We start from the raw sequence: 70,645 nt of genomic DNA on the forward strand, positions 1-70,645 counted from the left end.
GTTTGCAGCCTTAATTAAGAAGGGCAGAGAACGTATCGTAGAGATAGCTGGAGAGGAACCAAAAAGCATTGCTATCCCGATAGTTAAGGACTACCTCAACTGGTGCCCCCAGAATAGCATTGAGCTGCAAGCAGCCCTTTCGGGCTTTGATGGTCAATTAGATATACACCTCCCTTCTCAAAAAATGTTCACCTTTTATAATAATGTGCAACTCGAGGTTAAACCCCTATATAGATGGCACCCTGTCCAAGGACAAACTCTATTCACTGATGGGTCGGGGCGAACAGGAAAAGCAGTAGTTACATGGGAACAAGGGGGCCAGTGGAATCACATAATGGAAAACATTCAAGGCTCCCCACAAATAGTAGAATTGCATGCAATAATATTGGCATTTAAACAATGGCATCAGGTCCCAGTGAATATTGTGTCAGATTCACAATATGCAGTGGGAGTGGTACAACGAATTGAACGATCTCAAATCAGGCACATTCAGAATGAAGCACTATTTGCAAAATTCAAGGAATTGCTATTCCTTGTTGAGCAACTTACCCATCCATACTGCATAATTCATATTAGGAGTCATACCACCTTACCAGGTTTCCTTACAGAGGGGAATGCCCGAGCCGACCACCTAGCTAACGTAACATTGCAAGTCCCGGTACCAAATACACTATCTCAGGCTTGTTTGTCACACCAATTCTTTCACCAGGCAGTGAAAGTATTGTCCAGACAATTTGCCATCCCTATAGTAGAGGCAAAACTCATAGTCCAAACCTGCCCAGATTGTCAACAGCAGACAGGCCCACTGACTACCGTCAATCCTAGGGGCCTGTCCTCCCTTCAGATTTGGCAAACCGACGTTACTCACATTCCCAAATTCGGAAGGTTAAAATATGTTCATGTATCCATAGACACCTTTTCACACGCAGTCTGGGCCACGGCGATGGCAGGCAAGACTAGCCGCCATGTCCAAGCACATTTTCGTGCAGCCTTTGCCACCCTTGGCATCCCAAAAGAAATAAAAACAGATAATGGCATTGCATATGTCAGCCACTCTACAACGGCATTTTTTCACACTTGGGGTATCACGCACAAGACAGGCATCCCACACTCACCCACAGGACAAGCCATAGTAGAACAAGTACACCGCACAATAAAGGACCTGCTAGCAAAACAAAAACAGGGGGAGACCCAAAAGACACCACAGAATAGGTTAGCTAAAGTAATCTATGTTATGAATCAGTTAACACTACCTTTTCAACACGAAGATGTACCACCCTTTATTAAGCATTTTAAAAGAATGGAATCAGGACTAACATCAGTTAAAACAGGGAAAGCGATGGTTATGATGCGAAACTTGGATACCGGGGGGTGGAAAGGACCATACCAGCTAATAACTTGGGGGCGAGGGTACGCTTTTGTCTCCACAGGACAAGGACCACGATGGCTGCCAGCCCGTGGCGTGCGGCCTTGGTTGGGACCACTGCCCTCCTCCACCTCTGCAGTTTCGGCGCAGCATGGGTCAAAATCCAGCCCAGATGATATTTCAACAGCTTAAAAAACTGAAAGAGTTGTCTGATAAGCTAACAACAAGCTCACTGGGATTGGAGCCTTGGCTAAAGGGATTAGGAATAACCGGGTGGCTAACGGAGTTGGTAAAAGATAATGATTATTTTGTTTATCGCGTTTGTTGCAATTATAATAGTTATACCAAGCCTGTTGCAATGCTTGCAAAAAATGAATAAATGTTCGTTGCACACGATTTGGCTTGTAGAAACAAAAAAAGGGGGAATTCTGGGTGACCCTTTCGGTGACAAACTGGAGCTGATTGATACAGCGGTGCACTAAGGCATAGAGTGGTAACCAGGCTAGAATAAGAGAAAGTGGGAACCAATAAGAAGGAGTTGTTAGGTTCAAACGGGCCTATAGAGTGCTACGCGTGATCAAAAGGAATGCACCAATCAGAAGTCTGTAACTACGTTTGGCAGCCATGTGCAGCACATGTAGGGGCTCAGAAAAGCTATATAAGATCTGGCACTGGGACAATAAAGGGTCTCCATTTCTCGACTATCTTGGAGTCCGTGTCGTCATTCCCTTCACTCCTTTCTACCCTTAATCAAAAGGGGAGTGATGTTTCCCTTTTCCCAGTCACCAGGGACTTAACCCAACTGCCAGGACTCTTCAAATAGGATGGAGAGAGGCTTGGCAACTACATCGGCCAGTTCCCTCAGCACCCTGAGATGCAAGTCATCAGGCCCCATAGACTTGTGCATGTTTAGTTTCATCAGGTGGTCTCGAACCAGCTCTTCACTTACAGCAGGTGGGACTTTGACCCCCCAGCCTCCATCTCTGGGTTCAGGGAAATGAGACTTGGGAAGCCTGACTGGCAGGGAAGACTGAGGAGAAGCCCTCAGCCTTCTCCATGGCTGTCATTATCAGTTCACCCTTCTCATCCATCAGAGGGGGAACACCTTCGCCTTTCTTTTCTGAGCCATGTATCTATAGAATCTCTTCCTTTTATTCTTTGCATCGCCTTCAAAGCTCAGTTCCATCTGTGCCATGGATTTCCTTATCCCATCCCTGCACATCCGAAACAAAAACATGCTGGAGGGCCTGGAAAAAGGAACCCTGGACCATAGAAGCCATTCTGGAAACAAAACTTGTAGGTAGGAAGCGCAGTTTTGCGGAGGTGCAGAGCTGATGGCCACATTGTGGATAATGTTACTAAAGACCTTTGTGTACTTTTCCCTCCTGACAACAACGCCACTTCCTCCTCAAGAATGGAGTAGCCAACAGAGGTGAGAGAGATACTCTGTGATCATGAATGTCATCAGAAAGCTGATCCCAATAAGATATGGGGAGGTCAGGATCAGCCTGGACAAGAGAGATGTGAGATTTTGGGGTGGGAAGAAGAGCTTGGCCAGCAGAAACCTAGGATTTCATAGAGGTAAGAGGGTTCATGCAATGTTGATGTAAGAGGGTTCATGTAATGTTCATGCTGCGGTAACACTGACTTAAAACAGTCATGTATGGCCCTTACCTTACTTGAACCAGGAATTTTAATCCCTAAACCTAAATGTTACTACAACACTCTAAAAGGAATCAATTTTCTCTCTTGCTAACCCTAATGTCTTCCCTTAACACTAACATTAAAATTTTCTAATTAATTAGAAAGATTAATTAGTTAGATTAATCTCTAACCCAGAACGTGAAAAACAGGTACCGAGGGGGCTAGAGAAAGTGGTGAGCTCTACCTCATGATCTCCTGCCCCAGCAGGAGGAATGGGACTGGGGCAGTGACTGGGAGGTCACTTCTGTCTCTGCAGCTGATAGGGCAGCAGCAGGAACGTGTCACGCAAAGGGACTGTGAGGTCCCTTGTGTCTGGAGGTGGCAGGTCAGCCTTGGCTTCTCCCTGGGATGTGCACTTTGGGGCTGACATCTGCCAGTGGCCCTGCTAGGCCAGCAGAAGGCCCCTGCTTGGCATGCTGCCTGTGGGATCCCCTCTGCCTCCATCCCCAGGAGGACCCAGACACAAAGAAGGCCCGCAGAGGGGTTCTCCTGTCCCTTCTGCTTGAGGCCAGGACTGGACAGCAGGAGGCACAAGGCTTGGCTGTGTCTAGCCAAGAAGCTGCAAGGCCAGCAGCAGGCCCAGGCCTTGGGAGATGCTGCTGAGGTGACTTCTGTGTGCTTGGCTGACAGGCCGCAAGGAGCCTGATGGGTTGGGATGCCTACTTCAGGAGTGGTTTCCACCCTGATGGACCTTTCTTTGGTAGTAGGAAAGAGCAGGAGAGCTCTTTCTCTGCCACAAAGTGCACGTTGGAAGGTTGGCACTCGCCACGAGGAGGAAGAATTGTCCGGGGAAACAACTGGTCTTCCTCCTAGAGCTTGAGGCAAAGAAGACATTAAGTGCCTAAGCCTTTACCTCATCTCTTGTCACTGGGTTTTCCCCACATCCAGTAAAGGATGATGATTCTCCTTAATCCTCCTTTATTAACATATTTATATAATTTTTTTTTTCTTTTTATATTTTGCCTTTTTGACAAAAATCTGTCCATCAGATAGCCTGCTGTGGAGAGGACAGAGGCGTCTGACAAGGCTGAGAGTCCCAGCAGGACCCAGGGCTTTGTGTCCATGGCTCTGGCTGTTGTCTCTGCCACTGAGGCCTAGGAGGAGACAGCTTATCGGTAAAGCACCAGGGCCTCATTGCCTCCTCGCCCCCACCCATGAACCAGGCAGGGCTCGTACCATTCTCCTGCACTTGGCCATGCACATCCCCATCTCCTCCTGCCCCACGAAGAGCCCTGAGCAGTGTGTGAAGGGAAAGGATCTCCCTTCCCAGGGGCTGGTGGTCAAGGCCTGGCCCTTGTACTTGCTGAACCACATCCAGTTTGGAAAAGTGACATCAGGGTCACCTTCACAGTGCCTTTGTCTCCTTGACCTCACTGCCTCCAATGCTCTGCTCTAACGAGCTCCAAGGGAGGCTGTGTCAGGGCTGGCCCTCAGGGGGACACTGCAGGAAATTTGCCTCTGACTTGGACTTGTTGAGAGATGTCTTCAATTGTCTCACAGTGCCTGAGGTTCGTGGGCTCCTCCCCAAAGCCCCCCGAGGGGGGATTCCAATGCCTTGGGCTGGGCGTCTGGTGCTGAGCTGGGCCGGGCTCGTGGGACAGAGAGAGCTCGTGGCAAGAGGACCCTGGTGCAGAGAGACAGCTGTGCCCAGGAGCAGCTCCTGTGCACAGCGCAGCAGGGCTGGGGGCTCTGACCGCAGCTGGCACGGGGAGAGGAGAGAAGGAGAGAGGGCTTGGAGGCAGTGAGGAGCGCAGCAACAGAGGGCAGCGTGTGGCAGGACAGATCTGCAGGCTCTTGGCACCGTGAGTCTCTGGCAGCAGTGCCATGCAGGTGGGGTTGCCAGAGGGGTCTTCTACAGCTAACACATCCGATGGCTGATAGCATCTGTTAGGATGGGTCTCACTGTTTCTCCAGTGAGGAGTAGAAGATGCTGTAGAGAATGTCATTTATGATTGCAATTTTCAAGAGAAAGACCAAGGCAGGGGCTACCAGAAAGGCAAGACTTTTTCTGCACTCGGTGCCTGAAGAATCCTGCAGTGGAGGGGAGGCAGGTTTCATGGTAATGGATTGTCAGGGTTGTACAGGAGACTGAGACTCCTAGAGCCTTGCAGTGAGGGACCAATATGCCATCAATGAACTTCATAAAGTCCCTTCCCACACCTCAGCCCACAGACTGCACCAACATCATCACTGTGGTCCTCTCAGGCTTTATCCTAGTTGATCTTTGGGAGCTGCAAACCCTCCGATGCCCAGTGCCCTGCCTTTGGGAGGTCTTTGCAGGCTTGAGGGGAGCACAGATCGTTTGCAGTGAGCAGGAGCTGCCTCCTCTGCAGGCAGAGCTGCAGCACAGGAGGGTGTGCTGAGTGTCCGTCTGTCCCTCCCTGGCCTTGCCTCCCCTGGCAGCAGCACGCTGCCATTCCTCCTGGCTTCTCCTCCTGGCCGTGCTGCTGCTGCTCTTGTTCCCAGGCTGCCTGGGGATGGGGGTTTCACCTGCCCATGGAGTGAGCCCTCGGGGTGCTTGGGGGAAGGGGAGTACGGGGACAGGGTGAGGGGTCTGGAGATGGGCACTTGGAGCCTGAATTCCTTTGCTCCCTGCAGTGTCCAGGTTTTTAGGCACAGGAACAAACACCGCAGGGAAGTGGTCACAGCACTGAGGCTATCACAATTTAAGAAATATTTGGACAACACCCTCAGGCATGTGGACCAATTTTTGGGTGCTTATATACAGATTCAGGGGTGGGGTTTGACAATCCTTGTGGAACCCTTCCAAGTCAGGATATTCTATGAGTCTATGACTCTATGAACCTCTGAGTGCAATTGTCCTGCATCTCAGGTGGATGCCAGTACAGGGCAGCTGTGACCAGCTGTAATGGGCAGACTGGCTGGCCTCTCTAAAGAACTCTCTGTATGAAAGAGACGGTCACTTTGCCTCTGATGATCCACAGGTTTTCTCTTGGATTGCAGCAGAAATGTCCAGGATTTCTGCCTTAGAAAAAGTCCTCAGGATTGGGGTGGGCAGCTAGACAAAAAAAAAAATAGAAAAATAAATCCCTGCAGCCATGCTCTGCAAATGGATGAATTGTGAGCAACAATATGGAAAAGCTCTTTATTAGCAAGTGACTTGAATGTGAAATGAGCCAATGTTCCTCTTAACCTCTTGTTGTTGGGCAGGACTGCCTCGTGTTGCTCACAGCAGAATCCCCTATTCAGTGGGATATCCTCAGGCAGTGTCAGTAAGACCTCCTGAAAGGCACCTGCCAACTGTAATCCTGAAAGAGGACAGTCATTACATTGGATTAATTGAGAAAGAGAAAAAGATTTTCTCATAAAAGTTTTTGGATTTATTAATGCTTTTTATCCCCCTGGGACAGAAACGCATGCCAAGAACCAGCAAATGCCCAACAGCAGCTCTGTGAGCGGGTTCCTCCTGCTGGCATTCACAGACACACGGGAGCTGCAGCTCCTGCACTTCGGGCTCTTCCTGGGCATCTACCTGGCTGCCCTCCTGGGCAACGGCCTCATCCTCACCGCCGTAGCCTGCGACCACCGCCTCCACACCCCCATGGACTTCTTCCTCCTCAACCTCGCCCTCCTCGACCTGGGCTGCATCTCCACCACTCTGCCCAAAGCCATGGCCAATGCCCTCTGGGACACCAGGGCCATCTCCTATCAAGGGTGTGCTGCACAGGTCTTTTTCTTTCTCTTCTTTATAGCAGCAGAATATTCTGTTCTTACTGTCATGTCCTATGACCGCTACGCTGCCATCTGCAAGCCCCTGCACTACGGGAGCCTCGTGGGCAGCAGAGCTTGTGCCCAGATGGCAGCAGCTGCCTGGGGCAGTGGCTTTCTCAATGCTGTCCTGCACACGGACACTACATTTTCCCTGCCTCTCTGCCAAGGCAATGCTGTGGACCAGTTCTTCTGTGAAATCCCCCAGATCCTCAAGCTCTCCTGCTCACATGCCTACCTTAGGGAAGTTGGGGCACTTGCCATTACTCTTTCTTTAGTATTTCTTTGTTTTATTTACATTGTGCTAGCCTACATGCAGATTTTCAGGGCGGTGCTGAGGATCCCCTCTGAGCAGGGCCAGCACAAAGCCTTTTCCACGTGCCTCCTCCACCTGGCCGTGGTCTCCCTGTTTGTCAGCACTGGCTTGTTTGCCTACCTGAAGCCCCCCACTATCTCCTCCCCATCCCTGGACCTGGTGTTTGCATTTTTGTACTCGGTCGTACCTCCAGCAGTGAACCCCCTCATCTACAGCATGAGGAACCAGGAACTGAGAAATGCACTAAGGAAATTACTTTCATAGATACTCCTGAAGCATCAATAATATCCTCACCATCCTAACAGTACTGAGAGAATTTCTCACAAAATGTTTTCTGAAACATTTCTGATGTTTCTGAACATTCTGAACATTCTGAACATTCTGAAACATTCTGTTTTTGTTTAGTCTTATTTTTTAAAATGTGTGATAATATTATTTTAATTTAAGGAAATTTCGTCTTATCCATCTACCTGTTAATTTTTATTATTACCCAGTTATCTACTGTACTTTAAGAACCAAACTGCCTGTGTAGATAAAGATAATAAAGAAGCCATGAGCTATTCACAGCTCTCAGAGCCCATCTCATTCTCTCTACGGAGAAGGGGCTAAGGGCCAAAAGCCCTGCTGTCACATTTAGGAACAGCCCTGGTGGCCCTTGGGGCTGCCCATCACTGCTCAGTGGGGCAATCTGGAGCTTCATGGACCGGAATCTGGATCTGCTCTGTGCCTGGGCCAGGCCTCTTGTGCTGGCCTGGGGAGCGGGGCTGGCCGTGCGGGGCACAGGCACTCTGTGCTGGGGATGTCCCAGGCAGGAGAGCAGGGCTCCTGCAGCTTCACGGCCCTCCATCTCCTGAGCCGTGGCTGGCCCCAGCGCGGAGGCTGCTGGGGAGGCCCAGAGCCGCCTTTGTGCCAGCAGCTGCGGTGCCTTGCGAGGGGCTGGGGCTGTGCTGGCCGTGCCCAGAGCCCTGCAGCAGGCTGCGGTGGGCACTGGCCTGGGGCCAGCCCAGCCTGGGCTGCTGGGCTGGGGAGAGGTCCGGGAGGTGGGGAGAGGTGGGCAGGGGCTGGGCTGGGCTGGGCAGTGCCCGGCAGAGGGCAGCAGCAGCGTCAGGGAGCGGTGGCTGCATGCAGGGGAGGGCTCCCAGCAGGGCTTGGTGCTGCAGAGCCAGGGCTGGGGAAGGGAGCCCAGAGCTGCAGGGGCAGGGGACAGGAGGCCGCTCGGGGCCCTTGCTGGCCTGGGCAGAGCAGGAAGGGGGCCCAGGGCATTCGTCCCCTCACCGCAGCCTGCCAGGATCTGCACGGTGCTCAATGAGCGTCCACGGCCAGGCTCTGCCCCGTGTCCACAAGCCCTGCATGCCCTCCTCCTGCCACGCCGCGTGCGGTGGCTGCAGCAGGGGGGACCCCCAGCCAGCCCCTGCATGGGGCTCTGCCACACGCCTCACCCCGGCCCTCTCCAGCGCCCTCCTCGCTGCTCTCTGATGCACGCCAGCACCTCCCCGTGCGTGCCGGCCAGCACGTCTGCTGAGGGCCAGTGCGGCTGCTGCAGGGGCAGGGAGCTCAGCATGGCCCTTGCAGCCCCCTGCCCTGGGCCTGCCCCTCCCCTTGCCCTCGGCCCCGGCCTTGTCTCTGCTGGCAGGAGCGCTCTTGGCATGCGCTTCCTGGCCTCCCCTCGCCTGCGCACAGCTGCTGCCCACTCAGGCTGCTGGCACAAACGTGTCCTCACAGGCAGCACCACCCCTTGGGCTGCTTCTCCTGGCCTCCCCCAGCTACTGCCTTAGCTCCTTGTCTCTGCTGGGCCCCACCTTCCACACCCAAATGTGTCCCTTGGCTGTCAGCTCCCTCTCCGGTGCACTGAGGGGTGACAGAGCCAGAGTGGGGTTTGTTACCTTTATTTTATATAGTTTTGTGTGTTTGCATTGGTGATGGCACAAAAAGACAGTTCCTTCACCAGTGATGTACATCCTTCTTCATGTTAGGACACAACCCAACGTCCTTCACTCTGCTTTATCTCACAGATGAACTGGATTAGGTCTCCCTGATTACTCTGAGGCACAGTGCAGTGCTTTTTGCCTTCTGACACTCCAGCACAATATGTGTGACTTTCCCTTACTCTGCGCATTGACCTGACGGGTCATTTCACATTTTTCACTTTCAAAACCTCAGTTGGACGGGGACTATTTCCAAAGTGGGGCAAGCTGATGGGTTCTGCCTCAGCCATTTGAAGCGTGCTATACTTGAGTTTTTCAGCCTGAGTTTGCTAAAGTTGACCCAGGAAGGTAAATGGATGTTCATGTGTCTCGTAGGAATAAGGAAAAGTATCATGGGTTTCCAAGGGCCATTTCAAATCTAGGTCAATCCCAGGAACCCACTGAACTAGGGTGTTGTCTTTGAAGGGGTTTCCTGTGCTGGGCTGGGCTGCAGTTACAGGGACAAAGACCACTGCTGGCAGTGGAGGTGCCCTGGGAATTCCACCTGGCTCCACCAGATTTTCCCAAAGGGCTCCGGTCTCCTGCAGGTCTTTTCTGACATCTGCTGGTCCAGGGAAGTGCCTCAAACACAAGGGGGCCACAGGAGGATTTCCCTGGTTATGCTTATGGTCAGACAGCAAAGCTCTGCCTCAATAACCCATAGTTTTTTTAGTACTTAACTAATAAAGCAACTACTCATCAGCTCAAATGATTCAATCCCTTCCATAAAAAGTTTCACGTGAAGTGTAATTTCTATCATGAAGAAATGAGAATTTCTATGTTCTATATTCATTGCAGGAGAAGAAATACTGGTGTTCACCTGTACTTACATTGTCATCGCTTTGTCTATCATGGTGTGCTCCCTCATCTTCCAGGCACAAAACCCATCTTGATTACACAGACCTTGCTGAATGTCCCCTTTCCAGCTGCCTGTCTGGACCTATGCACTTCCCATGGTTCTCCTGCTTTGCCCTCCCCTTACTCTTGGATCATTCAGACCGCTCTCACCAACCCAGTTGCTGCTTTGAGTTTCAGTGAGTTCCAGCTCGCCCATCTCTCAGCAGTCTGTCTGACGGTTTCCTTAGCAAGAAACTCATCATTTATCATTGAATTAGTATGATATGGATTAATATTAACAATTATTTTAAATTTCCTGTTAATCAGTGTAAAATAGATCATGTACAGTCATCCTTTTGGGAAGGTAAACATCACTGGAGGCAACAAAATGAGGAACTTGAACTTTGTTTGTTTTATTTTATTTTGAAAATAGCAGCATGATTTCATGTTGTTTTTACATAGGAAAAACCCTGCTCTTCCTACCTAAGCAGGGCTTAAAAAGAGTAACACTAGACCAATATCTATGGGAAAATGATGCTCCAAACTGAAATGCAACAAAATTCAGTCTTTAAAATGAGGAAAGATTTCTATTAGATGCTCTTTGAAATCTTCTTCCTTAACTACACCATGAAAGCTCTCCAATTAGCTCTACAAGTCTTGAAGATTTGAAGAAAATTATGGGAGAGATATGGCTGCTTAAGACATTCTGCATTTTAATGAGTTCCATGGTGTATTTTGGTGCTCAGTCTATGAAGATCAGGTACTGAGAGGAGAATGATGTAACCGCTTGAGAAGGTGAAGTCAGAAGAAAAAGTTGAAGTGACTTGGAGTATTAATGGGCCCCACTGAGGGCTGTCACTAACAAAGCCTCCCCAGGGACTTGTTAGGGCAGATCATTGGAGGCCTTGATTGCAGACAGGCAAAGCGCTGTGCTGAGAAAAGTCTTGGTTGGTTTTGGTGAAGCAGAAGGGCCAAGGCCTGACCCCAGCCCCTGGGAGGGGAGATCCTGCACCCCCACGTCTGGCTCAGGGCTCTTCTTGGGGTCTGTATGATGTGGTGGGCAGTGTGATGCCACGAGAAGAACTTCATTAGGACACCTCCCCACCCCTGCACAGGGTATCAAGGAAGCAGTGAGGCCCCATTGCAATGACTATATCTCGTCTCCTCTGAGGCTCTAGGCAAAGGGACAAAAAGGTCAGGGCTGTTGGGGCCTTGCCTTCTTGCCAGCACCCTCTGCCTTCTCCTCTGCAGGCTTTCCTATGCTGTCCCACGCTTTGCCCTATTTCCTTGAAGTCTGCAGACACCCATCTCTGTCCACCACCTTGCTCTCATCCAGGACTTTCCGTCATCTCAGCCATGTCTCGTCAACCCTCAGCTGTTCCTTGATGAACAAAAAGCCTGGGTCTGACCATAGACTCTCTTTCAGTGACCTTTGTCAGCACAGCACGACCCTTTGAGGGACATTTCTTCCTCCTTGTGGCCAGTGCCACCCTACCAAGGTACACTCTGTGGCACTTTTTTCTCTCCTGCTCTTTCCTACTACCAAAGAAAGCTCCATCAGGGTGGAAACCACTCCTGAAGCAGGCATCCCAACCCATCAGGCTCCTTGCGGCCTGTCAGCCAAGCACACAGAAGTCACCTCACCAGCATCTTCAAAGCCCTGGGCCTGCTGCTGGCCTTGCAGCTTCTTGGCTAGACACAGCCAAGCCTTGTGCCTCCTGCTGTCCAGTCCTGGCCTCAAGCAGAAGGGACAGGAGAACCCCTCTGCGGGCCTTCTTTGTGTCTGGGTCCTCCTGGGGATGGAGGCAGAGGGGATCCCACAGGCAGCATGCCAAGCAGGGGCCTTCTGCTGGCCTAGCAAGGCCACTGGCAGATGTCAGCCCCAAAGTGCACATCCCAGGGAGAAGCCAAGGGTGACCTGCCACCTCCAGACAGCAGGGACCTCACAGTCCCTTTGCGTGACACGTTCCTGCTGCTGCCCTATCAGCTGCAGAGACAGAAGTGACCTCCCAGTCACTGCCCCAGTCACATTCCTCTTGCTGGGGCAGGAGATCCTGAGGCACAGCTGACCACTTTCTCGTCCCCACGGGAATAGGGCTCACCTTTGTGGGTCAGAGAGTAAACAGGGCTTTGTGCCGGCCCTGCTCAGAGGGCATCCTCAGCACCGCCCTGAAGATCTGCACATAGGACAGCACAAGTTTTAGTGGGAGTGTTTGGTGTTCTGCTTGTGGTGTCAGGTCTCCGGTTAAGGTATGGAGAAGCTCTGTGGTTTAGGGTTTTTTAGGTCTCCCAAGAAGTCCAGGGTTAAATAGAGCATTTTAATGCTAGTGTAAAGGAAAGGGATGAAGAGCGAAAATGGATTCCTTTCAGAGTGTTATAGTAGCATTTAGGTTTAGGGATTAAAATTCCTGGTTCAAGTAAGGTAAGGGCCATACATGACTGTTTTAAGTCAGTGTTAAAGCAGCGTCTACATTACATGAACCCTCTTACCTCTATGAAATCATAAGTTTCTGCTGGCCAAGCTCTTCTTCCCACCCCAAAATCTCACATCTCTCTTGTCCAGGCTGCTCCTGACCTCCCCATATCTTATTGGGATCAGCTTTCTGATGACATTCTTGATCCCCGAGTATCTGTCTCACCTCTGTTGGCTACTCTCGTCTTGAGAAGGAAGTGGCATTGTTGTCAGGAGGGAAAGGGCACAAAGGTCTCTAGGAGCATCCTGCACAATGTGCCCATCAGCTCTGCACCTCCACAAAACTGCGTTTCCTACCTACAAGTTTTGTTTTCAGAATGGCTTCTCTGGTGCAGGGTTCCTTTTTCCATGTCCTCACACACGGTTTTATTTCGGATGTGCAGGGATGGGATAAGGAAAGCCAAGGCACGGATGGAACTGTGCTTCAGAGGGGATGAAAATAATAACCGAAGAGATTCTACAGATACATTGCTCAGAAAAGAAAGGCCAAGGAGAGTGTACCCCCTCTGGTGGATGAGAAGGGTGAACTGGTAATGACATACATGGAGAAGGCTGAGGGACTCAGCAACGTCTTCTCCTCAGTCTTCACCGCCAGTCAGGCTTCCCAAGTCTTTCATTTCCCTGAACCCAGAGATGGAGGCTGGGGGGCAAAGTCCCACCTGCTGTAAATGAAGAGCAGGTTCGAAACCACCTGATGAAACTTAACGAGTACAAGTCTATGGGGCATGATAACTTGCACCCCAGGTCCTGAAGGAACTGGCCGATATAGTTGCCAAGCCTCTCTCCATCCTATTTGAAGAGTCCTGGCAGTCGGGTGAAGTCCCTGGTGACTGGGAAAAGGGAAACATCATTCCCCTTTTGATTAAGGGTAGAAAGGAGGACCCAAGGAACTCCAGAACGGTGAACCTCACCTCTGTGCCTGGCAAGACCATGGAAAAGATCCTCCTGGAATCAATGTCAAGGCACATGCAAGAGAAAGATGTGATCCGAGACAGCCAGCATGGCTTCACCAAAGGGTAGGTTGTGCCGGACAAATCTGGTGGCTTTCTACAATGGAGTGACCACATCAGACGACAAGGGAAGACCGACCAATGTCATCTACTTCGACTTCAGATGATCAAGATGATCTTTAAGGTCCCTTCCAGCATGGGCCATTCTGTGATTCGATGGTCTCACAAACTATATCTCAAGCATGACTCCCATCCCATCAGCCTTCCTGTGGTCTCTCACCTGACCAGAACAGAAGGTGCCTCGCCATCATCTTCAGTGCCATGTGCATGCCTCTGCCCTTTACGGTCCCTGTCTGGGCCACATTCCTGCTGCTGGTCCGTCAGCTCCAGAGACAGAAGTGACCTCCCAGCCTCCTTCCCAGCCACGTGCCTCCTGCAGGCCTTGCAGATCCTGAGGCACACCTGATCCCATCACAGCATTCCCAGCCAGCTCCTCCTTGTGGCCTCTGCTCTGATCACATACCTGTCACCTCACATGCCTCTTCCAATGCCATGTGACTGCTGCAGGACCTCACAGCCCCTGCCCTGCCCCAAGGGGACAAAGAGCTGAAGTTAGAGGTAGGAGTGGGGTTGAATCTGAGATGTGCTGTGTGCATGGTGGAGGGCTTTGGGGGTTAGGTGTTCAGGACAAAGATTAGGGATTAAAGGCCACCCTCCGGGGTTAAGGGAATGGCAAGGGCTTTAAGGGAGGGATTGGTGTTCTGCTCAAGGATCCTGCTCAAGGTTTAGGATAAGGGCAAGCTTTGAGTCTTATAGTTTAGTTCTGGGTTGAGGGCTAGGGTTAAGTCTGGGATTAAGCTGGTTAGACTTAATCATCCTTCTGCTTGCTCTTCTAGTAGAAAATGGGTTTAATATCTGCCTTTTCCAAGTCCCGGGGAATGTCTTTGATCAATCCGTCCTTTCCAAGGTCTTTGAGATAGGTCTTATGACGATGTCTGCAGATCCACCTCTCCACCTGCAGACCCATCTCTCACCCTTCCAAAACCACCTCTAAGCAACCTGAGGACTGACCAGGAGGATGATGAAGGTTTGGGAAAGGCCTTGATTAAGATCTCTGAGGAGGGCTGTTCTGCACTTCACATACAGTGATGATGGTGTCGTAGGAAACAGTAACACTCGTGAGGACAGAAGAGCAGGTGGATAAGGCCTTGGGCCTGGCAACACAGGGTGCACACACATGAAAACTGCACGAGAGCGAAGAGGAAGATTGGATCCAAAATACAGATCGTGAAAGCAAAGACCATGAGTATCACCGTGGCACTGCAGGAGAGGCGCAACAATGGGACAAAAGCACAGAAGGTGTCCACAACACTGGGGCCAAAGCACTGTAGCTGGGAGGAGGAGAAATAATTACTGTACATGAGAGAAATTCCCCTGGTTCAGGTACAGCTGCCTTCTGGAGTCAGACTTTCCACTTCACGAGCTTGGCAGAGAACAGGGATGGCGTACAGCCCAGGGCTGACCGTAGGACATGGCCCCCAGCAGGAAGCACTCCGGTCATGCAGAAGGTGCATCTGACAGTGCTCCCACCTCTGTGAGAAAAGGGGGTGCTGTCCCCAGCCAGGAAGCTGGCCAGCAACTGGCGCAGGGTGGTGGAGTTCAGCCAAGGCTGACCTGCCACCTCCAGACACAAGGCACCTCACAGTCCCTTTGCGTGACACGTTCCTGCTGCTGCCCTATCAGCTGCAGAGACAGAAGTGACCTCCCAGTCACTGCCCCAGTCCCATTCCTCCTGCTGGGGCAGGAGATCCTGAGGCAGAGCTGACTTCTCTCTAGCCCCCTCGCTACCTGTTTTTCACTTTCTGGGTTAGAGATTAAGCAAAGTTTTAGTGAGAGTGTTTGGTGTTCTGCTTGTGGTGTCAGGTCTGTGGTTAAGGTATGGGCAAGATCTTTGGTTTAGGGTTTTTTTAAGTCTGCCAAGGAGTCTAGGGTTAAATAGACCGTTTTAATGCTAGTGTTAAGGGAAGGCATTAGGGTTAGCAAGAGAGAAAATGGATTCCTTTCAGAGTGTTGGAGTGGCATTTAGGTTTAGGGATTAAAATTCCTGGTTCAATTAAGTTAAAGGGCACACGTGACTCTTTTAAGTCAGTGTTACCACAGCATCTACATTACATGAACCCTCTTACCTCTATGAAATCATACGTTTCTGCTGGCCAAGCTCTTCTTCCCACCCCAAAATCTCACATCTCTCTTGTCCAGGCTGCTCCTGACCTCCCCATATCTTACTGGGATCAGCTTTCTGATGACATTCTTGATCCCAGGGTATCTGTCTCACCTCTGTTGGCGACTCTATTCTTGAGACAGAAGTGGCGTTGTTGTCAGGAGGGAAAAGGGCACAAAGGTCTTTAGTAGCATCCTCCAAAATGTGCCCATCAGCTCTGCACCTCCACCAAATTATGCTTGTTGTTGTTTAACCCAGCCGGCAGCTAAACACCACACAGCTGTTCGCTCACCCTTCCCCCCTCCCTCTCTCGGATGGGGGAGAGAAGAGGGAAAGTGAAGCCTGTGAGCTGAGATAAAGACAGTTTATTAAGACAGGAAAATGATAATAACAATAATAATAATAATACTATTACTAATAATAATGCGTACAAAACAAGTGATGCACAATGCAATTGCTCACCACCCGCTGACCGATGCCCAGCCTATCCCTGAGCAGCTGGCCCCCCCACCCCGGCTAGGCACCCCTATATATTGTTTAGCATGACACCAGATGGTATGGAATACCCCTTTGGCCAGTTTGGGTCAGCTGTCCTGGGTCTGTCCCCTCCCAGCTCCTGCTGCACCCCCAGCCTGCTCGCTGGCAGGACAGAGCGAGAAGCCGAAAAGTCCTTGGCCTGGTGTAAACACTGCTCTGCAAGAATTAAAACATCAGCATGTTATCCGTGCTCTTCTCATCCTAATCCAAAACATAGCACCCTACCAGCTACTAGGAGGAAAATTAACTCTGTCCTAACTGGAACCAGGACAGATATCCACCCCTTATTCCATACCATTTATGTCATGCTCAGGTTACACTCTTTCCAATACCTTGTAATTAATCACCATTTTCATCTATGATATATAGCAATCATGGTAGTGATGACATACAGTATTATATAATAATTAACATACTACAATTCAACTCATGGGCTATTCTCACCCAGTATCAAATCCCCTTGAGGTACACACCGGACCTCCCCATTCTTTTGCATTACCCACCAAGTGCATCCAGGTCCCTGAGCAAAAGCAATTCCACGAATGGGTTTGCCTTTTCCTGAGGCAGGAGTAACCCAGACTGTTTTACCCAGCATGTTTCTTACGTGCACTACAGGAACTTTATCCCCTTCTACAGTGCGTAACAGGTTTGATTGGGCAGGTCCAGCTCGGTTGGCAGATCCCCTGGTATTGACTAACCAGGTGGCCTTTGCCAAATGTGTATCCCAATTTTTGAATGTCCCAGCACCCATTGCTTTCAGTGTAGTCTTCAACAGTCCATTGTATCGTTCAACTTTTCCAGAGGCTGGTGCATGATAGGGGATGTGATACACCCACTCAATACCATGTTCTTTGGCCCAAGTGTCTATAAGGTTGTTTCGGAAATGAGTCCCGCTGTCTGACTCAATTCTCTCTGGGGTGCCATGTCACCACAGGACTTGCTTTTCAAGGCCCAGAATAGTGTTCCGGGCGGTGGCATGGGGCACAGGATATGTTTCCAGCCATCCGGTGGTTGCTTCCACCATTGTAAGTACGTGGCGCTTGCCGTTGCGGGTTTGAGGGAGTGTGATGTAATCAATCTGCCAGGCCTGTCCATATTTATATTTCAGCCATCGTCCTCCATACCAAAGAGGCTTGGACCGTTTGGCTTGCTTGATTGCAGCACATGTTTCACAATCATGAATAACTTGTGCTATAGTGTCCATGGTCAGGTCCACCCCTCGATCACGAGCCCATCTGTATGTTGCATCTCTACCTTGATGGCCTGAGGTGTCATGGGCCCATCGGGCTATAAATAATTCACCTTTATGTTGCCAGTCCAGGTCCACCTGAGCCACTGCAATCTTAGCAGCCTGATCTACCTGCTGGTTGTTTTGATGTTCTTCAGTAGCCCGATTCTTGGGCACATGAGCATCCACATGGCGTACCTTTACAACCAGGTTCTCTACCCGGGCAGCAATATCTTGCCACAATGCCGCAGCCCAGATGGGTTTGCCCCTGTGCTGCCAGTTGTTCTGCTTCCATTGCTGTAACCACCCCCACAGGGCATTTGCTACCATCCATGAATCAGTACAGAGATAGAGAACTGGCCACTTTTCTCGTTCAGCAATATCTAAAGCCAGCTGAATGGCTTTCACTTCTGCAAACTGACTCGATTCACCTTCTCCCTCAGCAGCTTCTGCAACTCGTCGTGTAGGACTCCATACAGCAGCTTTCCATCTCCGATGCTTTCCCACAATACGACAGGACCCGTCAGTGAACAAGGCATATTTCTTCTCTTTTTCCGGTAGCTTGTTGTACAGTGGGGCTTCTTCAGCACGAACCACCTCCTCCTCTGATGATATCCCAAAGTATTTGCCTTCTGGCCAGTCCATAATCACTTCCAAGGTTCCTGGGTGACTGGGGTTTCCTATTCGAGCCCGCTGAGTAATCAGTGCAACCCACTTGCTCCATGTAGCATCAGTTGCATGATGTGTAGAGGGGACCCTTCCTTTGAATATCCAGCCTAGTACCGGCAGTCGGGGTGCCAGGAGGAGCTGCGCTTCAGTACCGACCACTTCCGAAGCAGATCGAACTCCTTCATATGCTGCCAATATCTCCTTTTCAGTTGGAGTATAGCGGGCTTCAGATCCTCTGTATCCCCGACTCCAAAACCCCAGGGGTCGACCTCGAGTTTCCCCAGGTTCTTTCTGCCAGAGGCTCCAGGTGGGACCATTCTCCCCGGCTGCGGTGTAGAGCACATTCTTTACATCTGGTCCTGTTCGGACTGGCCCGAGGGCTACTGCATGAACTATTTCCTGCTTAATTTGTTCAAAGGCTTGTCGTTGCTCAGGGCCCCATTCAAAAGCATTCTTCTTACGGGTTACTTGGTAGAGCGGGTTTACAATCAGACTGCAATTTGGAATGTGCATTCTCTAAAACCCCACGACACCTAGGAAAGTTTGTGTTTCTTTTTTGCTACTTGGTGGAGACATAGCTGTTATTTTGTTGATCACATCCATTGGGATTTGACGACATCCATCTTGCCATTTTATTCCTAAAAATTGGATCTCTCGTGCAGGTCCTTTAACTTTATTCTGTTTTATGGCAAAACCGGCCTTCAGAAGGATTTGGACTATTTTCTTCCCTTTCTCGAAAACTTCTTCTGCAGTGTCACCCCACACAATGATGTCATCGATGTACTGCAGGTGTTCAGGAGCTTCCCCCTGCTCCAGCGCAGACTGGATCAGTCCATGGCAAATGGTAGGGCTGTGTTTCCACCCCTGGGGCAGCCGATTCCAAGTATATTGGACTCCCCTCCAAGTGAGAGCAAACTGTGGCCTGCACTGTGCTGCTAGAGGGATGGAGAAAAATGCATTAGCGATATCAGTTGTGGCATACCACTTGGCTGCCTTTGATTCCAGTTCATACTGGAGTTCTAGCATGTCCGGCACTGCAGCACTCAGTGGTGGCGTGACTTCGTTCAGGCCACGATAGTCCACTGTTAGTCTCCACTCACCATTAGACTTTCGCACTGGCCATATGGGACTATTAAAAGGTGAATGAGTCTTGCTGATCACTCCTTGGCTCTCCAGTTGACGATAGTAGCTTATGGATGGGACTCAGGGAGTCTCGGTTGGTGCGATATTGCCGCCGGTGCACAGTTGTGGTAGCGATCGGCACTTGCTGTTCTTCAACCCTCAGCAACCCCACAACAGAAGGGTCCTCTGAGAGACCAGGCAAGGTAGACAACTGTTTAATGTCCTCTGTCTGTAAGACAGCTATGCCAAAAGCCCAGCGGAACCCTTTTGGGTCCTTGAAATATCCTCTTCTAAGATAGTCTATGCCAAGAATGCACGGAGCATCCGGGCCAGTCACAATACGGTGCTTTTGCCACTCATTCCCGGTTAGACTCACTTCAGCCTCCAATACAGTTAACTGCTGGGATCCCCCCGTCACACCATAAATACAGATGGGCTCTGGCCCTTTATAGCTTGATGGCATTAGAGTACATTGTGCACCGGTGTCTACTAAAGCCTTATACCTCTGTGCGTCTGACGTGCCAGGCCATCGAATCCACACAGTCCAATAAACTCGATTGTCCCTTTCCTCCCCCTGGCTGGAGGCAGGGCCCCTCTAGTCCTGGTCAGAATCTTCGTTTCTGTGTTTAAAGGACTGCCTGCTGGAAGTTGGAGCAGCAAACTTTTCAGAGAACTCCTTTTTCCCAATTGTTTTCTTTTGCAATTCACGTACCCGTGCCTCTAGGGTCGCAGTAGATTTTCCATCCCATTTTCTCATGGCCTCTCCATGGTCACGTAGGTAATATCACAGGGTGGCGCGGTGTGTGTGCCCACCATATTGTCTTCCTTGCACAGATGAACGTTTACCCCTAATAGCTGAGACACTGGTTTGTACAGGTGGGGAGGAAAATAATCTCTCTTTAAGTTGGTGGACCTCTTCAGAAAGTTTCTCCAAAGTATTCTCTTTTAGCTGGTGGACACTGGTTCGTTCAGGTGGAGGGGAAGATAAATTCTCTTTAAGTTGGTGGACCTCTTCAGAGAGTTTCTCCACAGCCAAGACACAGGCCTGTAGGGAAGAGGAGAGATTTCCTTCGTACTGCCGGAGTATTTTAGTCACTTCATTCACTGTGGGTTCCTCCTCCTCTTTCCAGGTTAGTATTGCCAATGAGCTGGCATATGATCATGGTGCACTCTGTACAAACTTCCGCCACATGGGTCGTGTACACCGGACTGCATCTGGATCTGCGGATGTTTGTGCGTCGTCTAGGTCCTTATAAATTACTTCCCGTATGGCCAATTCCCTCAGGTACTGAATTCCCTTCTCCATGGTGGTCCATTTGCCTGGTAGACATACAAGTTCTTCCTTGAAGGGATACCTTTCCTGCACAGCTGACAGGAGACGCCTCCAGAGGCTGCGAGATCGTGCTCCATCTCCAATTGCTTTGTCAATACATGCATCCCTAGCAAGGGATCCCAGCCGCCTGGCTTCCTTGCCCTCTAATTCCACACAATTGGCTCTGGTGTCCCAGCACCGGAGCAGCCAGGTGACAAGCTGCTCACCTATACAGCGACCAAAATCTTTTTGCACATCTCGTAGCTCACGCTGGTATAGAGTCCGGGTAGTTACTGTTGATTTTTCGACATCCTCATCCTCATCTTCATCCTCCTGCACCTTTGATGGCCCAGCCTCGTCTTCTCTATGCCCAGACTTAGCAGAAGACTGTCTGCGTTCTAAATGACCTGAGCCTCTATACCATTTTTTCACCTTGTCTACAGGGGCAACTTGCACTGCTACAGCTCGTTTCTCTGACCCAGCCACAGGGTCTGCCACAGGGGTTGGAATACCCTCTGCGGGGTTAACTTGCACTGCTACAGCTCGTTTCTCTGACCCAGACACAGGGTCTGCCACAGGGGTTGGAATACCCTCTGCGGGGTCAACTTGCACTGCTACAGCTCGTTTCTCTGACCCAGCCACAGGAGTGGGAGCAGCTGCAGGAGCTGGAGCGGCTGCAGGGGCTGGAGTGGCTGCAGGAGCTGGAGCTGGAGCAGCTGCAGGGGCTGGAGCCGGAGCGGCTGCAGGAGCTGGAGCTGGAGCGGCTGCGGGAGCTGTCACTAGGTTGATAGTAGCATCAATTGCAGCTCGATAGGCACAAGCCAGACCCCAGCACGCTACAGTGATTTGTGTCACTTTGGAACTGCCAGAGTCATGACACCTTTTTTTCAAGCATTCTGCCAGCTTTTTAGGATTTTGCAGTTGTTCAGGGGTGAATGTCCAAAACACTGGAGGTGACCACTGCTCTAGAAACCTGCCCATATCCTCCCACACTCCCTGCCACTCGCAACTATCCCGCCTCAAGACAGATCTCCGGATGAGATTCCTAAGTAGTTGTTTAACCCTCAACAAAACCTGAAGCGCATTCAGGAGACATAACAACAAGAGCAGGCTGGTCTGAGTACCCCAAGGATATTCAACATCTCGGAGAACCACCGTAACTAGCTCGGGGGATAAGAGGGTGGTGAAGGAGAAAGGGAGAGTGAACAGGTAGGGAAACATGTCTTCCCCTGTCCCCTTCACAGATTGGCTCCCTAACGAAAACAGGCAATAGGTGTAATTGCTAATAGTTTCCGAGATATGGGTTCCAAAGTATAGAGTCGACGTCAGTGCTGAGTACAAATACCAGGTTAGAGTCGTGACCAGATATTTCATCATTTCATAAGCCATTGTTACACCGCACAGTACCATAACAATCTTAAACCAGGGCCCGGAAAGGATAAACAGTGCAACAGGGAGCACATACAGAAAGTAACGCACCATAAAACTCAATTTGGAATACAGGCACAGCAGACCGGAGATTAAGGCAATCAACATCGTGACTAGCAACTATTAAGCAGGTCCAATACTTATACCAATTCTAGTTTAAAACACTCTGGACAAATTGGTCGATATCTCAACTCTTCGAGCCCCACGTTGGGCGCCAAAAGGACTGTTGTGGTTTAACCCGGCTGGCAGCTAAACACCACACAGCCGTTCGCTCACCCTCCCCCCTCCCTCTCTGGGATGGGCGAGAGAAACGGGAAAGTGAAGCCGGTGAGTTGAGATAAAGACAGTTTATTAAGACAGGAATATAATAATAACAATAATAATAATAGTGATCATGATAATAATATTACTAATAATAATGTGTAAGAAACAAGTGATGCACAATGCAATTGCTCACCACCCACTGACCGATGCCCAGCCTATCCCCAAGCAGCCGGCCCCCCACCCCGGCCAGCCACCCCTATATATTGTTTAGCATGACGCCAGATGGTATGGAATACCCCTTTGGCCAGTTTGGGTCAGCTGTCCTGGGTCTGTCCCCTCCCAGCTCCTGCTGCACCCCCAGCCTGCTCGCTGGCAGGACAGAGCGAGAAGCCGAAAAGTCCTTGGCCTGGTGTAAACACTGCTCTGCAAGAATTAAAACATCAGCATGTTATCCGCGCTCTTCTCATCCTAATACAAAACATAGCACCCTACCAGCTACTAGGAGGAAAATTAACTCTGTCCTAACTGGAACCAGGACAATCCCTAAACCTAAATGCTGCTCCACACGCTGACAGGAATTCACTACTCTAATGCCTGACCTCAAAGAATCCCGTGAAGCCAAAACTCAGCCCCTTACCTTTACACTTGCTCTCTTGTTCACCCTGATCCCTTCCCTTTACACTAGCATTAAAATGCTCTATTTAATCCTAGAGAACTTCTTACCAGTGCTAAAGAAAACCCTAAAGCACAAAGTTTACAATAGCCTAACCACAGACCTGACACCCCAAGCAGAACACCAAACCCTCCCACTAAACAGTTGTTTAATCTCTAACCCAAAGCCCCTGTTCCTGTGCATTAACCTCCTCACCTTAAACCCTCTCCTAAACCTTAACTCTGATATCATGAAAGCCATCAGAAAGCTGATCCCAATGAGATGACTAATATGGGGAGGTCAGGAGAAGCATGGACAGGAGAGATGTGAGATTTGGGGGAGGGAATAGGGGCTTGGCCAGCAGAAATTAAGGAATTTGTAGAGGTAAGAGGGTTCAGGTTATGCTGATGTTGCTGTAATGGTGACTTAAAAGAGTCACGTTAGGCCCTTCCCCAGGTTCAATCAGTAACCTTAATTCACAAATCGAAATGCTACCCCACACCCCGACAGGAATCCACTACTCTTCTGCCTGACCTCAAAGTATGCACTGAAGCCAAAACTCTGCCCATAGCCTCTTTCTCTTACATTTACTCTCTTGCTTACCTTGATCCCTGCTCTTAGCACTAGCTTGTAATTGCTCTATTTAACCCTAGACTTCAAGGGTTAAACAACAAACAAAAACCTAAACAAAACCCTAAACCTCAAAGCCTGCCCATCCCCTAACGACAGACATGACACCCCAAGCAGAACATCAAACCTGCCCACAAAATATTTGCTTAAACTCTAACCCAGAAAGGTGAGCCCTGGTCCCTAAACCCAAAAGTAAAAAGTAACCAGACAAAGCCCTCGTTCCTGTGCATTAACCTCCTCACTTTCAGCCTCTCACCTGACCCTTAACTTTAGGTGCTTGACCCCTTGTGGCAGGACAGGAACTGTAAGGTGGCTGTGCAGTCGCATGGCATTCAGAGATGGATGTGAGGGGCCATGGATCTGATCAGCTTGTGGGCCACAAGGAGGAGATGGGTGGGAATGCTCTGATGAGCTCAGCTCTGCCGCAGGATCTCCTGCCCCAGCAGGAGGAATGGGACTGGGGCAGTGACTGGGAGGTCACTTCTGTCTCTGCAGCTGATAGGGCAGCAGCAGGAACGTGTCACGCAAAGGGACTGTGAGGTCCCTTGTGTCTGGAGGTGGCAGGTCAGCCTTGGCTTCTCCCTGGGATCGGCACTTTGGGGCTGACACCTGCCAGTGGCCCTGCTAGGCCAGCAGAAGGCCCCTGCTTGGCATGCTGCCTGTGGGATCCCCTCTGCCTCCATCCCCAGGAGGACCCAGACAGAAAGAAGGCCCACAGAGGGGTTGTCCTGTCCCTTCTGCTTGAGGCCAGGACTGGACAGCAGGAGGCACAAGGCTTGGCTGTGTCTAGCCAAGAAGCTGCAAGGCCAGCAGCAGGCCCAGGCCTTGGAAGATGCTGCTGAGCATCTATGATCAGACCAAGCGTTGTGTTTCAAGGAACAGCTGGTGAGGGTTGACGAGACATTGACGAAACGATGGAAAGTCCTGGATGAGAGCAAGGTGGTGGACAGAGATGGGTGTCTGCAGACTTCAAGGAAATAGGGCAAAGTGTGGGACAGCAGAGGAAAGCCTGCAGAGGAGAAGGCAGAGGGTTCTGGCAGAAAGGGAGGCCCCAACAGCCCTGACGTTTTTGTCCCTCTGGCTAGAGCTTCTGAGGAGACAAGATATAGTCATTGCAATGGGGCCTCACTGCTTCCTTGATACCCTGTGCAGGGGTGGGGAGGTGTCCTAATGAAGTTCTTCTCGTGGCATCACACTGCCCACCACATCATACAGACCCCAAGAAGAGCCCTGAGCCAGACGTGGGGGTGCAGGATCTCCCCTCCCAGGGGCTGGGGTCAGGCCTTGGCCCTTCTGCTTCACCAAAACCAACCAAGACTTTTCTCAGCACAGAGCTTTGCCTGTCTGCAATCACGACTTCCAATTATGTGCCCTAACAAGTCCCTGGGAGGCTTTGTTAGTGACAGCCCTCAGTGGGGCCCATTAATACTCCAAGTCACTTCAACTTTTCCTTCTGACTTTACCTTCTCAAGCGGTTACATCATTCTCCTCTCAGTACCTGAGCCTCATAGACTGAGCACCAAAATACACCATGGAACTCATTAAAATGCAGAACGTCCTAAGCAGACATATCTCTCCCATAATTTTCTTCAAGTCTTCAAGACTTGTTCAGCTAATTGGAGAGCTTTCATGGTGTAGTTAAGGAGGAAGATTTTGAGAAGCACCTGAAAATATCTTTTGTCATCTTAAAGGATGTGTTTTATTGAATTTCAGTTTGGAGCATTATTCTCTAACTGATATTGGTCCAGGGTGTCTCCTTTGGAGACCTGCACAGGGAGGAAAAGCAGACTCTTGAGGTCTGACACTGCATGGAAAACTTTGCTCCTCACCACCACAGCCCTGACATTTCTCTCTTTGGCGCTTGCATCACTTCTCCTTCCACCAGACTTCGGCCGAGAAGTCTGCAGCTGGGTTTTACAGCTCCTTTGCACCAGCTCCCTCCTGCTTGCCTTAGAGACCTGGATGCACACAGGCGCAGAAGGGTTTCTCCTTATTTCAAACCAAACAACAGGAAAACATGCAGCAATCTTCCAAAAGCAAAGCAAGCTCCTCATCCTGTGTGCCTCCTGTGAGGTTTATGTTTCCAAAAGAATGACTGGACAAGAAGTCTTTTATACTGATGGACCAGAAATTATAAGTGTTAAGATTAGAATTAATCCATATGATATTAATTCAATGATAAATGATGATGAGCTTTCTAAGGACACAGTTGGACAGACTGCAGATAGCTGGGCAAGCTTCAACTCCCTGAAGCTCAAAGCAGCAACTGGGTTGGTGAGGGCGGTCTGAGTGATCCAGGAGGAAGGGGAGGGCAAGCCAGGAGAACCATGGGAAGTGCATAGGTCCAGACAGGCAGCTGGAAAGGGGACATTCAACATGGACTGTTTAATCCAGATGGGTGGATGTACCTGGAAGATGAGGGAGCACACCATGATAGTCAAAATGATGACAATGCAAGTACAAGTGAACACCAGTATTTCTTTTTCTGTGGTGAATATACATCCTGAAAATGCCTATTTCTTCATGAGAGAAACTACACTGTGTGACATTTTACAGAAGGGATTGAATCATTTGAGGTAATGAAGTCGTTGCTTTATGACTTAGGTACTGAAGAAAATACTGGGTACTGAGGCAGAGCTTTGCTGTCTGACCATAAGCAACCAGTGCCAAGGTCTTCAGAGTAGTTTACTCACATTTGAAATATTTCCTTGAAATCCCATTTCCTGGTTCTGCTTCCAATGAAATCATTAGGCCTCCAGAGGCTCTGCTGCATTTAGAGTAATTCCCTGGAACAGAAGCTGTCTGAAAGGACCTGCAGGAGACCAGAGGCCATTGGTAGATACGGTGGAGACAGGTGATGTTTCCTGGGCACCTCCACTGCCAGCAGTGCTCTTTGTCCCTGTAACTGCAGCCCAGCCCAGCACAGGAAACCCCTTCAAGGCAAATTCCTTCTTCAGTCGTTTCTTGGGACAGACCTAAATTTGAAATGGCCATTGGGATCCCAAGACACTCTCCCTTCTTCCTAGGAGACACCTAAACATCCATTTACCAGTTTTCATCAATGCAAATTACACGAGAACTACGTCAAATAAAGGTAACCTGTCCCACCACGGGGCAGCGGAGGGACCTTTTTCAGTTTCAGCCTCAATTTCAGAGAGGCTTTGCCCTCTCCCTGCGCACCACGGGGCAGAGCCTGTCCCTGGATGCTCCGTGAGCGCCGTGCAGGTCGTGGCAGGCTGCGGTGAGGGGACGAATGCCCTGGGCCCCCTTCGTGCTCTGCCCAGGCCAGCAAGAGCCCCGAGCGGCCTCGTGTCCCCTGCCCCTGCAGCTCTGGGCTCCCTTCCCCAGCCCTGGCTCTGCAGCACCAAGCCCTGCTGGGAGCCCTCCCCTGCATGCTGCCACCGCTCCCTGATGCTGCTGGTGCCCTCTGCCGGGCACTGCCCAGCCCAGCCCAGCCCCTGCCCACCTCTCCCCACCTCCTGGACCTTGCCTGCTCACCCATGCTTGGCCCTTTCCTACTGTTCACTGAAGGCCTCTGAGACCTTTGTGCTGTGGCCTCGCTGTGTGTCCTGGCATTGCAGAGCTCCCATCAGCCCGTGCATCCTTTGGCTTGGCTTTACTCTGAAGACCCACTCGCTGCCCACCCAACACAAGGCACACGGCATCCTAGGAGAACCCTCAGGGTGTCCTGGTGGCTCCCGATACCTCCCTGATGCCGCCAGCCCTGTCACGTTTCAATCCCAGGAAGATGCTTCTTGACCAGTCAGGGCCTCCAGGGGCACTGGGAATCCACCAGTGATGACTCAGTCCAGCCCTGACTCCCTCACCCCCCACCCCGTGCCCTCCTGCCCCTGTGTCCAGGTGGCACCCAAGCACAAGAATGAGGCCTTAAGCCTGGCATTTCCTTTAGCGTCTTCTGCTCTCCAGTTTGGGAAGAAGAGCCCTGAGCACCGAGCAACTTCACTTTTATTAACAAGATGCCACAATGGAGGCCAGGTGTAATTTAGGAATAAACATGTTTACAGAAAACCTCTCAGTCAAACAGAGGGTTGGTCATCTGGAAAAGACGAATGAAAGCAAACATTTAACTGAAAACAGAATTGCAAACAATACTACACATAAAGGTCAAAAGTTGCCTGAGATTAACTTGAATAAAAGTAGAAAAGTGAGATAGTCAATTCATTGCTAAGTAAATATTACCACTAGAATCATTTTCTTCAGTGTGGCTTTCAGGTCCTGGTTCCTCATGCTGTAGATGAGGGGGTTCAGTGCTGGAGGTACTACCACATATAAAACTGCCAGCAGCAGGTCTAGGGATGGAGAGGAGATGGAGGGGGGCTTCAGGTAGGCAAACATGGCAGTGCTGACAAACAGGGATACAACGGCCATGTGAGGGAGGCACGTGGAAAAGGCTTTGTGCTGGCCCTGCTCAGAGGGCATCCTCAGCACGGCCCTGAAGATCTGCACATAGGACACCACTATGAAGACAAAACAGCCAAAGACTAAAGAAACACTAAGCAAAAGTGCCCCAGCTTCCCTGAGGTAGGCATCTGAGCAGGACAGCTTGAGGATCTGAGGGATTTCACAGATGAACTGGTCCACAGCATTGCCTTGGCAGAGGGGCAGGGAAAATGTGTTGGTCGTGTGCAGGACAGCATTGAGAAAGCCACTGCCCCAGGCAGCTGCTGCCATCTGGGCACAAGCTCTGCTGCCCACGAGGCTCCCATAGTGCAGGGGCTTGCAGATGGCAACGTAGCGGTCGTAGGCCATGATGGTGAGAAGGAAGTACTCTGCTCCAAGTAAGAAAACAAAAAAGAAGACCTGTGCAGCACACCCTTGATAGGAGATGGCCCTGGTGTCCCAGAGGGCATTGGCCATGGCTTTGGGGAGAGTGGTGGAGATGGATCCCAGGTCGAGGAGGGCGAGGTTGAGGAGGAAGAAGTACATGGGGGTGTGGAGGCGGTGGTCGCAGGCTACGGCGGTGAGGATGAGGCCGTTGCCCAGGAGGGCAGCCAGGTAGATGCCCAGGAAGAGCGCGAAGTGCAGGAGCTGCAGCTCCCGCGTGTCTGCGAATGCCAGCAGGAGGAACTCGCTCAGAGAGCTGCTGTTGGGCATTTCCTCCTTCTGCGCTTGGGGTCCTGTCAAAGGAACAGAAATAGAGTAATAACATACCAGAGTGATCTGAGAAAATCATTCCCATTTCTCAAATAAGGGCCTCAAAGCTCTTGCCCAATTGCACGCAGACAGTTGGCAGATCCCTTTCCTGCATTGGTTTCAGCTGCTCTGTGCTGGCACCTCTTTGCAGGGCAATTGCCTTAAGGAGGTTCTCCTGAGAAGAGCTTGAAGACTGCTGAGAGCAGAAGAAGCCAGGCTCCAAGTGCCCATCTCCAGACCCCTCACCCTGTCCCCGTACTCCCCTTCCCCCAGGCACCCCGAGGGCTCACTCCATGGGCAGGTGAAACCCCCATCCCCAGGCAGCCTGGGAACAAGAGCAGCAGCAGCACGGCCAGGTGGAGAAGCCAGGAGGAATGGCAGCGTGCTGCTGCCAGGGGAGGCAAGGCCAGGGAGGGACAGACGGACACTCAGCACACCCTCCTGTGCTGCAGCTCTGCCTGCAGAGGAGGCAGCTCCTGCTCATTGCAAATGATCTGTGCTCACCTCAAGCCCACAGACACCTCCCAAAGGCAGGGCACTGGGCATTGGAGGGTTTGCGGCTCCTAAATATCAGCTAGGATAAAGCCTGAGAGGACCACAATGATGATGTTGGTGCAGCCTGTGGGCTGAGGTGCGGGAAGGGACTTTATGAAGTTCATTGATGGCATATTGGTCCCTCACTGCAATGCTCTAGGAGTCTCAGTCTCCTGTACAATCCTGACAATCCATTACCATGAAACCTGCCTCCCCTCCAGTGCAGGATTCTTCAGGCACCGAGTGCAGAAAAAGGCTTGCCTTTCTGGTAGCCCCTGCCTTGGTCTTTCTCTTGAAAATTGCAACCATAAATGCCATTCTCTACAGCATCTTCTACTCATCGCTGGAGAAACAGAGAGACCCATCCCGACAGATGCTATCAGCCATCGGATGTGCCAGCTGTAGAAGACACCTCTGGCAACCCCACCTGCATGGCCCTCCAGCCAGAGCCTCACGGTGCCAAGAGCCTGCAGATCTGTCCTGCCACACGCTGCCCTCTGTTGCTGCGCTCCTCACTGCCTCCAAGCCCTCTCTCCTTCTCCCCTCTCCCCGTGCCACCTGCGGTCAGAGCCCCCAGCCCTGCTGCGCTGTGCAGAGGAGGTGCTCCTGGGCAGAGCTGTCTCTCTGCAGCGCTGCCTGCTTGCCACGAGCTCCCCTTGGGCCCAGGAGCCCGGCCCAGCTCAGCAGCACAGCACCCGACCATGGCATCGCTTGCTCTGTGCCATTGGGCTCCCTCGAGGTGTCCCCAAGGCCTCAGGGCTGACAGCTCCCGAAGGCAGCAGGGTCTCTGCTGGGCTGTGGTGTCTGAAGCAGGCTGACATCATCGCCGACTGCTCCTCTTTGTAGATGTCAGAGACTGATTTTTACAAGTGTGATTTGTGCTGTTGTGCTGTGGTTGTCAAACACGTTGTGCTTTAACCCGTCAGGCACCTCAGCACCACAGATATGTTAGTTGACACCCACCCTCAAAAGATAATGGGTTGAAATAAAAATAGTTTAAATTACATGTATAAAGCAAGTGATGCACAATGCAATTGCTCATCAGCCACTGACCGATGCCCAACCTTTCCCCAAGCAGGGGTCCCCATGAACCTGACCAGCCTGCATTAGGATCTCATGTGCAGGTCCCTTGACCTTACTTTGTTTTAGGGCAATACAAGCTTTCAGAAGGATTAGGACTATTTTCTTCCCTTTCTCAAATACTTCTTGAGATGTGTTGCCCCATGTGATGACGACATCAATGTACTGGAGGTGTTCAGAAGCTTCCCTCTCTTCCAGGGCAGTCTGGATCAGCCCATGGCAAACGGTAGGGCTGTGTTTCTACCCCTGGCGCAGTCGATTCCAGGTGGACAGGACGCCCCTCCAACTGAAAGAAAAGTGTGGCCTTCACACTGCTGCCAAAGGGATGGAGAAAAATGCATTAGCAGTATTAATTGTGGCAGAGCGCTTGGCTGCCTTTGACTGCGGTTCGTACTGAATGAAGTTCTAGCATGCCCAGCACAGCAGCACTCAGCGGTGGTGTGACTTCATTCAGGCACAGAAGTCCACCGTTCTCTTCCACTCACCATTAGAATTTTGCACTGTCCATATGGGGCTACTAAAGGGTGAGCAAGTGTTGCTGATCACCCGTTGGCTCTGCAGTCAATGAACCAGCTCATGCATGGGAATCAGGGAGTCTCTGTGAGTGCAGTACTGCCTCAGGTGCGCTGTTGTGGTAGTGATTGGCACCTGCTGCCCATTGGCCATCAGCACCTGCACAGCAGAAGGGTCCTGTGAGAGAGTGGGCAAGGTAGACAACTGTTTGATGTCCTCCATCTCCAAGGGAGTCATGCCCAAAGTCCATCCAGTAAACGTTTGGATCTTTGAAGGACCCTCTTGTGATTTAGTCTATGTCAAGGTTGCACAGAGCCTCCAGGCCAGTCCCAGTGGGGTGCTTTTGCCACTCCTTCCCAGTTAGGCTCACTTTAGCCTCCAGTACAGTTAACTCTTGGGTTTGATGTGCCAGGCCAATACTCCTCAGAGTCCAATACACCCGATTGTCCCCTTCCTTCCCCTGGCTCGAGGCTGGGCCCCTCTCGTCCTGCTCATAGTATTCCTTACTGTGTCTGCAGGCCAGCCCACTGGAAATTGGAGCAGCAGTTCTCTAAGAACCCCTTTTAGGGATTGTTGTTCCTTGCCACTCACATACCCGTGCCTCTAGGGTTGAGGCAGATTTTCCATCCCACTTTCTCATGTCCTCTCCATGGTCACACAGGTGAACCACAGGGTGACACATCATGTGTACCCACCATCTCTCCTTTCCTGCCCTCTGAGTCCAGGGAGGGGCCCTGTTTCTCCCAGCACCAGAGCAGCACAGGGATAGGGATCGCGTGATTACTGATGCTCTTAGGACCTCTTCCTCTTCGTCCTCCTACTCACATGATGGCCCAGCTTTTCTGAAGCCTGCCTCATCTTCTTTCTCCTCCTTTCTTGTCTGGGTAGGAGTTTCTTTCCTTTCTTAAAAAAAAATGACTTTCATATCCATTGTTTTTCTTGCGTATAAGAGCAACTGATACAGACACAGGTTGCTTCTCTGGCGCAGACACAGGGCCCATGAAAGGAGCTGGATTTGCTGCAGGGCATTTTGCAGATGCTGTAGTGGCTGCAGGGTCTGTCAGAGGGGTTGGAGTGGCTGCAGGGCTTGTCACAGAGGTTGGAGTGGCATTGATTGTGGCTCTGTAAGCATAGGCCGAGACCCAGCACACTGCAGTGGTATGTGTCTCTTTGGAAATGCCAGGGTGATAACACCACTTTTCCAAGCATTTAACCAGATTTTAGGATTCTATGTTTGCTCAGAGGTGAAGTTCCAAAGCACTGGAGGTGCCCCCTGCTCTAGGTGCCTGCCCAGATCCTCCCACACTCCCTGCCACGCCTCACTCTCCTGCCTCTGGACAGATCTCTGGATGGCATGCTTAAGTGGTTGTTTGACATTAAACAAAAGCTGAAACACATCCAGGAGATGTAACAATACGAACATGCTGGTTTGACCATTCCAAGGATATTCAAAGCTTTGAAGAGCTATTGTAATTAGCCTGGAGGAGAAGGGGGAGGTGAAGGAGAAAGGGAGAGGGAACCAGTGGGGAAAAGTGTCCTCCCCTTGTCTCCCCCATGGCTTGGTTTCCTGCGGAGAAAAGGTCAAGAGTGTAATTCTTAATAGTTTCTGAGAGATGGCTCCCAAGGTACGGAGGTAATGGCAATGCTGAGTACAAGTACCAGATTAGTTTCATGACCAGGAATTTTATCATATCACAAGCCAGTGTTACACGATACAAGAAAAGAATAAACTTGAAGCAGCCATCAGAAAAGATAAACAGCATGACAGGGGAGACATACAGGAAGTCATGTGCTGTACAACACAGTTCTGAAATTGAGCACAACAGACCTGAGATTTAAAAAGTAATAAAAATAAAAAAATCGACTTTGTGATCAGCAACCATTAAAATCAACTCATGCTTATAACGGCTTTCTTTTAACATGCTGTGGTCAGATCTGTCATTGGCTGAAACTTTGTGCTCCATGTCGGGCACCAAAAAGAGCGTGGCTTAACCAGGCAGGCAGCTCAGCACCACACAGCCATTCCCTCACACACACACCCTGCTACACCCCCAGCGGATGCAGGAGAGAATGAGGAGGGGGAAAAAAAAATAAATTAAAAAAAAAAAATCATGGGTTAAATTAAAAAAAAAATCATAGGACAGAAAGGGAAGACAAATAATACAAACAATGGTGATGATGACCATGATGGTGATTGCCTGTCCCGCAGCAGTGGTACCCCCTACCCTGGCCAGCCACCCCATACTGATTGTTCAGCATGACGGCTGCGGTATGGAACATCCCTTTGGCCACTTGGGGTCAGCTGTCCTGCTTCTGTCCCCCCCAGCTCCTCAGGCACCCCCAGCCCTCCACTGCTGGGCAACAACTAAGCTATCATTGTGTGATCGTCATTCTTCTCATGCTAAATGCAAAACACAGCATCATACCAGCTACTAGGAGGAAAATTAACTTGAACCTAGCCAACAGCAGGACACCCCCAGACTAAGGGCATGATATCTCTGTGTGTATATCAAAAGAGAAAAGGTGGTGGTGATTAATTGGAAAGTACTGGAGCTGAGCACGATGCAGATGGTGTGGAATATGGGGTGGATATTGTCCTCATTTTGTCTGGGATAGACTCAATTTTCTTCCTATTAGCTGGTATGGTGCAGTGTTTGTATATAGGACACAGTTCCAGACAAAATAACAGCAGGCATGAGAAGGAAGAAGAGAAAAAGTGGAATCGGGCAGCCTTTTATCCCGTACCCTTCTGTGATTCTGTGCTGTAATTCCATTAAACTGGTTACTGCGGTATTGTCCAAACTGTCCTGCAAACTCCTGCTGCTGTTACCTCGTGAGAGTCGGCATAATCAGGGTGAGCCATCTGCCTGCGGACATTAACAGCTGACAGAATGCAGCATCTGTCCAGGGGAACCTGGAGAAACTGCAGGATTTTGCCTACAGAAACCTCTTCACACTTACAAGGAGAAGAGCCCAGTCCTGCACTGGAGGAGGGGGAACCCCACACATCAGGGCAGACTGGGACCCTGCTGAGTGAGCAGTGCCCAGGAGGAGGAGAGCCTGGGGCACCACGAGTAGTCTCATACGAGCTACTGAGCTAAGAACCCGTATGACAGCATACGGACAAGGGTCTACAGCCAGCAGCGAAAGAGGTGTAGGTCTTGGAGACGCTAGGATGCGCTGGTCATCAGAGGAGCAAGGAGATAGCCAAGGCTGAGAGTCCCAACAGGACCCAGGGCTTTGTGTCCATGGCTCTGGCTGTTGTCTCTGCCACTGAGGCCTAGGAGGAGACAGCTTATCGGTAAAGCACCAGGGCCTCATTGCCTCCTCGCCCCCACCCATGAACCAGGCAGGGCTCGTACCATTCTCCTGCACTTGGCCATGCACATCCCCATCTCCTCCTGCCCCAGGAAGAGCCCTGAGCAGTGTGGGAAAGGATCTGCCTTCGCAGGGTCTGGGGGTCAAGGCCTGGCCCTTGTGCTTGGTCAAAAACTTCCAGTTTCCCTACACATCAGTGTGACCTTCACAGTGCCTTTGTCTCCTTGCCCTCACTGCCTCCAATGCTCTGCTCTAACGAGCTCCAAGGGAGGCTGTGTCAGTGCTGGCCCTCAGGGGGACACTGCAGGAAACTTGCCTCTGACTTGGACTTGTTGAGAGATGTCTTCAATTGTCTCTCAGTGCCTGAGGTTCGTGGGCTCCTCCCCAAAGCCCCCCAAGGGGGGATTCCAATGCCTTGTGCTGGGCGTCTGGTGCTGAGCTGGGCCGGGCTCGTGGGGCAGAGAGAGCTCGTGGCAAGAGGGCCCTGGTGCAGAGAGACAGCTGTGCCCAGGAGCAGCTCCTGTGCACAGCGCAGCAGGGCTGGGAGCTCTGACCGCAGGCACCCAGGCAGAAAGGGATTCCAGGCAGCCTGCAGGGTGCGGGCAGAGGAGAGCTCAGTGCAGGAGAAACCTTCACAGCTCTGCCCATGGTAAGTCTCTGGCTGCAGGACAGTGCAGGGGAGGTTCCTGGAAGGGGCTCCTGGGTCCGGGACATCTCTGCCTTGCCAGGAGCTGCCAGGATGTCTCTCATGGCTTGTGCGGTGTGGAGGAAAAGCGCTGCAGGGCAGCCCTGGGCAGAGGAAGGGGAGGGCAGGGGCTGCCTGCAAAGAGAAGGCACTGTCTGCAGTCTCTGCCTGCATTTTCCTGCTCTAATTCTTGGGCAGGCTGTGTTAACAGAGTTGTAGGGATTGCACAGATGATGGAAATTCCTATTGCATTGAACCGAGACAATTGAACTTACTCCCAAATTCCTACCATATGACAAGGAGCACATTCCAAACGCTTCTTGCACTCCAGAGCTCTTTTCCCTCTGCTGGCTGTGCTGGGCAGATGGCACAGGGGTGTGAGGACAGGCTCTACCTCACCGACACCGCAGCCTCGGCACCGCGTTGGGTGCGCCCTGCCTGCCCATGCCTGCTTCTCTGCCTTGCCCAGCGTGGCAGCTGCTGGTGCCTGATTCTGACAGGGAGTGCTGTGCACGGAGGGTGAGGCAGGAGGAGATGCTCCCTGCTCTCTCCGGCCAGGCACGCACGATCCACCTGCTGCTTTTGTCTCCTAGGTATTGAACAGGGAAGATGCACACGGAGTCACACAGACAAACACCCCTCACTCAACCGAGGGAGCCCCTTCCCAGGAACCTTCCCTCTTGGGACCTCCAATGGAGCAGAGCAGGCTCATTGGGAGCTGCTGGGCAGAGGCAGCTGCAGTGTACAGGACACTCAGCAAGCACAGAGCAGGGCTCCACACACGGAGACAGACAGAGGTCCTCTTGGAAAAAGGGAACATGAGGCTTAAACTGGGAATTAACTGAACTTTTCTCAGAGACTTTACGCATAACACTCTCTCTCTATATATTTTTTTTTCTTTCTCATTTGGCAGTGTCCATGACCAAAGCCAGTAAATGGCCAACAGCAGCTCTGTGAGCGAGTTCCTCCTGCTGGCATTTGCAGACACGCGGGAGCTGCAGCTCCTGCACTTCGGGCTCTTCCTGGGCATTTACCTGGCTGCCCTCCTGGGCAACGGCCTCATCCTCACCGCCGTAGCCTGCGACCACCGCCTCCACACCCCCATGTACTTCTTCCTCCTCAACCTCGCCCTCCTCGACTTGGGCTGCATCTCTACCACTCTGCCCAAAGCCATGGCCAATGCCCTCTGGGACACCAGGGCCATCTCCTATCAAGGATGTGCTGCACAGGTCTTTCTGTTTGTCTTCTTGATTACAGCAGAATATTATACTCTTACTGTCATGGCCTACGACCGCTACGTTGCCATCTGCAAGCCCCTGCACTACGGGAGCCTCGTGGGCAGCAGAGCTTGTGCCCAGATGGCAGCAGCTGCCTGGGGCAGTGGCTTTCTCAATGCTGTCCTGCACACGGCCACTACATTTTCCCTGCCCCTCTGCCATGGCAATGCTGTGGACCAGTTCTTCTGTGAAATCCCCCAGATCCTCAAGCTCTCCTGCTCAGATGCCTACCTCAGGGAAGCTGGGGCACTTGTGTTTAGTGTTTCTTTGCTATTTGGTTGTTTTGTTTTCATTGTGCTGTCCTATGTGCAGATTTTCAGGGCAGTGCTGAGGATGCCCTCTGAGCAGGGCCAGCACAAAGCCTTTTCCACGTGCCTCCCTCACCTGGCCGTGGTCTTCCTGTTTGTCAGCACTGCTGTGGTTGTCTACCTGAAGCCCCCCTCCATCTCCTCTCCATCCCTGGACCTGGTGGTGGCAGTTCTGTACTCGGTGGTGCCTCCAGCAGTGAACCCCCTCATCTACAGCATGAGGAACAAGGAGCTTAAGCAAGCGCTCTGGAAATTAATGAGTAGATATGTTTCGGAAGCAACAAATTTCCATTCTACCTCTGCAGATGACTAGTAATATCAATGACTAGAAGAACAACGAATATTATATATATAATTATTTTTGTGTGTGTTTGTGTATTTATGAGTGTTTTCGTTACAGGACCTTCTTTGTTTTAATACGTCTAAAGTTGCCCATTAAAATGGTATGATTCATCTCATGTCTTCTACAGTATGTACCTGTCGGGTATAGCTCAGAGATTCTGTATATCAGGAGCCAGGCCCTCTGTGAATTTAAATAAAAGAAAGGAGCCTGCACTGCCTTCCTTGTGTGACGTCCTTCCTCTGAGAGCTGCTCTGGCTCTGCAGGGGCAGTGCCATGTGCAGGGCTGCAGAGGAAAAGAGTCCCATCCCAGCAGCACGGGCAGGGAGCACCAGCGCTTGGGGCATGCCGAGCTGCTCTCTTGCCACTGCCCCCCTCTGGTGCTGAGCCCTGCTGGTGGGGTCAGGCCCGGCTGCTCCTGTAGCTTGGTGCCAGTGCTGCTGTGGGGCTGTGCTGGGACTGCAGGCAGGGACAGGCAGTGGGCACGGCAGTGGCACAGCTGGCCTGCGCTGCAGCACTTCCCTCCTAAGGGGGGATCTCCTCCAAGGTGGACTGACCACAGCTCAAGGGCTCAATCTGCTGTGAGCAGGCAGAGGAGAGCTCTGCAGCCCCAGGGCACGCAGCAGCCCCAGCAAAGAGGTCTGGCGAGTGATTTGACTGCAAGGTCCCTCCTGCCCTAGCACCTCCCAGAACTGGCACGGCACTGGCTCCTGTGTGTCAGAGAGGCTGGGAGCCCAGGAGCTGTGCCATGGGCTGGAAGGATCACAACCAGATCTCTTCTACCTGGGCAGATTCTGGGCCAAAGAGGGGGTGTTTTGTAGGTGTGGTATTATGAGCTCAGTGGTGCCTCAGAAGCTCCAAGTCCAGGAGGAAGCTAATGGCTGTTAAGTGGCCTGTGAGGTGACTTTTTTCTGAAGCAGCTGACAGGTCATCCCTTGACTCCTGGCTGGGATCTGTGCCTTTAGGCCCACATCTGCTGGTCTCCATGATAGGACACCAGATGCATCTGCTCTGCACACGGTTTGTGAGATCCTCTCTTCCTAAGTAGCTGGTAGCCCCCATAGTGGAAGAGGTCGTGAATAGGGGTTGTCATGTCAGAGGTTTCAGCATTTGCCTGAACTCATCTTTCAGGGCTGCTTTTGTGGTGGTGCAGAGCTGCTGGACACATTGTGCAGGGTGCTCCTACAGCCTTTGTGTCCTTCTCCGTGCTGGCTTGGGAGCTGATTCTTTCTCAGGAGCAGAGTAGCCAACCGAGGTGAGACAGATACTCTGAGTTCATGAAAGCCATCAGAAAGCTGCCCCTGAGAAGATGACCGATATGGGGAAGTCAGGAGAAGCCTGGCCAAGAGAGATGTGAGATTTGGGGGAGGGAAGAAGATCTTGGCCAGAAGAAGATAATGATTTTGGAGAGGTAAAAATGCTCAGGTAATGTCGATCCCACAATAACGCAGACTTAAAGCAGTCATGTGAGGCCCTGTTTTAACCTGTAACATTAATACCTAAATCTAAATGCCACTCCACACCCTGACAGGAATCCTCTGCTCTAATTTTTGACCACAATATCCCTTGAAGCCAAAATTAGTCATAACACCATTTCCATTACCTTTACTCTCTTGCTCACCCTGATCTCTGCCCTTAACATTAGCATTTAAATGCTCTAATAAAATCTAGTATCCTTGCAGACCTAAACAAAATGCTAAACCAAAGAGCTTGCACATACCCTAACCACAGACCTGACATACCAAGCACAACACCAAACCCTCCCACTCAATATTTGCTTAAGCTCTCACCCAGAAATGTTCACCGCAGTCCCTAAAGCCATACATGAACAACTAACATCCAAACCCTGTCCTCTTGTGCATTAACCTCCTCACCTTCAGACCCTCTCCTAACCCTTAATGTTAGGTTCTTGTTCCCTTGGAGCAGGGCAGGAACCGTGAGGTTGCCGTGCAGTCACATGGCATTCAGAGATGGATGTGAGGGGCCATGGATCTGATCAGCTTGTGGGCCACAAGGAGGACATGCGTGGGAATGCTCTGCTGAGCTCAGCTCTGCCTCAGGATCTCCTGCCCCAGCAGGAGGAATGGGACTGGGGCAGTGACTGGGAGGTCACTTCTGTCTCTGCAGCTGATAGGGCAGCAGCAGGAACGTGTCACGCAAAGGGACTGTGAGGTCCCTTGTGTCTGGAGGTGGCAGGTCAGCCTTGGCTTCTCCCTGGGATGTGCACTTTGGGGCTGACATCTGCCAGTGGCCCTGCTAGGCCAGCAGAAGGCCCCTGCTTGGCATGCTGCCTGTGGTATCCCCTCTGCCTCCATCCCCAGGAGGACCCAGACAGAAAGAAGGCCCGCAGAGGGGTTCTCCTGTCCCTTCTGCTTGAGGCCAGGACTGGACAGCAGGAGGCACAAGGCTTGGCTGTGTCTAGCCAAGAAGCTGCAAGGCCAGCAGCAGGCCCAGGCCTTGGAAGATGCTGGTGAGTATCTATCATCAGACTCTAGCTTTGTGTTTCAAGGAACAGCTGGTGAGGGCTGATGAGAGACTGGTGAAATGATGTAAATGTTGGGATGAGAGCAAGGTGGTGAACAGAGATGGGTGTCTGCAGACTTCAAGGAAATAGGCCAAAGTGTGGGACAGCATAGGAAAGCCTGCAGAGGAGAAGGCAGAGGGTGCTGGGAAGAAGGGAAGGCCCCAACAGCCCTGACGTTTTTGTCCCTTTGGCTAGAGCTTGTGAGGAGACGAGATAGAGTCATTGCAATGGGGCCTCTTTGCTTCCTTGATACCCTGTGCAGGGGTGGGGAGGTGCCATAATGAAGTTGTTCTCGTGGCATCACACTGCCCACCACATCATACAGACCCCAAGAAGAGCCCTGAGCCAGACGGGGGGGTGCAGGATCTCCCCTCCCAGTGGCTGGGGCCAGGCCTTGGCCCTTCTGCTTCACCAAAACCAACCAAGACTTTTCTCAGCACAGCGCTTTGCCTGGCTGCAATCATGGCCTCCAATTATCTGCCCTAACAAGTCCCTGGGGAGGCTTTGTTAGTAACAGCCCTCAGTGGGGCCCATTAATACTCCAAGTCACTTCAACTTTTCCTTCTGACTTTACCTTCTCAAGCAGTTGCATCATTCTCCTCTCAGTACCCAAGTTTCATTGACTCAGCACTAAAATACACCATGGAACTTATTAAAACAGAGAAAGTCCTAAGCAGCCATATCTCTCCCACAGTTTTCTTCAAGTCTTCAAGACTTTTGCAGCTAATTGGAGAGCTTTCATGGTGTAGTTACGGAGGAGGATTTCAAAGAGCATCTAATAGATATCTTTCCTCATTTTAAAGGCTGAATTTTGTTGCATTTCAGCTTGGAGCATCATTTTCCTATAGATATTCGTCTAGGGTTACTCCTTTGGAGCCCTGCTTAGGTAGGAAGAGCAGGATTTTTCCTGTTTAAAAACAAACAACAGGAAATCATGCTGCAATTTTCAAAACAAAAAAAAAAACAAAAAGTTCAAGTTGCTAATTTTTTTGCGTCCAGTGATATTTACCTTCCAAAAAGGATGACGGTACATGATCTATTTTACACTGATTAATAGGAAATTTTAAATAGTAGTGTTAATATTAATCCATATCATACTAATTCAATGAGAAACGATGAGTTTCTGGCCTAGGAAACCATTAAACCGCTGACAGATGGGCGAGCTGGAACTCACTGAAACTCAAAGCAGCAACTGGGTTGGTGAGAGCGGTCTGAATGATCAAAGAGTAAGGGGAGGGCAAAGCAGGAGAACCATGGGAAGTGCATAGGTCCAGACAGGCACCTGGAAAGGGGACATTCAGCATGTTCTGTGTAATGAAGACAGGTTTTGTTCTTGGAAGATGAGGGAGCACACCATGATAGACAAAGCGATGACAAAGCAGGTACAGGTGAACACCAGTATTTCTTCTCCTGCAATGAATATAGATAATGGAAATTCACATTTCTTCATGATAGGAATTGCACTTCATGTGAGACATTTAACAGAAGGGATTGAGTCATTTGAGCTGATGAGTACTTACTTTATTTTTAAGTACAAAATAATTACAGGGTATTGAGGCAGAGCTTTGCTGTCTGACCATAAGCATAACCAGGGAAAACCTCCTGATGCCCCGTTGTGTTTTTGGCACTTCCCTGGACCAGCAGATGTCAGAAAAGACCTTCAAGAGACCGGAGCCCTTTGGGAAAATCAGGTGGAGCCAGGTGGAGTTCCCAGGGCACCTCCACTGCCAGCAGTGGTCTTTGTCCCTGTAACTGCAGCCCAGCCCAGCACAGGAAACCCCTTCAAAGACAAACCCCTTCTTCAGTGCGTTCCTGGGTTTGTCCTAGATTTAAAATGGCCATTGGGAACCCATGATACTGTCCCTTATTCCTACTAGACAGGTGAACATCCGTTTAGCATCCTGGGTCATCTTTAGCAAACTGAGGCTGAAAAACTCAAGTATAGCACGCTTCAAATGGCTGAGAAGGAACCCATCAGCTTGCCCCACTTTGGAAATAGTCCCCATCCAACTTAGGTTTTCAAAGTGAAAAATGTGAAATGACCCGTCAGGTCAATGCACAGAGTAAGGGAAAGTCACACATATTGTGCTGCAGTAGCAGAAGGCAAAAAGCATTGCATTGTGCCTCAGAATAATCAAGGAGACCTAATCCAGTTCATCCGTGAGATAAAGCAGAGTGAAGGACGTTGAGTTGTGTCCTAACATGAAGAAGGATATACATCACTGGTGAAGGAGCTGTCTTTTTGTGCCATCACCAATGCAAATACACAAAACTATATCAAGTAAAGGTAACAAACCCCACTCTGGCTCTGTCACCCCACAGGGCACGGGAGAGGGAGCTGACAGCCAGGGGATGCAATTCGGTGCAGGAGGTGGGGCCCAGCAGAGACAAGGAGCCAAGGCAGTAGCTGGGGGAGGCCAAGAGAAGCAGCCCAAGGGGTGGTGCTGCTTGTGAGAACACGTTTGTGCCAGAAGCCTGAGTGGGCAGCAGCTGTGCGCAGGCGAGGGGAGGCCAGGAAGCGCATGCCAAGAGCGCTCCTGCCAGCAGAGACAAGGCCGGGACCGAGGGCAAGGGGAGGGGCAGGCCCAGGGCAGGGGTCTGCAAGGGCCATGCTGAGCTCCCTGCCCCTGCAGCAGCCGCACTGGCCCTCAGCAGATGTGCTGGCCGGCACGCACGGGGAGGTGCTGGCGTGCATCAGAGAGCGGCAAGGAGGGCGCTGGAGAGGGCCGGGGCGAGGCGGGTGGCAGAGCCCCATGCAGGGGCTGGCTGGGGGTCCCCCCTGCTGCAGCCACCGCACGCGGCGTGGCAGGAGGAGGGCTCCCTGTGCACCACGGGGCAGAGCCTGGCCCTGGGCTCTTCCTGACGTCCCTGCAGCTCCTGGCAGGCAGCGGTGAGGTGCCCCTCAGCCTTCCCTCCTGTGCTGCCAGGGCACACGGCTGCCTCCTGCCCAGCTCACTGCCCACCAAGAACGTCCGACAGGGCTGCTTCCCAAGCTGGGCCTTGCCCAGGCTCAGTCCCCTGCAGGGGCAGAAACTGGCCCTTGTCCTGGTAGCTTTTCATGGCCTTCCTCTCAATACATGCTCTTCTCATGCTTGATCTCTTTTACTGAATTCAGAGGCCTAGGAGAACTTTTTGGTACAGACTAATACAGAAAATACTTGGAGTCCCTCAGCCACATCTCTGCTTTTCCTCCACATTGCAGCTGGACTCTTCAATCCCACAACCTCTGCTGTACCTGAAGAGAAGTCACGAGAAAGAAGAGTCACAGAAAATGACTACCTGCTGGTTCCTTTATTTCGTTAATTACCAAGAGCATATCAGCACCTGTACACGAGATCTCTGGGTTAAAAATAAATAAATAAATAAATAAATAAAAGGTAGAAGTGAGGTAGAAGTGAGATGAAAAAATACTTTAATTGTAATAATATTTCAAAGATTGAAAGGCAGTTTTGAAATACATGAACGAAGGTGTTTCTGCCTTGCCCGGGTATATGTGAGGAAGATGTGCAGGTACCTCATTGATGGGGAAATGCTGTATATTAGAATAACATCCTCAGTGCCTCCTTTAGCTCCTTGTTCCTCATGCTGTAGATAAGGGTTTCACTGCTGGAGGCAACACTGAGTACAGAACGGAAACCGCCAGGTCCAGGGATGGGGAGGTGATGGAGGGAGGCTTCAGGGAGGCAACCATGGCAGTGATGCTACGCAGGGAGACCACGGCCCGGTGAGGGAGGCACGTGGAAAAGGCTTTGTGCCATCCCTACTCAGAGGGCATCCTCAGCACAGCCCTGAAGACCTGCACGTAGGACAGCACAATGAAAACACAGCAACCAAATGCTAAACAGACACTGAACACCCCAAGTACCCCAACTTCTCTGAGGTAGGCATCTGAACAGGAGAGCTTGAGTTGAGCTTTGAGGAGAGCCTGAGGAGACCTTTGACTCGAAGCACAGCACTTTGACCTGAAACACAGCACATCTTTACACCTGCTGAGGGTGCACTCTGTTCCATCATCCAGGTCATTGACAAATAAGTTGAGCAGGACTGGACTCAGTGTAGATCCCTGGGGGACACTGCTGGCTACAGGCCTCCAACTAGACTCTGCTCCACTAAGCACAACCCTCTGAACTCTGCCATCCAGCCAGCTCACAATCCACCTCGCTGACCACTCATCCATCCCACACTTCCGGAGCTGGCCTGTGAGGATGTTAGGGGAGACAGTGCTGAAAGCCTTGCTGAAGTCAAGGTACACAACATCCACTGCTCTCCCTCACCCACTCAGCTAGTCAGTCCATCATAGAAGGCTATCAAGTTGGTGAAGCACGGTTTCCCTTGGTGAACCCATGCTGACTGCTCCTGATCACCTTCTTCTCCTCCACATGCTGGAGATGACCTCCAGGATGAGCTGTTCCATCGCCTTTCCAGGGATGGAGGTGAGGCAGACCGGCCTGTAGTTGCCTGGGGCCTCCTTCTTGCCCTTTTTGAAGAGCAGCATGACATGAGCTTTCTTCCAGTCTTCAGGCACCTCTCCTGTTCTCCATGACCTTTTGAAGATGATGGAGAGTGGGCCAGCAGTAACATCCGCCAGCTCCCTCAGCACTCATGGATGTATCCCATCGGGGTCCAAGGACTTGTGGGTGTCAAGTTTGCCTAAGAGATCTCTGAGCTGATCCTCTTCAACCAAGGGAAAGTCCTCATTTCTCCAGAGTTCCTCCCTTGTCCCTAAGGTCAGAGATTCCAGAGGGCTGGTCTTAGCAGTGAAGGCTGAAGCAAAGGAGGCATTCAGTAATTCTGCCTTCCCTTTGTCCTTTGTCACCAGGGCACCCACCTCACTAAGCAGTGGGCCCACATTTTCCTTCCTCTTCCTTCTGCGACTGATGTGTTTGAAACAGCCCTTTTTGTTGTCCTTGACACCCCTTGCAAGATTTAACTCCAAATGGGCCTTGGACTTCCCTGTCGCTTCCCTGCATCCTCGGAGAAGGTCCCTGTATTCTTCCCAAGTGGCTTGTCCCCTTTTCCACAGTATGTATGCTTCCTTCTTTCATTTCAGTCACTCCAGGATCTCCTTGATCTTCCAAGCAGGTCTCCTGCCCCCTTTGCCTGACTTTTTGCTCACAGGATCACACAGCTCTTGAGCTTGGAGGACTTGGAGGTCAGTGCGCTATTGCTGCCGGTGCACCGTTGTGGCAGCCATCGGCACCTGCTCTGCTTCGGCTCTCAGCAACCCCACAACAGAAGGGTCCTGTGCGAGACCAGGCAAGGTAGACAACTATTTGACGTTCTCTCTATTCAAGGCAGTTATGCCAACAGCCCTCTGGTACCCTTTTGCTTAGTTGTTTACCCTTGGAAAAAGCCAGAAACACAGTCTGGAGGCATGTCGTTAGGGTTACCCAATGATGTTCACGTTACTCACGAGCTATCATGACTGGCCCCAAAGAAAGAAGAGGAAGGTGCCCTGCCTTGTTCCCTCCACCAAGTGGATTCATGAGTGTCATACCAGTAGCACCTCAAATAGTATTTATTGGTGCAGATTTAGGGAAAGCATCACAAGCCCATATTTGCTTTCCCAGTGGTAACTTAGAAGTTTCTTGCAACACGTAGTTGCTTTACAGGTAGGGATTTGTAGCAATTTGTAATAAAGACGTTCATGAATACAGAGCAACGAGGTGTCCGTGTCCTTGTGTACTATGGAATCCTACCAACCTCCTGCTGCGATCCATGGGTGGGCTGACCCTCCTAGGTCCTGAGCATCGTTACTGTGATGCCCTTGAGTGGTCCTCAGAGCTGCAGGAGCAACCACAGAGCTGGGGCTTGGTGACAGCCCTTTGCTGCAGAGAACAGACCCAGCCACAGGGGCTGGACCATTCAGGTGCCCCAATGCCATGAAACTGGCTTTTTTTCTGCTCAGGTCTGCACACAGCCTCACACACAGCCAGGCTTGTGGCTCATCTCCCTGTGGAGGAGGAGGAGGCAAAGAGCTGCTGGTGCGCGAGTAAGGGAGAAATACTCCACCTGTGGGAGGGCAGGGCTGGCGGGGAGGTGGCACAGGACAGGCACTGGCCTCTTTCTCCTATTCCCCACCCAGGGAGCCTTGAGACCGCAGGTCAGTGTCCATACTGCCCACAGGTGCCTGCAGTCCTGTATCATCAGGATCCACCTTCTCTCCTTCTGTACGTAACATTTTTACTTTGTTTCTCACACTTTGGGGCCAGGATTGGTGGACCTGGTACCTGGCACTGCAAGGCTGTGTCTCACACCATGTTTTTTTCGTGAGTTTTTCCCATTGCAGCAGCAGAGCAGCAGCTAATTCCTTCTGGAAGACAACTGAAACAGTTTTTTCAGTGCATGCTTGAGCTCCTGGTTCCTCATACTGTAGATGAGCGGGTTCACTGCTGGAGGCACCACCGAGTACAGAAATGACAACACCAGGTCCCTGGATGGGGAGGAGATGGAGGGGGGCTTCAGGTAGGCAAACACGGCAGTGCTTACAAACAGGGAGACCACGGCCATGTGGGGGAGGCACGTGGAAAAGGCTTTGTGCAGGCCCTGCTCAGAGGGGATCTTCCGCACGGCCCTGAAAATCTGCACATAGGACACCACAATGAAAACAGAGCAACCAATACCTACACAGAAGCCGATTGCAGTAAGCCCAACTTCCCTGAGGTAGGCGTCTGAGCAGGAGAGCTTGAGGATCTGGGGGATTTCACAGAAGAACTGGTCCACAGCATTGCCTTGGCAGAGGGGCAGGGAAAATGTAGTGGCCGTGTGCAGGACAGCATTGAGAAAGCCACTGCCCCAGGCAGCTGCTGCCATCTGGGCACAAGCTCTGCTGCCCACGAGGCTCCCGTAGTGCAGGGGCTTGCAGATGGCAGTGTAGCGGTCGTAGGCCATGACAGTGAGAAGGGAATATTCTGCAGATATACAGAAGAGAAAGAAAAAGACCTGTGCAGCACACCCTTGATAGGAGATGGCCTTGGTGTCCCAGAGGGCATTGGCCATGGCTTTGGGGAGAGTGGTGGAGATGCAGCCCAGGTCGAGGAGGGCGAGGTTGAGGAGGAAGAAGTCCATGGGGGTGTGGAGGCGGTGGTCGCAAGCTACGGCGGTGAGGATGAGGCCGTTGCCCAGGAGGGCAGCCAGGTAGATGCCCAGGAAGAGCCTGAAGTGCAGGAGCTGCAGCTCCCGCGTGTCTGCGAATGCCAGCAGGAGGAACTCAGTGATGCAGCTGCTGTTGGACATCTGCTAATTCTGGTCATGAGGTCCTGTACAAGGAGGAGAAAGGCAGTGATAACGTACCACAGGCATATCAGAGGAAAACTCTTTCCATTTTCTCATTTAAAATCACCAAAAATTGCCCATTTCTAGGCAGATATTTTGAAGGTCTCTTTCATTGATTCTTCCTGAGAGTGTCTCTGGGAGCAGGAGACTTTTCTGTGGGCAGTGGAAGAGATCCTGCACTACAGCCAGAGGTAGTAGCATGGTAGTAACATGGTAGTAACATGGTAGGAATATGGGGTAGTCTCAGATTCACTTTACTGCTGATATCAAAGAGATTTCTCCAGTTTTGTTCCCAGTTCACCTAACTGCAGAGCAGAGGTGTGAAGATTTAGTTATATAATTATTTGTTTTCTATTTTTGTTTTTTACCTGCCCCACCACACCTGAGGAGTGATTCTAAGGCACAAATCCTTGGCGTTCTGCTGCACTCCAAGCAAAACCTTTTGGATCCTCAGAGGCAAAGAGACTGTCCCTTTAGTGCAGAGCGTCCCACAGAGACGACAGCCAGTCTGTCCATCAGTGCTGGTCTCAGCTGCGCTGGCATCTCTTCGACTGCAGGACAATTGCACTAAGGAGGTTGTCCTGAGAAGAGCTTGAACACTGCTGAGAGCAGAGGAATCCAGGCTCCAAGTGCCCATCTCCAGACCCCTCACCCTGTCCCCGTACTCCCCTTCCCACAAGCACCCCGAGGGCTCACTCCATGGGCAGGTGAAACCCCCAAACCCAGGCAGCCTGGGAACAAGAGCAGCAGCAGCACGGCCAGGTGGAGAAGCCAGGAGGAATGGCAGCGTGCTGCTGCCAGGGGAGGCAAGGCCAGGGAGGGACAGACGGACACTCAGCACACCCTCCTGTGCTGCAGCTCTGCCTGCAGAGGAGGCAGCTCCTGCTCATTGCAAATGATCTGTGCTCACCTCAAGCCCGCAGACACCTCCCAAAGGCAGGGCACTGGGCATCGGAGGGTTCGCAGCTCCCTAAGATCAGCTAGGATAAAGCCTGAGAGGACCACAATGATGATGTTGGTGCAGCCTGTGGGCTGAGGTGCGGGAAGGGACTTTATGAATTTCGTTGATGGCATATTGGTCCCTCTCTGCAATGCTCTAGGAGTCTCAATCTCCTGTACAATCCTGACAAACCATTACCATGAAACCTGCCTCCCCTCCACTGCAGGATTCTTCAGGCACCGAGTGCAGAAAAAGTCTTGCCTTTCTGGTAGTCCCTGGCTTGGTCTTTCTCTTGAAAATTGCAACCATAAATGCCATTCTCTACAGCTGGGCATCGGTCAGCGGGTGGTGAGCAGTTGCATTGTGCATCACTTGTTTTCTTACACATTATTATTGTTAATACTATTATCATTATCACTATTATTATTATTATTGTTATTATTATATTCCTTATATTCCTTATATTATTATATTCCTGTCTTAATAAACTGTCTTTATCTCAACTCACCGGCTTCACTTTCCCGTTTCTCTCCCCCATCCCAGAGAGGGAGGGGGGAGGGTGAGCGAACGGCTGTGTGGTGTTTAGCTGCCAGCCGGGTTAAACCACAACAGTCCTTTTGGCTCCCAACGTGGGGCTCGAAGGGTTGAGATATCGACCAATTTGTCCAGAGTGTTTTAAACTAGAATTGGTATAAGTATTGGACCTGCTTAATAGTTGCTAGTCACGATGTTGATTGCCTTAATCTCCGGTCTGCTGTGCCTGTTTTCCAAATTGAGTTTTATGGCGCGTTACTTTCTGTATGTGCTCCCTGTTGCACTGTTTATCCTTTCCGGGCCCTGGTTTAAGATTGTTATGGTACTGTGCGGTGTAACAATGGCTTATGAAATGATGAAATATCTGGTCACGACTTTAACCTGGTATTTGTACTCAGCACTGACGTCGACTCTATACTTTGGAACCCATATCTCGGAAACTATTAGCAATTACACCTATTGCCTGTTTTCGTTAGGGAGCCAATCTGTGAAGGGGACAGGGGAAGACGTGTTTCCCTACCTGTTCACTCTCCCTTTCTCCTTCACCACCACCCTCTTATCCCCCGAGCTAGTTACGGTGGTTCTCCGAGATGTTGAATATCCTTGGGATACTCAGACCAGCCTGCTCTTGTTGTTATGTCTCCTGAATGCGCTTCAGGTTTTGTGGAGGGTTAAACAACTACTTAGGAATCTCATCCGGAGATCTGTCTTGAGGCGGGATAGTTGCGAGTGGCAGGGAGTGTGGGAGGATATGGGCAGGTTTCTAGAGCAGTGGTCACCTCCAGTGTTTTGTACATTCACCCCTGAACAACTGCAAAATCCTAAAAAGCTGGCAGAATGCTTGAAAAAAAGGTGTCATGACTCTGGCAGTTCCAAAGTGACACAAATCACTGTAGCGTGCTGGGGTCTGGCTTGTGCCTATCGAGCTGCAATTGATGCTACTAGCAACCTAGCTCCAGCTCCTGCAGCCGCTCCTGCTCCTGCAGCCACTCCAGCTCCTGCAGCAGCTCCAGCTCCAGCTCCTGCAGCCGCTCCAGCTCCAGCTCCTGCAGCCGCTCCAGCTCCTGCAGCTGCTCCAGCTCCAGCTCCCGCAGCCACTCCAGCCCCTGCAGCAGCTCCAGCTCCTGCAGCTGCTCCCACTCCTGTGTCTGGGTCAGAGAAACGAGCTGTAGCAGTGCAAGTTGACCCCGCAGAGGGTATTCCAACCCCTGTGGCAGACCCTGTGTCTGGGTCAGAGAAACAAGCTGTAGCAGTGCAAGTTGACCCCGCAGAGGGTATTCCAACCCCTGTGGCAGACCCTGTGTCTGGGTCAGAGAAACGAGCTGTAGCAGTGCAAGTTGCCCCTGTAGACAAGGTGAAAAAATGGGATAGAGGCTCAGGTCGTTTAAAACGCAGACAGTCTTCTGCTAAGTCTGGGCGTAGTGAAGACGAGGCTGGGCCATCAAAGGTGCAGGAGACTGAAGATGAGGATGAGGATGGCGAAAAATCAACAGTAACTACCCGGACTCCATACCAGCCATCAAAGGTGCAGGAGACTGAAGATGAGGATGAGGATGTCGGAAAATCAACAGTAACTACCCGGACTCTACACCGGCCATCAAAGGTGCAGAAGACTGAAGATGAGGATGAGGATGTCGAAAAATCAACAGTAATTACCCGGACTCTATACCAGCGTGAGCTACGAGATGTGCGAAAAGATTTTGGTCGCTGTATAGGCGAGCAGCTTGTCACCTGGCTGCTCCGGTGCTGGGACACGGGAGCCAATTATGTGGAATTGGAGGGCAAGGAAGCCAGGCGGCTGGGATCCCTTGCTAGGGACGCAGGCATTGACAAAGCAATTGGAGATGGAGCACAATCTCGCAGCCTCTGGAGGCGTCTCCTGTCAGCTGTGAAGGAAAGGTATCCCGTCAAGGAAGAACTTGTATGTTTACCAAGCAAATGGACCACCATGGAGAAGGGAATTCAGTACCTGAGGGAATTGGCCGTACGGGAAGTAATTTATAAGGACCTAGACGACGCACAAACATCCGCAGATCCAGATGCAGTCCGGTGTACACTACCCATGTGGCGGAAGTTTGTACAGAGTGCCCCATCATCATATGCCAACTCATTGGCAATACTAGCCTGGAAAACGGAGGAGAATCCCACAGTGAATGAAGTGACTAAAATACTCCGGCAGTACGAAGGAAATCTCTCCTCCACCTGAACGAACCAGTGTCCACCAGCTAAAAGAGAAGGCTTTAGAGAAACTTTCTGAAAAGATCCACCAACTTGAAGAAAGATTATCTTCCCCTTCACCTGAACGAAACAGTGTCCACCAGCTAAAAGAGAATGCTTTGGAGAAACTTTCTGAAAAGATCCACCAACTTGAAGAAAGATTATCTTCCCCTTCACCTGAACGAACCAGTGTCCACCAGCTAAAAGAGAATGCTTTGGAGAAACTTTCTGAAAAGATCCACCAACTTGAAGAAAGATTATCTTCCCCTTCACCTGAACGAACCAGTGTCCACCAGCTAAAAGAAAATACCTTGGAGAAACTTTCTGAAAAGATCCACCAACTTGAAGAGAGATTATTTTCCTCCCCACCTGTACCAACCAGTGTCTCAGCTATTAGGGGTAAACGTTCATCTATGCAAGGAAGACAATATGGTGGGCACACACACCGCGCCACCCTGTGGTTTTACCTACGTGACCATGGAGAGGACATGAGAAAATGGGATGGAAAATCTACTGCGACCCTAGAGGCACGGGTACGTGAATTGCAAATGAAAACAATTGGGAAAAAGGGGTTCTCTGAAAAGTTTGCTGCTCCAACTTCCAGCAGGCAGTCCTTTAAACACAGAAACGAAGATTCTGACCAGGACTAGAGGGGCCCTGCCTCCAGCCAGGGGGAGGAAAGGGACAATCGAGTTTATTGGACTGTGTGGATTCGATGGCCTGGCACGTCAGACGCACAGAAGTATAAGGCTTTAGTAGACACCGGTGCACAATGTACTCTAATGCCATCAAGCTATAAAGGGCCAGAGCCCATCTGTATTTATGGTGTGACGGGGGGATCCCAGCAGTTAACTGTATTGGAGGCTGAGGTGAGTCTAACCGGGAATGAGTGGCAAAAGCACCGTATTGTGACTGGCCCGGATGCTCCGTGCATCCTTGGCATAGACTACCTTAGAAGAGGATATTTCAAGGACCCAAAAGGGTTCCGCTGGGCTTTTGGCATAGCTGCCTTGGAGACAGAGGACATTAAACAGTTGTCTACCTTGCCTGGTCTCTCAGAGGACCCTTCTGTTGTGGGGTTGCTGAGGGTTGAAGAACAGCAAGTGCCGATCGCTACCACAACTGTGCACCGGCGGCAATATCGCACCAACCGAGACTCCCTGAGTCCCATCCATAAGCTAATTCGTCAACTGGAGAGCCAAGGAGTGATCAGCAAGACTCATTCACCTTTTAATAGTCCTGAACGAAGTCACGCCACCACTGAGTGCTGCAGTGCCGGACATGCTAGAACTCCAGTATGAACTGGAATCAAAGGCAGCCAAGTGGTATGCCACAACTGATATCGCTAATGCATTTTTCTCCATCCCTCTAGCAGCACAGTGCAGGCCACAGTTTGCTTTCACTTGGAGGGGAGTCCAATATACTTGGAATCGGCTGCCCCAGGGGTGGAAACACAGCCCTACCATTTGCCATGGACTGATCCAGTCTGCGCTGGAGCAGGGGGAAGCTCCTGAACACCTGCAGTACATCGATGACATCATTGTGTGGGGTGACACTGCAGAAGAAGTTTTTGAGAAAGGGAAGAAAATAGTCCAAATCCTTCTGAAGGCCGGTTTTGCCATAAAACAGGATAAAGTTAAAGGACCTGCACGAGAGATCCAGTTTTTAGGAATAAAATGGCAAGATGGATGTCGTCAAATCCCAATGGATGTGATCAACAAAATAACAGCTATGTCTCCACCAACTAGCAAAAAGGAAACACAAACTTTCCTAGGTGTCGTGGGGTTTTGGAGAATGCATATTCCAAATTACAGTCTGATTGTAAACCCGCTCTACCAAGTAACCTGTAAGAAGAATGCTTTTGAATGGGGCCCTGAGCAACGACAAGCCTTTGAACAAATTAAGCAGGAAATAGTTCATGCAGTAGCCCTCGGGCCAGTCCGAACAGGACCAGATGTAAAGAATGTGCTCTACACCGCAGCCGGGGAGAATGGTCCCACCTGGAGCCTCTGGCAGAAAGAACCTGGGGAAAGTCGAGGTCGACCCCTGGGGTTTTGGAGTCAGGGATACAGAGGATCTGAGGCCCGCTATACTCCAACTGAAAAGGAGATATTGGCAGCATATGAAGGAGTTCGATCTGCTTCGGAAGTGGTCGGTACTGAAGTGCAGCTCCTCCTGGCACCCCGACTGCCGGTACTAGGCTGGATATTCAAAGGAAGGGTCCCCTCTACACATCATGCAACTGATGCTACATGGAGCAAGTGGGTTGCACTGATTACTCAGCGGGCTCGAATAGGAAACCCCAGTCACCCAGGAACCTTGGAAGTGATTATGGACTGGCCAGAAGGCAAATACTTTGGGATATCATCAGAGGAGGAGGTGGTTCGTGCTGAAGAAGCCCCACTGTACAACAAGCTACCGGAAAAAGAGAAGAAATATGCCTTGTTCACTGACGGGTCCTGTCGTATTGTGGGAAAGCATCGGAGATGGAAAGCTGCTGTATGGAGTCCTACACGACGAGTTGCAGAAGCTGCTGAGGGAGAAGGTGAATCGAGTCAGTTTGCAGAAGTGAAAGCCATTCAGCTGGCTTTAGATATTGCTGAACGAGAAAAGTGGCCAGTTCTCTATCTCTGTACTGATTCATGGATGGTAGCAAATGCCCTGTGGGGGTGGTTACAGCAATGGAAGCAGAACAACTGGCAGCACAGGGGCAAACCCATCTGGGCTGCGGCATTGTGGCAAGATATTGCTGCCCGGGTAGAGAACCTGGTTGTAAAGGTACGCCATGTGGATGCTCATGTGCCCAAGAATCGGGCTACTGAAGAACATCAAAACAACCAGCAGGTGGATCAGGCCGCTAAGATTGAAGTGGCTCAGGTGGACCTGGACTGGCAACATAAAGGTGAATTATTTATAGCCCGATGGGCCCATGACACCTCAGGCCATCAAGGTAGAGATGCAACATACAGATGGGCTCGTGATCGAGGGGTGGACCTGACCATGGACACTATAGCACAGGTTATTCATGACTGTGAAACATGTGCTGCAATCAAGCAAGCCAAACGGTCCAAGCCTCTTTGGTATGGAGGACGATGGCTGAAATATAAATATGGACAGGCCTGGCAGATTGATTACATCACACTCCCTCAAACCCGCAACGGCAAGTGCCACGTACTTACAATGGTGGAAGCAACCACTGGATGGCTGGAAACATATCCTGTGCCCCATGCCACCGCCCAGAACACTCTCCTGGGCCTTGAAAAGCAAGTCCTATGGCGACATGGCACCCCAGAGAGAATTGAGTCAGACAACGGGACTCATTTCCGAAACAACCTTATAGACACTTGGGCCAAAGAACATGGTATTGAGTGGGTGTATCACATCCCCTATCATGCACCAGCCTCTGGAAAAGTTGAACGATACAATGGACTGTTGAAGACTACACTGAAAGCAATGGGTGCTGGGACATTCCAAAATTGGGATACACATTTGGCAAAGGCCACCTGGTTAGTCAATACTAGGGGAGCTGCCAACCGAGCTGGACCTGCCCAATCAAACCTGTTACGCACTGTAGAAGGGGATAAAGTTCCTGTAGTGCACGTAAGAAACATGCTGGGTAAAACAGTCTGGGCTACTCCTGCCTCAGGAAAAGGCAAACTCATTCGTGGGATTGTTTTTGCACAGGGACCTGGATGCACTTGGTGGGTACTGCAAAAGAATGGGGAGGTCCGGTGTGTACCTCAAGGGGATTTAAAACTGGGTGAGAATAGCCCATGAGTTGAATTGTAGTATGTTAATTATTATATAATACTGTATGTCATCACTACCATGATTGCTATATACCATAGATGAAAATGGTGATTAATTACAAGGTATTGGAAAGAGTGTAACCTGAGCAAGACATAAATGGTATGGAATAAGGGGTGGATATCTGTCCTGGTTCCAGTTAGGACAGAGTTAATTTTCCCTCCTAGTAGCTGGTAGGGTGCTATGTTTTGGATTAGGATGAGAAGAGCGCTGATAACATGCTGATGTTTTAATTGTTTCAGAGCAGTGCTTACACCAGGCCAAGGACTTTTCGGCTTCTCTCTCTGTCCTGCCAGCGAGCAGGCTGGGGGTGCAGCAGGAGCTGGGAGGGGACAGACCCAGGACAGCTGACCCAAACTGGCCAAAGAGGTATTCCATACCATCTGACGTCATGCTAAACAATATATAGGGGTGGCTGGCCGGGGTGGGGGGCCGGCTGCTCGGGGATAGGCTGGGCATCGGTCAGGGGGTGGTGAGCAATTGCATTGTGCATCACTTGTTTTCTTACACATTATTATTATTAATACTATTATCATTATCACTATTATTATTATTGTTATTATTATATTCCTGTCTTAATAACTTAATAAACTGTCTTTATCTCAACTCACCGGCTTCACTTTCCCGTTTCTCTCCCCCATCCCAGAGAGGGAGGGGGGAGGGTGAGCAAACAGCTGTGTGGTGTTTAGCTGCCAGCCGGGTTAAACCACAACACAGACTCAGCTCAGATCCGGTGAGATACCACACGGACAAGGGTCTAGAGCCAGCAGAGAAAGAGGTACAGGTGTGGGAGTCCCTAGGACAGCCTGGTGTGGAGAGGAGCAAGGGATGTAGGAAGGCTGAAAGTCCCAACAGGACCCAGGGCTTTGTGTCCATGGCTCTGGCTGTTGTCTCTGCCACTGAGGCCTAGGAGGAGACAGCTTATCGGTAAAGCACCAGGGCCTCATTGCCTCCTCGCCCCCACCCATGAACCAGGCAGGGCTCGTACCATTCTCCTGCACTTGGCCATGCACATCCCCATCTCCTCCTGCCCCAGGAAGAGCCCTGAGCAGTGTGTGAAGGGAAAGGATCTCCCTTCCCAGGGGCTGGCGGTCAAGGCCTGGCCCTTGTGCTTGGTGAAACACATCCAGTTTGGAAAAGTGACATCAGGGTCACCTTCACAGTGCCTTTGGCTCCCTGTACTCCCTGCCTCCAATGCTCTGCTCTAACGAGCTCCAAGGGAGGCTGTGTCAGGGCTGGCCCTCAGGGGGACACTGCAGGAAATTTGCCTCTGACTTGGACTTGTTGAGAGATGTCTTCAATTGTCTCTCAGTGCCTGAGGTTTGTGGGCTCCTCAGCAAAGCCCCCCGAGGGGGGATTCCAATGCCTCGGGCTGGGCGTCTGGTGCTGAGCTGGGCCGGGCTCGTGGGACAGAGAGAGCTCGTGGCAAGAGGGCCCTGGTGCAGAGAGACAGCTGTGCCCAGGAGCAGCTCCTGTGCACAGCGCAGCAGGGCTGGGGGCTCTGACCGCAGGTGGCACGGGGAGAGGAGAGAAGGAGAGAGGGCTTGGAGGCAGTGAGGAGCGCAGCAACAGAGGGCAGTGTGTGGCAGGACAGATCTGCAGGCTCTTGGCACTGTGAGGCTCTGGCAGCAGGGCCATGCAGATGGGGTTGCCAGAGATCCTAGCTGATCTTTAGGAGCTGCAAACCCTCCGATGCCCAGTGCCCTGCCTTTGGGAGGTGTCTGTGGGCTTGAGGTGAGCACAGATCATTTGCAATGAGCAGGAGCTGCCTCCTCTGCAGGCAGAGCTGCAGCACAGGAGGGTGTGCTGAGTGTCCGTCTGTCCCTCCCTGGCCTTGCCTCCCCTGGCAGCAGCACGCTGCCATTCCTCCTGGCTTCTCCACCTGGCCGTGCTGCTGCTGCTCTTGTTCCCAGGCTGCCTGGGGATGGGGGTTTCACCTGCCCATGGAGTGAGCCCTCGGGGTGCTTGGGGGAAGGGGAGTACGGGGACAGGGTGAGGGGTCTGGAGATGGGCACTTGGAGCCTGGCTTCCCCTGCTCTCAGCAGTGTTCAAGCTCTTCTCAGGAGAACCTCCGTAGCGGAACTGTCCAGCAGTCAAAGAGATGCCAGCAGAGAGCAGCTGAAACCAACGCAGGAAAGGGATCTGCCAACTGTCTGCGTGCAATTGGGCAAGTGCTTTGAGGGACTTAACTGAGAAACGGGAATGGTTTTCTCAGATCACTCTGGTATGTTATTGCTGTATTGCAGTTCCTTTGGCAGGACCCCATGCCCAGAAGCAGGAAATGGCCAACAGCAGCTCTGTGAGCGAGTTCCTCCTGCTGGCATTCGCAGACACGCGGGAGCTGCAGCTCCTGCACTTCGCGCTCTTCCTGGGCATCTACCTGGCTGCCCTCCTGGGCAACGGCCTCATCCTCACCGCCGTAGCCTGCGACCACCGCCTCCACACCCCCATGTACTTCTTCCTCCTCAACCTCGCCCTCCTTGACCTGGGCTGCATCTCCACCACTCTGCCCAAAGCCATGGCCAATGCCCTCTGGGACACCAGGGCCATCTCCTATCAAGGATGTGCTGCTCAGGTGTTTTTCTTTCTCTTCTTCATATCAGCAGAATATTATACTCTTACTGTCATGTCCTACGACCGCTACGCTGCCATCTGCAAGACCCTGCACTACGGGAGCCTCATGGGCAGCAGAGCTTGTGCCCAGATGGCAGCAGCTGCCTGGGGCAGTGGCTTTCTCAATGCTGTCCTGCACACGGCCCCTACATTTTCCCTGCCCCTCTGCCAAGGCAATGCTTTTGAACAGTTCTTCTGTGAAATTTCCCAGATCCTCAAGCTCTCCTGCTCAGACACCTACCTAAGGGAGTTTGGGGCACTTGTATTTAGTTTTTCTTTAGCATTTGGCTGTTTTGTTTTCATTGTTGTGTCCTATGTGCAGATCCTCAGAGCCGTGCTGAGGATGCCCTCTGAGCAGGGCCGGCACAAAGCCTTTTCCACGTGCCTCCCTCACCTGGCTGTGGTCTCCCTCTTTCTCTGCACTGCCATGTTTGCCTACCTGAAGCCCCCCTCCATCTCTTCCCCATCCCTGGACCTGGTGGTGGCAGTTTTATATGTGGTAGTACCTCCAGCAGTGAACCCCCTCATCTACAGCATGAGGAACCAGGACCTGAAAGCCACACTGAAGAAACTGATTCTAGTGGTAATATTTACTTAGCAATAAATTGGCTGTCTCCCTTTTCTAGTTTTATTCAAGTTAATCTCAGGCAATTCTTGACCTTTAGGTACGTATTCTTTAAAATTCTGTTTGCAGATAAATATTTGTTTTCATTTCTCTTTTCCAGATGAGCAACCCTCTGTGTGACCTAGAGAATGTGTTTATTTCTAAATGACACCTGCCCTCTGTTGTGGCATCTTGGTACTAAAAGTGAAGTTCCTCAGTGCTCAGGGCTCTTCTTCCCAAACTGGAGTGCAGAAGATGCTCAGGGAATGCCAGGCTCAAGGCCTCACTCTTGTGCTTGGGTGCCACCTGGACACAGGGGCATGAGGGCACGGGGTGGGGGGTGAGGGAATCAGGGCTGGACTGAGTCGTCACTGGTGGATTGCCAGTGCCCCTGGAGGCCCTGACCAGTCAAGAAGCGGCTTCCTGGGATTGAAATGTGACAGGGCTGGCGGCATCAGGGAGGTATCGGGAACCACCAGGATACCCTAAGGGTTCTCCTGGGATGCCGTGTGCCTTGTGTTGGGTGGGCAGCGAGTGGGTCTTCACAGTAGAGCTAAGCCAAAGGATGCACGGGCTGATGGGAGCTCTGCAATGCCAGGACACACAGCGAGGCCACAGCACAGAGGTCTCAGAGGCCTTCAGTGAACAGTAGGAAAGGGCCAAGACTGGGTGAGCAGGCAAGGTCTGGGAGGTGGGGAGAGGTGGGCAGGGGCTGGTCTGGGCTGGGCAGTGCCCGGCAGAGGGCACCAGCAGCGTCAGGGAGCGGTGGCAGCATGCAGGGGAGGGCTCCCAGCAGGGCTTGGTGCTGCAGAGCCAGGGCTGGGGAAGGGAGCCCCGAGCTGCAGGGGCAGGGGACACGAGGCCGCTCGGGGCCCTTGCTGGCCTGGGCAGAGCAGGAAGGGGGCCCAGGGCATTCGTCCCCTCACCGCAGCCTGCCACGACCTGCATGGCGCTCACGGAGCGTCCAGGGCCAGGCTCTGCCCCGTGGTGTGCAGGGAGAGGGCAAAGCCTCTCTGAAAAAGAGGCTGAAAGTGAAAAAGGTCCCTCCGCTGCCCTGTGGTGTGACAGGGCCAGGGTGGGACAGGTTACCTTTATTTGATGTAGTTCTTGTGTAATTTGCATTGGTGATGGCGCGAAAAGACGCTTCCTTCACCAGTGATGTACATCCTTCTTCATGTTAGGACACAACTCAACGTCCTTCACTCTGCTTTATCTCACAGATGAACTGGATTAGGTCTCCTTGATTATTCTGAGGCACAATGCAATGCTTTTTGCCTTCTGACACTCCAGTACAATATGTGTGACTTTCCCTTCCTCTGCACATTGACCTGACGGGTCATTTCACATTTTTCACTTTCAAAACCCTAGTTGGACGGGGACCATTTCCAAAGGGGGGCAAGCTGATAGGTTCTGGCTCAGCCATTTGAAGCGTGCTGTACTTGAGTATCACAGTACCACAGTATCACAGATTTCTAGGTTGGAAGAGACCTCAAGGTCATCGAGTCCAACCTCCGACCTAACACTAAGTACTCCACTAAACCATATCGCTAAGCTCTACATCTAAACGTCTTTTAAAGACCTCCAGGGATGGTGACTCCACCACCTCCCTGGGCAGCCCGTTCCAATGCTTTATAACCCTTTTGGTAAAAAGTACTTCCTAACATCCAACCTAAAACTCTCCTGTCGCAACTTTCGCCCATTCCCCCTCATCCTGTCACCAGGCACGTAGGAGAACAGACCAACCCCCACCTCTTTACAGCCTCCTTTAAGGTAACTGTAGAGAGCGATAAGGTCGCCACTGAGCCTCCTCTTCTCCAGGCTGAACAACCCCAGCTCCCTCAGCCGCTCCTCGTAAGACTTGTTCTCCAGACCCCTCACCAGCTTGGTCGCCCTTCTCTGGACTCGCTCGAGCACGTCCATGTCCTTCCTGTAGCGAGGGGCCCAAAACTGAACACAGTACTCGAGGTGCGGCCTCACCAGAGCCGAGTACAGGGGCACAATCACTTCCCTAGACCTGCTGGCCACACTGCTTCTTATGCAGGCCAGGATGCTGTTGGCCTTCTTGGCCACCTGGGCACACTGCTGGCTCATATTCAGCCGACTATCAACCAATACTCCCAGGTCCCTCTCGGCCAGGCAGCTTTCCAGCCACTCATCTCCCAGCCTGTAGCTCTGCTTGGGGTTGTTGCGCCCCAGGTGCAGGACCCGGCACTTGGCCTTGTTGAACTTCATACAGTTGACCTCAGCCCATCGGTCCAGCCTATCCAGATCCTCCTGCAGAGCCTTCCTTCCCTCGAGCAGATCGACACACGCACTTAGCTTGGTGTCATCTGCAAACTTCCTGAGGGTGCACTGGACGCCCTCATCCAGATCATCGATAAAGATATTAAAGAGGACCGGCCCCAGTAAAAGAGCTGAAAAGAAAAGCTGAAAAAAGCTGAAAGAGTCTTTCAGCTTGACTTTGCTAGAAGACCGAGGAAGATGACCCAGGAAAGTAAATGGATGTTCAAGTGTCTAGTAAAACTAAGGGAGAGTATCATGGGTTTCCAATGGCCATTTCAAATCTAAGTTAATCCCAGGAGTGCACTGTAGAAGGGGTTTGTCTTTGAAGAGGTTTCCTGTGCTGGACTGGGCTGCAGTTACGGGGACAAAGACCACTGCTGGCAGTGGAGGTGCCCTGGGAACTCCGTCTATCTCCACCTGAATCCCTCAAGGGGCTCTGGTCTCCTGCAGGTCCTTTCTGAAAGCTGACAGTCCATGGAAGTACCTCAAATACAAAGGGGTCTCTGGTGGTTTTCCCTGGTTGCTTATGGTCAGACAGCAAAACTCTGCCTCAATACCCATTAATTTTTTTAGTAATTAACTAATAGAGCTACTACTCATCACTTCAAATAATTTAATCCCTTCCATGAAATGTCACACAGTGTAGTTTCTGCCATGAAGACGTGAATTTTTAGGATGTATATTCATCGCAGGAGAAGAAATTCTGAAGTTCACCTGCACTTGCTTTGTCATCAATTAGTCTACCATGGTGTGCTCCCTCATCTTCCAGGTACATCCACATGTCTTGATTTAACAGTCCATGTTGAATGTCCGCTTTCCAGCTGCCTGTCTGGATCTACGCACTTCCTATAATTCTCCTGGTTTGCCCTCCCCTTACTCTTTGATCATTCAGACTGCTCTCACTGACCCAGTTGCTGCTTTGTGCTTTGAGATAGAAGCAGCTCAGCTTCCCCATCTCTCAGCAGTCTGTCTAATTGTTTCCTTACCAAGATCCTCATCATTTCTCATTGAATTCATATGATATGGATTAATAATAACACTATCATTTTTAATTTCCTATCTATCACTATAAAATACTACTACAGTCATTCTTTTGTGAAGGTAAACTTCACAGGAGGCATACAGGATGAGCTTGCTTTGTTTTTTGGATAATTGCAGCACGTTTTCACATTCTTTGGCTGGAAATAGGAAAAACCCTTCTGCACCTGAGTGCAGCCAGGTCTCTAAGGAAAGCAGGTGGGAGCTGGTGCAAAGGAGCTCTAACATCCAGCTGCAGACTTCTGTGCCAAAGTCTGGTGGAAGGAAAAGTGATGCAAGCACCAAGTAGACAACAGGAGAAATGTCAGGGCTGGGGTGGTTGTCCATGCAGTGTCAGATCTCAAGAGTCTGCTTTTCCTATCTATGCAATTCCCCAAAGGAGACACCCTGGATCAATATAAATCAGTGAACTGAAATGTTCCAAACCGAAATTAAATTAAAAGCATCCTTTAAGATGAGAAAAAAAAAATATCAGGTGTTCTTTGAAATCTTCAAACCTTAACTACACCATGAAAGCTCTCCAATTAGCTGTGCAAGTCTTGAAGTCTTGAACAATACTATGTAAGAAGTGTTAGGAGTTTCTTCATTTTAATGAGTTCCACAGTGTATTTTGGTGCTGAATTTATGAAGCTCAGGTACTGAGAGGAGAATGATGCAATCGATTGGGAAAGTAAAGTCAGAAGGAAAAGTTGAAGTGACTTGGAGTATTAATGGGCCCCACTGATGGTTGTTACTAACAAAGCCTCCCCAGGGACTTGTTAGAGCAGATAATTGGACACCATGATTGCAGACAGGCAAAGCACTGTGCTGAGAAATATTTTGATGAAGCAGAAGGGCCAAGACCTGATACCAGCTACTGGAGGGGAGATCCTGCACCCCCACGTCTGGCTCAGGGCTCTTCTTGGGGTCTATATGATGTGGTGGGCAGTGTGATGCCACGAAAAGAACACTGGTATGACACCTCCCCGCCTCTGCACAGGGTTGCAAGGAAGCAAAGAGGCTGCACTGCAATGTTTCTCATCTCCTCATAAGCTCTAGCCAAGGGGACAAAAACCTCAGAGCTGTTGGGGCCTTCCATTCTTGCCAGCACCCACCTCTTTGTCCTCTCCAGACTTTCCTACGCTGTCCCACACTTTGCCCTATTTCCTTGAAGTCTGCAGACACCCATCTCTGTCCACCACCTTGCTCTCATCCAGGACTTTCCATCATCTCACCCATGTCTCGTCAACCCTCATCAGCTCTTCCTTGAAACACAAAGCAATGGTCTGATAATAGATACTCTTTGGGTGACCTCTCGCACAACAGCACTACCATTTGAGGGATATTTTTTTCCTCCTTGTGGCCAGTGCCAACCTTCCAAGGTGTACTTTGTGGCAGATTTTTCTCTCCTGCTCTTTTCTACTACCAAAGAAAGCTCCATCAGGGTGGAAACCACTCCTGAAGCAGGCATCCCAACCCATCAGGCTCCTTGCGGCCTGTCAGCCAAGCACACAGAAGTCACCTCACCAGCATCTGCCAAGGCTTGGGCCTGCTGCTGGCCTTGCAGCTTCTTGGCTAGACACAGCCAAGCCTTGGGCCTCCTGCTGTCCAGTCCTGGCCTCAAGCAGAAGGGACAGGACAACCCCTCTGCAGGCCTTCTTTCTGTCTGTGCCCTCCTGGGGATGGAGGCAGAGGGGATCCCACAGGCAGCATGCCAAGCAGGGGCCTTCTGCTGGCCTAACAGGGCCACTGGCAGATGTCAGCCCCAAAGTGCACATCCCAGGGAGAAGCCAAGGCTGACCTGCCACCTGCAGACACAAGGGACCTCACAGTCCCTTTGCGTGACACGTTCCTGCTGCTACCCTATCAGCTGCAGAGACAGAAGTGACCTCCCAGTCACTGCCCCAGTCCCATTCCTCCTGCTGGGGCATTAGATCCTGAGGCAGAGCTCACCTAGGGGAGACGTACCTGACGTAGAGAGCCCCCTCGGTACGTGTTTTTCACTTTCTCGGTTAGAGATTAAGCAAAGTTTTAGTGGGTGTTTTTGGATTTCTGCTTGTGGAGTCAGGTCTCTGGTTAGGGTATGGGCATGCACTATGGTTAAGGGTTTTGTTTAGGTTTCTCAAAAAGTCTGGGTTTAAATAGAGCGTTTCAATGTTAGTGTTAAGGGCAGTGATTAGGATGAGCAAGAAATTAAAGGTAAGGGAAAGGGGCTATGGGCAGAGTTTTCCTAAAAGTGATACTTTGACTTCTGCATTACAGTAGTGGATTCCTGTCAGGGTGGTGGACTAATGTTTGTGTTGAGGGATTATTGTTACTCTTGAAAATAGTGTAAGGGACAGAGAAGACTGTTTGAAGTCAGTGTTACAGCAGCATCAACATTACATGAACCCTCTAACCTCTAGAAAGGAAGCTTCCGAGCTCCTCTTCCCTTCCTCTTCCCTCCCCCAAATCTCACATATCTCCTTGCCAGGATACACCTGACCTCCCCATATCAGTCATCTAACTGGGATCAGCTTTCTGATGGCTTTCATTACACCAGAGTACCTGTCTCACCTCTGTTGGTTACTCAATCCTGTAGTATTAGAGTACACTATACACTCTGTTGGCTATTCTAGTCTGTTACTAACAAAGCCTCCCCAGGGACTTGTTAGGGCAGCTAACTGGAGGCCGTGATTACAGACGGGCAAAGACACTGTGTTGAGAAAATCTCGTTTTGTTTTGGTGAAGCAGAAGGGCCAAGGCCTGACCCCAGCCACTGGAGGAGAGATCCTGCACCCCCATGTCTCACTCAGGGCTCTTCCTGGGGTCTGTGGGGTAGGGGACGATGCCCATAATATCATGTGAAGGACAATGGTATGACACCTCCCAATGTTTGCACATGGTTGAAAGGAAAATACATGGTCCCAGTGCCATGAGAATAAAACGTCTCCTCACAAGCCATGGCTGCGGAGACAAAGATGTCAGTGCTGCTGCGGCCTTCCATTCTTGTCAGAGCCCTCTGCCTCCTCCTCTGCAGGCTTTCCTGTGCTGTCCCACACCTCTCTGAAGGCTGCAGACAGCCACTTCTCTTCCCCACCTGGCTCTCACTCTGGTATTGCCAGGATTTCACTGATGCCTCTCCACTCTCGCCAGCTGTTCCTTCAAACACAAGGGCATGGGCTGATCCAAACTCCCTCTGGGTGACCTCTGGACCCACAGCACCACTGCCAGTGCCTCACCTCCAAGTCAAGAATTTCATCTGACTATCTACTCTAAATCTACCCTCTTCAAGTTTAAAACCATTCCCCTTGTCCTATCATAGAATCATAGAAATCATAGAAACACAAAGTTGGAAAGAATCATTTAGTCCAACCATCCTGTCACTACTACTACCCACTAAGCTACTAAATCAGATACCGTAGCACCTTGTCCTGGTGCTTCTTGAACACTGCGAGGGGCGGTGACTCCACCACCTCCCTGGGCAGACCATTCCAGTGCCTGACTACTCTTTGAAAGAAAAAGTCTTTCGTGACATCTAATCTAAATCTCCCCATGCGCAACCTGTGGCCATTTCCTTGAGTCCTGTCGTTAGTTATCTGAGAGACGAGGCTGTCCCCGCCTCACCACAACATCTCTTCAGGAAGTTGTAGAGTGCAATAAAGTCTCCCCTGAGCCTCTTCTCCACACTAAACAATCCCAGCCACTCTTCATAAGACTTGTGCTCCAGACCCCTCACCAGTTTGGTTGCCCTTCTCTGGACACACTCCAGGGCCTCGATGTCCTTCTCATAGTGAGGGGCCCAAAACCGAACACAGTACTTGAGGTGCGGCCTCACCAGAGCAGAGTACAGGGGGACGATCACTTCCCTGCTCCTGCTGGCTGCACTATTTCTACTACAGGCCAGGATGCCGTTGGCCTTCTTGGCCACCTGGGCACACGGCTGGCTCATGTTCAGCCGAGCATCAATCAACATTCCCAGGTCCCTTTCCTTTTCACAGTCTTCTAGCCACTCTGCCCCAAGCCTATAGCGTTGCATGGAGTTATTGCGGCCAAATTGCAGGACCCTGCACTTGGCCTTGTTGAACTTCATCCCATTCATCTCAGCCCAGCAATCCAGCCTATCCAGATCCCTCTGAAGAATTCTAAAGAATTCCTTCCATATATCTCATTTAAACCTACCCTCTTTTAGTTTAAGGTCATTACTCCTTGTCCTATCACTACACTCCCTGACAAAGACAGTCTCCCCAGCTTTCCTGCAGGTCTTCTTTAAGTACTGCAAGGTTGTTCTAAGGTTTCTCCAGTGCTTTGTCTTCTCCAGGATGAGCAGTACCAGCTTGCTCAGTGTGCCTTCACAGCAGACGTACTCCAGCCTCTTGACCATCTCTGTGGCCCTCCTCTGGACCCGTTCGAATAATTCCATGTACTCGAACTGCCGCGTTAAGCCACAGCAGTCTTTTTGGCACGCAGAGTGGAGCACGAAGGGTTGAGATAATGACAGATCTTACCAGAGAGTGCTAAAATTAAATTGTTATAAGCATTAGACCAGTTTAGTAGTTGCTGATCACAATGTCGACGTTTTGGATCTCAGGTTTGTTGTGCTTGCTTTCAGAAATGTGTTGTATAGCACATTACTTACTGCATGTGTTCCCGTTGTGCTGTTCATCATTTCTGGGGCTGGTTTAAAGTTATTTTGCTATGTTGTGTAACACTGGCTTATGATCCTATAAAATGTGTGGTCATGTGACAGATGTGTTATTTGTACTGAGCATTGCCATCACCTCCGTACCTCAGGAACCATCGCTCAGAAACTTAAGAATTACACTCTTGACCTTTTTGCTTTAGGGAGCCAATCTAGGGGGAGAAAAGGGAGGGACACTTCTCCACTTATTCAGTCCCCCTTTCTCCTTCACCTCCCCCTTCTCCTCCAGGCTAATTACACTAGCTCTACAAAGCTTAGAATATCCTTGGGATGCTCCTATTGTGATGTCTCCTGAATGTATTTCAACTTCTGTTTAAGGATAAACAATTATTTAAGAATGCCCTCCAGAGACCTGACCCAGGGCAGGAGAGTTAGGAGAGGCAGGGAGAGGATCTGGGCAGGCACCTAGAGCAGTGGGCACCTCCAGGGCTTTGGAACTTCTCCCTGAGCACCTGCAGAATCCTTAAAAACTGTAGAAGTGCTTGAAAAGGAGGTGTTATCACCTTGGCAATTCCAAAGGGACACAAATCACTGGAATGTGCTGGGACTTGGTCTGTGCTTACTGAGCCTCAGTCAGTGCCACTGCAACCCCTGTGACAGGCCCTGCAGCTACTCCAACACCTCTGACATGTCCTGCAGCCACTCCAGCCCCTGGGACAGGCCCCAGGTCTAGTCTGGGGACTAGACCAGACCCCCCAGGTCTGGTCTTGCTAGGCCACAGCACCAACCTGTGCCAGTATCCGTTGCCTCTATATGCAGGAGAAAACAATGGGTGTGAAAATCAGGCTCCTTAGAATGGAAAAGAACTACTACCCAGAAAAGAAAGGAGGAAGAAGAATGTTGATCTATGAAACCTTGACACAGACTTCCCCACGAGGGGGTACTTCAAAGATCCAAAAGGGTACAGGTGGGGTTTTGGGATAGCTGCCTTGGAGACGGAGGATATTAAAGAGTTGTCTACCTTGCCCAGTCTCTGGGAGGAGCCTTCCGTTTGTGGAACTGTTGAAGGTCAAAGAAGAGCAGGTGCAGGTGGTTACCACAATGTTCTACCATTTGGGGATGGGCTGGACATCAGTAAGTAATGAGCAATTGCGCTGTGCATAGCTTGCTTTGTACATAACAACAATAATAATAACAATAACAACAACAACAACAATAATAATAATCATCGTCATAATCATCATCATCATAAAAGCTACTGTTATTATTATTTCTCTTCCCTTTCGGTCCATTAAACTGCCCTTATCTCAACATATAAGCATTTGGGGGGTTGGTGTGAGCTAACTGCTGTGTGGTGCTGAGCTACTTGCCAGATTAAAGGACTACATGTTTGACAACCACACCCTAATAGCACAAATCGCACTTGTAAAATTCATCTCTCCTGTGTACAGAGAAGGGCAGTCGGTGATGACTTCAGTCTGCTTCAAGCACCACACCCCCTGAGATGGGCCTAAATTTAAACCAACCCCTGTGACAGGCCCTAGAGACACTCCAAAAACTGCGATAGGCCCTGCAGCCACTCCAACTCCTCTGAAAGGCCCTGCAGCCAGAACAACTCCTGTGATGGGCCCTGCAGCTACTCCAGCCCCTGAAATGGGCCCCGTGGCTGGGCCAGAGAACCAGCTTGTGCCACTATTGGTTGCCTCTTTATGAAAGAGAAAACAATGGGTGTGGAAGTCAGATTTTCTTTAGAAAGTGAAGAAACTCCTACCCAGACAAGAAAGGAGGAAGAAGAAGATAAGGCAGGTTTCACCAAAGAAGGGCCACCATGGAAGCAGGAGGACAAAGAAGAAGAAATCACCTAAACATCAGAAACCACGTGATCCCTTTCCCAGGATAAGCTACGAGATAAGGGAAAAGATTTCAGCCATCATCTTGGTGAGCACATTGTCACCTGGCTGCCCCAGTGCTGGGAGAACAGGGCCAATAGCCTGGAATTAGAGGGCAGGGAAGCCAAGCAGCTGGGATCCCCCTCTAGAGAAGCAGTGATTGACAAAGCCATTGGAAAAGGGCACAAGGAATTTAATCCTGTCAGGCGTCAAGGAAAGGTCTCCCTTCAAGAAAGATCTTGTATGTCAACCAGGAAAGTGGACCACCATGCAGAGGGGTATCCGGTACCTGAGGGAATTAGCCATGCTGAAGGTGATTGATAGTGACCTAGACAACGAAAGTCTCTCTTCTTCCCTATGGGCCTGCATCTCGTCTAGAGAGAAACTTTCTCACGAGATGCTAGAACTACAAGAGGATACATCTTCCTCCCCACCTGCATGAACCAATAGCTCAGCTATCAGGTGTAAGCATCCATCTGCCCAAGAAAGTTGATATAGTGCGTGCATGCTATGTGCCACCCTGTGGTTTTAACTGTGTGACCCCGGAAAGGCCATGAGAAAACGGGCTGCAAAAATATGCCCTACCTCCACCCTAGAGGCATGGATCCATGAAGCACAAGGAAAAGCATTTGCAAAAAAGTGGTTCTTCTGAGAAAATTGCTGCTCCAGTTTCTAGCAGGCAGTCCTCCAAAAAGAGTAATGAATACTATGAGCAGGACTAGAGGGGCCCAGCCTCGAGCCAGGGGAAGGAAGGGGACAATTGTGTGTATTGGACTCTGAGGAGTATTGGCCTGGCACATCAAACCCAAGAGTTAACTGTACTGGAGGCTGAAGTGAGCCTAACTGGGAAGGAGTGGCAAAAGCAACCCATTGGGACTGGCCTGGAGGCTCTGTGCAACCTTAGCACAGACTAAATCAGGAGAGGGTACTTCAAAGATCCAAACGTTTACTGGATGGACTTTGGGCATGACTCCCCTGGAGACGGAGGACATCAAACAGTTATCTACCTTGCCCACTCTCTCACAGGACCCTTCTGCTGTGCAGGTGCTGATGGCCAACGGGCAGCAGGTGCCAATCGCTACCACAACAGCGCACCTGAGGCAGTATTGCACTCACAGAGACTCCCTGCTTCCCATGCATGAGCTGGTTCATTGACTGCAGAGCCAAGGAGTGATCAGCAACACTTGCTCACCCTTTAGTAGTCCCATACAGACAGTGCAAAATTCTAATGGTGAGTGGAAGAGAACGGTGGACTTCTGTGCCTGAATGAAGTCACACCACCGCTGAGTGCTGCTGTGCTGGCCATGCTAGAACTTCATTCAGTACGAACTGGAGTCAAAGGCAGCCAAGCGCTCTGCCACAATTAATACTGCTAATGCATTTTTCTCCATCCCTTTGGCAGCAGTGTGAAGGTCACACTTTGCTTTCAGTTGGAGGGGCGTCCTGTCCACCTGGAATGGACTGCGCCAGGGGTAGAAACACAGCCCTACCATTTGCCATGGGCTGATCCAGACTGCCCTGGAACACAGGGAAGCTCCTGAACACCTCCAGTACATTGATGTTGTCATCACATGGGGCAACACAGCTCAAGAAGTATTTGAGAAAGGGAAGAAAATAGTCCTAATCCTTCTGAAAGCTTGTATTGCCCTAAACCAAAGTAAGGTCAGGGGACCTGCAGAGGAGAACATAATGCAGGCTGGTCAGGTTCAGGGGGACCCCTGCTTGGGGAAAGGTTGGGCATCAGTCAGTGGGTGATGACCAATTGCATTGTGCATCACTTGCTTTATACATATAATAATAAAAAAATAAAAATTATTATTATTTATTAGTAGTATTGTTAAAGTTATTACTATCTCTTCAATTTCTGTCCATTTAAACTACCTTTATTTCAACCCATTATCTTTTGGAGGTGGTTGTCAACTAACATCTGTGTGGTGCTAAGGTGCCTGACGGGTTAAAGCACAATGTGTTTGACAACCACAGTCCAACAGCACAAATCACACTTGTAAAAATCAGTCTCTGACATCTACAAAGAGGAGCAGTCGGCGATGACTTTGGTCTGCTTCAGACACCACAGCCCAGCAGAGACCCTGCTGCCTTCGGGAGTTGTCAGCCCTGAGGCCTTGGGGATACCTCAAGGGAGCCCAATGGCACAGAGCAAGCGATGCCATGGTCGGGTGCTGTGCTGCTGAGCTGGGCCGGGCTCGTGGGACAGAGAGAGCTCGTGGCAAGAGGGCCCTGGTGCAGAGAGACAGCTGTGCCCAGGAGCAGCTCCTGTGCACAGCGCAGCAGGGCTGGGGGCTCTGACCGCAGCTGGCACGGGGAGAGGAGAGAAGGAGAGAGGGCTTGGAGGCAGTGAGGAGCGCAGCAACAGAGGGCAGCGTGTGGCAGGACAGATCTGCAGGCTCTTGGCACCGTGAGTCTCTGGCAGCAGGGCCATGCAGGTGGGGTTGCCAGAGGGGTCTTCTACAGCTGGCACATCCGATGCCTGATAACATCTGTCGGGATAGTTGTCTCTCTGTTTCTCCAGAAATGAGTACAAAATGCTTTAGAGAATGGCATTTATGATTGCATTTTTCAAGAGAAAGACCAAGGCAGGGGCTACCAGAAAGGCAAGACTTTTTCTGTCGGATGTGCTTTCAGATTCCTGCAGTGGAGGGGAGGCAGGTTTCACGGTAATGAGTTGTCAGGATTTTGCAGGAGACTGAGACTCCTGGAACATGGCAGTGAGGGACCAATATGTCATCAATGAACTTCATAAAGTCCCTTCCCACACATCAGCCCACAGACTGCACCAACATCATCATTGTGGTCCTCTCAGGCTTTATCCTAGGTGATCTTTATGAGCTACAAAAGCCCTGATACGCCCTGCCTTTGGAAGGTGTCTGCAGGCTTGAGGTGAGCACAGATCGTTTGCAATGAGCAGGAGCTGCCTCCTCTGCAGGCAGAGCTGCAGCACAGGAGGGTGTGCTGAGTGTCCGTCTGTCCCTCCCTGGCCTTGCCTCCCCTGGCAGCAGCACGCTGCCATTCCTCCTGGCTTCTCCACCTGGCCGTGCTGCTGCTGCTCTTGTTCCCAGGCTGCCTGGGGATGGGGGTTTCACCTGCCCATGGGGTGAGCCCTCGGGGTGCTTGGGGGAAGGGGAGTACGGGGACAGGGTGAGGGGTCTGGAGATGGGCCCTTGGAGCCTGGATTCCTCTGCTCTCAGCAGTGTCCTGGTTCTTTTCATTTGAACAACTGAGTACAGCTTTCCTGCAGCTCTCACAGGGCAGCTGAGACCAGCACTGAGGGACACATTGCCTGTCATCACTAAAGGACACTGCACTATAGGGCCCGTCCCTTTTTTCTGAGGATCCACAAAGTTTCCCTTCAAGTGCAGGAGAAATGCCCACGATTTCTCTTTTAGAAAAACTCAGCAGTAGCCAGCTTCTGTAGGCACTGGAACAGCTACCCCAGGGAAGTGTTCACAGCGCTGAGGCTGTCAGAATTCAACAAATATTTGGGCAACCCCCTCAGGCATATGGACTGATTTTTGGGTGTTCATGTACAGATTCAGGGGTGGGATCTGATGATCCTTGTGGAACCCTTCCAAGTCAGGATATTCTACAGCTTCTAGAGGATTCTACAACTCTAGGAAAATAGGAGGAGAATTGTCCTGGAGCTCAAAGACCTGCCAACACAGGGCAGCTGAGACCAGGACTGGTGGAATGAC

At 51.0% G+C, this 70,645-nt stretch overlaps 4 protein-coding genes across 4 annotated transcripts in view; 3 read left to right on the forward strand and 1 right to left on the reverse strand.

Moving 5' to 3' along the window:
- The first annotated feature begins 6,464 nt into the window (after window positions 1-6,464).
- LOC136787590 (olfactory receptor 14J1-like) lies at window positions 6,465-7,379 on the forward strand. The gene has a single exon (XM_066984902.1). It carries the CDS (start codon window positions 6,465-6,467, stop codon window positions 7,377-7,379), a length of 915 nt encoding a protein of 304 aa, XP_066841003.1.
- A 20,208-nt stretch (window positions 7,380-27,587) lies between these two features.
- LOC136787591 (olfactory receptor 14J1-like) lies at window positions 27,588-28,172 on the reverse strand. Its single transcript, XM_066984903.1, has one exon. The coding sequence runs from the start codon at window positions 28,170-28,172 to the stop codon at window positions 27,588-27,590; it is 585 nt and encodes a 194-aa protein (XP_066841004.1).
- A 7,449-nt stretch (window positions 28,173-35,621) lies between these two features.
- Window positions 35,622-36,584, forward strand: LOC136787592 (olfactory receptor 14C36-like). The gene has a single exon (XM_066984904.1). It carries the CDS (start codon window positions 35,622-35,624, stop codon window positions 36,582-36,584), a length of 963 nt encoding a protein of 320 aa, XP_066841005.1.
- A 31,317-nt stretch (window positions 36,585-67,901) lies between these two features.
- LOC136787593 (olfactory receptor 14C36-like) overlaps window positions 67,902-70,645 on the forward strand; it is a 4,209-nt gene continuing 1,465 nt past the window's right edge. Inside the window, exon 1 of the mRNA XM_066984905.1 lies at window positions 67,902-68,003. Coding sequence (XP_066841006.1) covers window positions 67,902-68,003 — 102 coding nt within the window. The remainder of the gene's footprint in view (window positions 68,004-70,645) is intronic.

This window comes from Anser cygnoides, chromosome 30 (genome assembly GCF_040182565.1).
Source record: "Anser cygnoides isolate HZ-2024a breed goose chromosome 30, Taihu_goose_T2T_genome, whole genome shotgun sequence".
Taxonomy (NCBI): Eukaryota; Metazoa; Chordata; class Aves; order Anseriformes; family Anatidae; genus Anser; species Anser cygnoides.

Excerpts from the sequence above, each read along its gene's own strand:
- LOC136787590 (XM_066984902.1), top strand. The coding sequence starts at position 6,465 with ATGCCCAACAGCAGCTCTGTGAGCGGGTTCCTCCTGCTGGCATTCACA.
- LOC136787591 (XM_066984903.1), bottom strand. The coding sequence starts at position 28,172 with ATGGCCTACGACCGCTACGTTGCCATCTGCAAGCCCCTGCACTATGGG.
- LOC136787592 (XM_066984904.1), top strand. The coding sequence starts at position 35,622 with ATGGCCAACAGCAGCTCTGTGAGCGAGTTCCTCCTGCTGGCATTTGCA.